A 72,089-nucleotide genomic window follows, 5' to 3' on the forward strand; every position below is an offset into this window, starting at 1 on the left:
CGGCGTCCACAGCCACAAGATGGCCGGCAGGGGAGGGCAGTTAGGGGTGACCAGGCCATCAGGGGAAGGCAGTTGGGAGGGACCAGGCCTGCAGGGGAGGGCAATTAGGGGTGACCAGGCTGGCAAGAGAAGGCAGTTATGGGTGACCAGGCCAGCAGGGGAAGGCAGTTGGGGGTGATCGGGCCAGCAGGGGAGCAGTTAGGCATCAATCAGGCTGGCAGGGGAGTGGTTAGGGGGTAATCAGGCTGGCAGGCAGAAGTGGTTAGGGGCAATCAGGCAGGCAGGCAGGCGAGTGGTTGGGAGCCAGCGGTCCTAGATTGTGAGAGGGATGTCTGATCGGGCCTAAACAGGCAGCCGGACATCCCCTGAGGGGGTCCCAGATTGGAGAGGGTGCAGGCTGGCTGAGGGACACCCCCCCTCCCCAGTGTATGAATTTTATGCACTGGGCCTCTAGTATATATAAAAGGCTAATATATAAAGTGTCCCCACGAGAATTCAACCTGGAGACCAGGAGTTCTATCACTCTCTATGACGTGCGCTGATCACCAGGGTGCGGTGCGCAATGAAGGAAGGCCCTGATGGCCCTGATGGGTGGCAGAGCTCAGGACGCGCACTGAGCCAGACGCATGTCAGGTGAAGCCTAGGGAACCTACCCTTGCATGAATTCATGCACTGGGCCTCTAGTATCTAAATACAATGGGATGAATGAGGGTCCTGGGACAGGTGGAGAGGTCCAGCTGGCTGGGGCTTTGGTCTCAAGCCTCCGGAAATGGCGGCAGGGGTGTGGGGATTAGCTGGAGGATTTCAGTGCTCAAAAGAGAGGGGGGTGGGTGTGGCTGGCCCCAAATGCGCTGGGCAGAGACTGAGTGGGGAAGCCACTCTCACTCCAAGTTGCTGGGGCAGGAGGCGGGAGGAGGCACCAGGCTGGGCTGGGGTCCTCGACCAGTCAGCTTCAGGCTTATTTTCCATGTGGGTCCCCACCAGGGTGGGCTGCTGGGCAGTGGCTGTGCAGGTCCGGGTCCCAGGCAGGTGGGCAACTCACCTGCAGTGCGCATCTGCTTCTGGAACTCAGCGCTTCACCTGATGTGCGTCTGGTTCCTTGCACATCCTGGGCTACGCTCTATCCCGCTGGGGTGCATGGGGCAAATCTCCCCTCTTTGCAGGTCCCTTGCCTTGGCCCTGAAGGGCTGTGGGACTTGGAGCAGCTGTAACAGGCAGGCCAGCTGCCAGCGTCCCACAGGCAGACCTGTGGCTCTCATCCCCAGGAAACCGACTTTGGAGAAAAACAGGTAGGAATGTAGTTATTAATGGTGAAAATGAAGAAATTATTTGTATTCAGGAGGCATGTTCCCTTCCCCTTCCACTTGCAGATGTGAATTAGAGAATGATGGGTGCTATTTGTATGGATTTACTATATTTCCTGCCAGATCCATTGGACAGTGTATTTGATATAGACATTATGTATTTATTGAACATCAAATGAGAGGGAGGCAGAGAGAAGACACTTATTGTAGACCCAACCCCTTCAATGTAGTCATGCAAAATAATACAAGGCAGCGTAAGAACTATTGCAACTAAATATTAAGGGTAGTATGTTTCATGGGAGTTTTCAAGTAGAAAGAAAAGACTTGTCTGGACAAGTTTTATAGAGAACATAAGTTTTGTTTGGCTGGGATCTTGAAAGATGAGTTGGATTCTAAAAAGAAAAAAGCATCTATTTGTGGGGCACTCCAGAAAGTTCATTCAGGCTAGAGGAGAAGGAGCATGAAAGGAAGTCCTGGGAGATAAATAAACCTTTCCACTTCCGTCAGCACAGTGCACTCTACTACCTTACTTAGTAGGTCTTTGGATGTGGAATTGTACTTTGAAAATGCGGTTATATTAGTGCTGAGTTTCTTTTCAGTAGCCTTTTCTTCATCAACTAATCTTGAGAACTATAATAACCATAAAGGAAGGTCTGAAATGAAACCATTTTAACTAGAAGCAGTTTATGGCAGATAGTCATGTCCCAGGCTAGGATTTCCCTGAGAAAACTCAATCTTTCCCTTTCCTACACTGTCCATTGTCTTTTGCATCTAAGAGAGCATTCCTTGGCAATGTCAGGGTGACTCCCCTGTTTAAGAACCCTCAGTGCAGCAGGGCTGTGATTATAACTCCTCTCATTGTTATTGTTATCATGTTAATTATTAACTATTTACTGTCCTGTATCCAGCTATGAAAAATATATACATATGTCTATCATTTTACGTTTCAGCCTATCCTAGGGTTTCCCTGCTTTGCTTTCTCCCAGCTCCCTAATCTATCACCAATGGATTTCATGTAACCCACTTGGATCTTCTCTTTGGATTGTAATGTATAAAATAAGGTACCAAACTGCCTTACTCCGGACATTATCTCAATTCATTTAGATTTTGCCACCTGGCAATGAACTCATAAAAATTTTCATTAGGTTTGAATGATTCTTCCATTGATGGAACCCAGTTTTCTGATGAATCTCATTATTGCTGGATTAAACAGTGTCACTGTGCTGGCAGCAGGAATGGCACCGAGTGTCTGACCGGTGGGGTCAGACCCAACCTGGGTTCAGCAACCTTGGTACTTGGTTCTGGCTGGGTAAGAATACAGGGCAAGACCAAACTGTAAGAGAACATTTACTGGGTAAATTACAGAGGTGTGAGAAGTAATTCTTAGAGGAAATGGGCTTAGGAAATGAGATACGGAGGTAAAGGAAGGGGCCTTGGAGCTTGGGAGTGCAAGCTAATGGTATCCTGCCTGTGGGAGGAGGAGATGGAGGGAAAGGGAAAGGTACAGGTGTGCTCCAGGGAGGGAGAGTGCACTGGGTCCTCCTTCCTAAAGGTTTTAGGGTGGAGATTTTAGGGGAGGTCCCAGGGGAAGAGCCAAATGAAATATTCTGTAGCTTTCCAGGTGTGTCCATTCAGGGATGTGGTCTCCCCTGATGGATTTGCTGGCACAAGGGCAGGGATCTTTATCCAATGCAGCTGGTCCTGATGTCAGCCCTGGCATTTTGTTGCTTATCTGGGCCTGAAGCTGAAATACAATGAGGCATAGATGTTATCTCTAGGGAGGAAGATCAGGGGGTTCAAACCCCAGGACCAGTGATCTGCTAGAGCAGGAAAAGGCACCCTGGGGACAAGGCCCCACCCTACAATTGACTGCCCATTTCTAGACACCTGGCCTTCCACCCTGGTGACCTGTGTACCTGGCCCACCTCCCTGCTCTGCGTTGGTCTGTGGAACTGCCTACAAGATAACCACAAGTAAGGGGTGGCTCATGACCTCAGAGGAGGGTGACTGAATCACCAGTGGGAACACATTTTTCATGTGAAAAACATTTTCTAAAGGTAACCATTCTAAATATGCAGAACTCACTTTTCCCGCTGGACATGGTGGCTTGTTTCTGGTTTCAATGCTCTTTCTGGGAATCTGGCTGTAGTTCTGGAAGGATACCACCCTAAGGCATCCCTGGTCCCTGAGCCTGGGCACCTTTTTGCAAATGCACACGTCAGACTCCAGTTGTCAACAAAGATCAAAATGGAGCCAGATTCATTAGGTGCCTTTTAAGTGTGTATGTTTGCAAGGAAGGACCATGTTCCCTGGGGGACTCTCAGCCCTGCCTCTCAGTGCAAATGTCCCTGGACAGGAGTTGTGGCTGCTTTGGGCTCAGGCCTGTGCACCTCGGACGCTAGGGGGCGGAGTCCAACGAAGTGTCGGTCCTAGGAGTAGCGGTGGGGGCGGTGGTGGGGGTGAAGGTGGGAGGGGGTGGGTGGGACTACGCTCTGCTTCCACCCTGTTGTTCCCTTTGCTTCAGCTGCACTGGTATCGCATCTCCCTTGTTCTGTCCTCATCTGTGGAGCTGCGGTCTGTAAGGTGGTGGGAACTGCAGGCGGGACTCAGGGAGGCCCAGGAAACTAGAAATGGTGAGTGTGCGGCGGGGCGCGGAAACGGGGAGGAGGGGCGGGTGGAACCGCCGTGGCTGGACAGTCTCTCCACCGTCAGGTCCGGAGCCTGCGGACCCAAGGCGCCCGGGGGCTCCGCTGAAACTGCAGGCCCCTCGGGCTCGCAGTGTGGGGCCCAGCGGGACCGGGCGTCCAGTTTGTCCCCCCGGCAGGGCCTTAGGCTGCGGAGCGTGTCTGGGCAGCTCTGCACCCACATCCCCGCGGCTCCGCAGTTGGTGCGGTGACCGCGTGGAGGGTCATTGGGGACAATGGTGACTCGGTCTCCGCGGTTCGTGCATGGGAGGAGCTGTGCTCTGTGGGTCCCCTGTCCCTCCTTTCTCCCCAGAAGGATCCCGCTTTCTCCTGGGTTTTGATGTTTGTGGAGCAGGCTCTCAAGTCCACTCTCTTTCCCCCAGGCCTAGCTCTGCAGCAAATGCCTGCATTTTCACTGTTAAAAACAAAATTCAACTGAGTGAATTGGAAGGTCTAAGTGACTTGATTCCCCATTCACATGTTAACGAAAAAACATTCAAACCTGTAAAGAATTTTTGTGAATTTATTTGAGCCAAACTGTCGACAATATCAGGGAAGCAGTATCTCAACGGATTGGGATAATGCTCCAGAGAATGGCAGTTTCTCATATATTTTTATACATTGAAATCAAAGGAAGGGACAAAGATGGGTTACATGAAATCCATTGGTGATTGATTAGAGAGGTGGGAAAAAACAAAGGGGGGAGGGGGGAGGGAGAGCCCTGGGATTGGATAAAGTGTAAAATGGTAGATACATACTGCATTTCCAGTCTCTCCCCCCGAATCCTAACCGCCATGTTCCCTCCTCTGAGTCACAGCATGTTTATCAGCTATTTGTTTTGTGGTGCTTTTCAAACTGTTAAAAACAGAATACAGCGAAGTAAGTGGAAGGTCTAATTGGCTTGATTCCCATTCACGAATCAGGCTGCATCCCATCTAGTAAATAGAATCTCAGAGGAGCTGTTCTAAAGTGGAAGGCGTTTACAATAGGCAGAAAGGAAGTGGCTTTGAGAGGTTATTAGTAAAAGGAAAGAAAGGATTACTTCAGGCAGGGTCACCCTTCCTTAGGGGAAGGAACAGCAGGAGGCTTTTAGACAGATTAGTGTTGAACAGCAAGTTGCAGAGTGACTGGGTTAGAATTTTACTCCTGGGAGAGGTGAAACTGCAGTTACATACAGGCATGCACCCTGAACCTGGGGAGTACATCTTGAGGCAGTTTTGTTGTTTTCAGTTCTCTCACACACACCTGCATGGTGTTTCCTGCTACACACCTGGCCATATGGTGTAGCCTGTGGGTCCTAGGCAACAATCCTGTACAACGTGCTACTGTACTGAATACTGTAGGGAATTGTAATGCAGTGGTAGTAAGCATTTATGAAAAGGTGCAGTAAAAATGTGGTGTGCAAGATAGAAAATGGTACATCCGTGTGGGGCTCTGACCCTGAATGGGCTACTGGACTGGAGGCTGCTCTGCAGGAGTCAGTGATTGGTGAGTGAATATGAAGGCCTAGGACGTTACTGTGCAGGACTGTAGACTTTATCACACTGTACACTTAGGTCAGGAAATTTACAAAAAACAGATTCATCAAGCCCAGGAGGCAATGATGCAATCAAAAGGCACAGCCAACACAAGACCTCTGAGGCTGCTGCCCGCATGAAACAGCATACTGCTTCACAGCAAAGTTTTCTTTCACTAAGTAGAAAGCTCACAAAGATAAAGAGGATAGTATAGCAAATACATTAGCCAGTTCACCATCATCAGGTATTCTATGTAGTGACTGTAACTGTATGTGCTGGACTTTCATAGGACTGGCCGCACAGGAAGCTTGTTTACACCAGCATCATCATAAACATCTGAGTAATGCATTTCCCTATGACACTGTGATGGGTATGACATCACTAGGTGATTGCAGGTTTTCAAATCCACTGTAATCTTTTTCTTATAGAAAGTATTTTATTTTTTAAAATATATTTTACTAGAGGCCCAGTGCATGAAATTCATGCACTGGGGGGGGGGGGGGGGTTGTCCCTCAGCCCAACCTGCACCCTCCCTAATCTGGGACCCCTCAGGGGATGTCCTACTGACAATTTAGGCCTGATTCCTTTGGACATCCCCCTCACAATCCGGGACTGCTGGCTCCCAACCACTCACCTGCTTGCCTGATTGCCCCTAACTGCTTCTGCCTGCCAGCCCGATCACCCCCTAACCACTCCCCTGCCAGCCTGATGAATGCCTAACTGCTCCCCTGCTGGCTGGATTGTACACAACTGCCCTCCCCTGCAGGCCTGGTAGCCCCCGACTGCCCTCCCCTGCAGGCCCGGTAGCCCCCGACTGCCCTCCGCTGCCAGCCTGGTTGACCCCAACTGCCCTCCCCTGCAGGTCTGGTCAGCCCCAACTGCCCTCCCCTGCAGGTCTGGTCCCCCCAACTGCTCTCCCCTGCTGGCCTGGTCTCCCCCAACTGCCCTCCCGTTCCAGCCATCTTGTGCCAGGGCGTGAGGTCAATTTTCATATACCTCTTTATTATATAGGATTGATTTTAGAGAGGAAGGGAGAGAAAGAGAGATATAGAAACATCAATGATGAGAGAGAATCATTGTTTGGCTGCCTCCTGCACGCTCCCTACTGGGGATTGAGCCCGCAACCCAGGCACCTGCCCTTGGCCAGAATCTAACCTGGGACCCTTCAATCCACAGGCCGACGCTCTATCCATTGAGCAAAACCAGCTAGGGCAGGGATTTTATTTTTCATTAAGTAACAACTGACATACAACATTATATTTGTTTAAGGTGTACATCATAATGATTTGATATTTACACAATAAGTCTAACATCTGTCATCATACATAGTTACAGAATATTTTTTCTTGTAAAGAGAACTTTTAAGACTTATTCTTAACAACTTTCAAATTGAAATATGGTATTACTAACTGCAGTCACTGTGCTGTAAGCTGCATTTCCATGACTTATTTTATAACTGGGAGTTTGTACCTTTGACACTCTTCATTCATTTGACCCCCACCCCACCCCCGTACACCACTCCTGCAACCTCTAGCAACCATCAATCTGTGCTCTGAATCTATGGAGTTGTTTTTTTAAAGGTTCCACAGATGAGTGAGAACACGTGGCATTTCCCTTTCTCTGACTTATTTCACAAAGCATCCTGCCCTCAAGGTCCATGAATGTGTTGTTACAAGTGGCAGAATTTCTTTTTATAATGGCTGAATAATACAATGATAGTCCTCTGTGTGTGTGTGTGCACCATTTTCTTTAAAAAAAATTTTTTTTAAATGTTTACCCGAGGATATTTTTCCATTGATTTTTGGAGAGAGTGGAAGAGAAAGGGAAAGACATAGAGAAATACTGATGTGAGAGAAACACATCCACTGGTGGCCTCCTGCATGTGCTCTGATCAGGGCTCAGGCCAGTGAGGGGCACTTGATTCCAAGGTGTGTGCCCTTGACCGGGACCCTTCAGTCCACAGGTCAACGCTCTATTCACTGAGCCAAACTGGCTAGGGCTTAAATTTTCCTTTTCAATAAGTTGACACAATACATTAGTTTCAGTTGTCAACATAGTCATTAGACATGTACATAACTTATAAAGTCTAATACCCATGAGATACCACACATAGTTTATAGAATATTATGGACTATATTTCCTGTGCTGTACTTTACATCCCCTGACTATTTTGTAACTATCCATTTGTACTTCCTTTTTTAAAAAAATAATTCTTTATTGTTGATAGTATTACATATATCGCCATTTTTCCCCCATTGACTCCCTCTAGCCCTCTCTCGCCATCCCCCCACCACAGCCCCCTTCCCAGCTGTTCAGTACCCTATTGTCTGTGTCCATGGGTTATGCATCTATGCATTCATGGCCTTTGGTTGATTTAGTCCTACCCACCCACCCTCCCCTGCCTTCCCTCTGATATTCCACACTGTCTTCCATACTTTCATGTCTCTAGATCCACTCCTTTGATCTGTTTATTAATGGCCCAGTGTACGAATTCGTTGCACATTGAAAGGAAAATAATTAGAAGAAATATTTTAATATTGTTATTCTGCCATTCTCTATAATAGAAGTGTCAACCAAATTCATGATCGACAATGACAGATTGAAACACACGTGTGCAATTGGCACCATTGAGACCTTTATCTGTATCGTGTAGGCGCAAGTAAACTTAGCCTATCATAGATAATAGAATACACTTAATTAGACCTGCTTTCTGATTTAGCTAAACTTTTTCCAGCCCAGTCAAGCACCCCAACTTCTCTCTCAGGTAATTGTCAGCAACACAGCAGTGAATATCAACATGAAGCAGATTGTTATTGTAGATCATGCAGGGAGGACAAAGGGTGAAATATTTAACTGCAGCAGTGTTTGACTATATTCTGCGCAGTGAGAAAACCTGAAGTCATTTTCAAGGTCCACAACTTCTTCTTTTCAGTCGGGTCAAGTTCCTAAGGTTTCTAAATCTCTGTTTTCCGGCTAATGAAAAGAAAATAGGATTCCACCGAGTGTCCTATCTACCTACTCCTGGACTTCTGTGAGGATCAATGAGATGAGGCACGGGAAAACGCTTCACAGACATTTGGTTCAAGTGTAAATGTTCCCACCTGCTATAAAGCAAGTCCTGTGCCTGTGCTGAAGAAACTAAGGAGGCTAGTCGCTAGGGAGAGAAGCTGGGCATTGTTACTTGAAGTCATTACCAGGACGGTAATACTTAGCATATTAGCCTTTTATAGATATAGATTTTATAGATATAGAAGATAGATGTTTTGTTACTTACATTCCACGTAACAGTGAAATCATGTGATACTTGTCTTTCTCTGACTGACTTATTTCACTTAGCATGATACTGTCCAGGTCCCTCCATGCTGTCTCAAAGGGTAACAGATTCTTCTTTTTTTACTGCTGCATAGTATTCTGTGGTATAAATGTACCACAGCTTTCTATTCCACTCCTCTACTGCTGGGCACTTGGATTGTTTCCAGATCTTAGCTATTGTAAATTGTGCTGCTATAAACATAGGGGTTCACACATTGTTTCTGATTGGTGTTTCAGGTTTTCATAGGATATACTCCATGAAGTGGGATCACTGGGTCAAATGCCAGTTCCATATTTAATTTTTTGAGGAAACTCCATACTGTTTTCCATAAAGGTTGCACCAGTCTGCATTCCCACCAGCAGTGTACTAGGGTTCCCTTTTCTCCACATCCTCGACAGCACTTGTCTTTTGTTGATTTGTTGATGGTAGCCTTTCTGACAAGGTGTGAGGTGATACCTCATTGTCCTGTTGATTTGCATTTCTTGGATGATTAATGACTTTGAGCATATTCTCATATGTCTCTTGGTCATCTGTATGACCTCTTTGGAGGAGTGTTTATTTAGGTCCTTTGCCCATTTTTTATTTGGATTGTTTGTCTTCCTTCTGTTAATTTGTATGAGTGCCTTATATATTTTTGGATATTAACCCTTCATCAGATCTATCATTACTAAATATGTTCTCCCATACATTGGTCTCCCATTTCATTTTATTGATGATTTCTTTGCTGTGCAGAAGCTTTTTATTTTGATATAGTCCCATTTGTTTATTTGCTCCTTGTTTCATTGACCTAGGAGATGTGTCTATAAACATATTGCTACAAGAGATGTCTCAGATTTTTCAACCTATGGTTTCTACTAGGATTTTTATGGTTTTATGACTTACATTTAAGTCTTATATCCATTTTGAGTTTATTCTTGTGTTTGGTGTAAGTTGGTGGTCTAGTAAGGGTTTGTTTGTTTTGCTTAATCCCTCCCCCTTTTTTCATCCAGGCTCCCAACCCCCTTCCCTCTGACAGCTGTCAGTCTGTTTTCTATATCTGAGTCTTTTTATACTTTGTTAGCTTTTTTTCTTCCTTAGATTCCACAGGTAAATGAAATCATGTGGTGTTTGTGTTTTTCTTACTGGTTTACTTCACTTAGCATAATGCTCTCCAGGTCCATCCGTGCTGTTCACAGAGGGTGAAATTGCCTTCATTTTTATGGCTGAGTAATACTAAATTGAGTTGGACCATGGCTTTTTTTTTTTTTTTATCCACTCGCCTACTGATAGGCACTTGAGCTTCTTCCAAGTCGGGGCTATTGCAAATGATGCTGCAATGAACCCAGTAGTGCATATTTTCTTTTGCATTAGTGTCTGCAGTTTCTTTGGTATAATTCCAGAAGTGAAATCACTGGGTCTGGAGGTAGTTGTATTTTTAAGTTTAGAGGAAACTCCATACTAATACTTGTCATTTGTGCCTTTATTGATGATAGCCATTCTTACTGGTGTGAGGTGATTTTTCAGTGTGGTTTTAATTTGCATTTTTCATATGTGTATTGGCCATCTGTATGTCCTCTTTGATGAAGTATCTATCCAGGTCCTTTGCCATTTTTGTTTTAAATTAGCTGTTTTGTTTGCTGTTTTTTATTTCATGTTTTCAAATCCGCACTGTTGGGTATATTTTTTATTGATGTTAGAGAGATGGCTGGGGGGGAGAGAGAGGTAGAGAAAAACATCTATTGGCTGACTCCCATTCACTCCCCAACTGGGAATCAAACACAAAACTGGGGCATGTGCCCTGATCGGGAACTGAACCCACCACCTTTTTAAATAGTTTTTTTGGTGTTGGGTTGTATAAATTCTTTATAAATTTTGGGTAATAACCCATTACCACAGGTTTCATTGGTGAATATGTTCTCCCACTGGACTGTTTGCCTTTTTATTTCGTTGACAGTCTCCTTTTAGTTTGATGCAGTCCCATTTGTTTATTTTTTCTTTTGTTTCTCTTTCTCGGGGAGACATATCAGAAAAAGTATTGATAGGAATAATGTCCACAATTTTACTGCCAGTTTTATTGGCTAAGATTTTTATGTTTTGAGTCTTACATTTAAGTCTTTTAGCATTTTTAGTTTATTCTCATGTATGGTGTAAGATGCTGTTACAGTTTCTTTCTTTTTCTTTTTGTTTTTTGCATTTTCCCAGCATCCTTTATTGAATATACTGTATTTACTTTATTGTGTATTCTTGTCTCCTTTGCCAAGTATTCCGTAACCATAAAGGCATGGGTTTATTTCTGGGCTCTCTATTCCATTCCAGTGATTTATATGCTACTTTTATGCCTGGACCATGCTGTTTTGATTACTATAGCCTTGTAGTACAGTTGGATATTAGGTAGATTCATCCACATTTGTTCTTCCTTAAGATTGCAGTTGCTATTCAGGATGTTTTGTGGTCCCATATAAAATTGTTGAATATTTGTTCTAGTTATATGAAATACACCATTGGTATCTTGATAGGAATTGCATTGAATCGATAGATTGCTTTGGACATTTTAGTGATTTTAATTTTTCTATCCATAAACACCATATATGCTTCCATTTATCGATTACATTACAATTACAGTTTATATTTAATTTTATTTTGTATTAAGTTCAGGTGTTGAATATAATGTTTAGACAAATTTTACAATTTTCCGTCTGATATTTTCAGTACCCCCAAGACCCCTTATGTATATTGGAATCATGTGCCACTTCAATATGAAAAAGTTGCAGATTTTGCCCTGGCTGATTTGGCTCAGTGGGTGGAGCATCGGCCTGCAGACTGAAGGGTCCTGGGTTTCTTTCTGGCCAAGGGCACATGCCTGGATGGTGGGCTCGATCCCCGGGGCGGGGGGGGGGGGGCATGCAGGAGGCAGCCCATGGATGATTCTCTCTCATCGTTGATGTTTCTGTCTCTCTCTTTCTCTCCTTTCCTCTCTGAAATCAGTAAAAATATATTTTTTTAAAAAAGAAAGAAAATGTTGCAGATTTCAATAAAGGCCCTTGGACATGACAAGTTTTAAATTGTTCCTCAAGGTCCAGGCCCCAGTTACAGTGTTACAATTCTGAGTGTGGGGCATGCAGGAAACCAAGGACAAGTTTCATTAACAAAATTTAAGAAATCACGAATTTGACTATGCTTAACAGAGCATCCTCAAGCTTTGATCATAGTTTTAAGCATTTGAGAGTGGAGATCTCTTTCCTGAGACCCTGAATTTCCCATATTTTACACCCAGCTATTTCAATCTGTTACCTTACTTCTTTTTTTTTTTTTTTTATAAATTTTGGGGCTTGGGCTGGGGAAAGTAAATTGTGGGACAGTGACTAGGAGATATATGGGGGAAGTCATGAAAGATACAGGTGTTTTTTTTTTTGTTTGTTTGTTTGTTTGTTTTTAATATATTTTATTGATTTTTTACAGAGAGGAAGGGAGAGGGATAGAGAGCTAGAAACATCGATGAGAGAGAGACATCGATCAGCTGCCTCCTGCACACTCCCCACTGGGGATGTGCCCGCAACCAAGGCACACGCCCTTGACCGGAATCGAACCCGGGACCCTTCAGTCCGCAGGCCGACGCTCTATCCACTGAGCCAAACCGGTTTCGGCTGTTACCTTACTTCTTGAGTTTGTTGCGTGCGCACTCCTTGGAGCCATCCCTTCGCCTGACTTTTAATAGTTCCCCTGTATTCAGGTCCCTGTTCGGGCGCCAGATATGAGTGGTCTCTCTTGGCCGCAACCAGCACGGCTAGAGAGTGGACGAGTCTTGAGTGGGGCGACTGAAGATTGAGAAAAAGAAAGAGACAGACACAGGGACAGTGGGGAAAGCTGGGACCAGGTGGGACAGTGTTCTCAGATGGAGAGACAGTGACCCAGAGCTAGAGCAGCATGTTTATTATATACAGCATGATACCAGAAAGTTTTACTACAGTTTAAGACAAAGGAAATTATGTGAAATCATGCTTAAAGATCAAGCTGCAATATTCATTCTTGTGGCGCCTCGTAAACGTCAAGACTGACTAGACCCTGATAATTGCATCTGCACCTGGCACCTGGGTGAACTTAGATAATTACACCCACCCCCTGGCACCTGAGTTAAAGGTCAGGATTAACAACATCCCTGCCTTTGGCAAGGTATGTCTCCAAGACATGGCTTGGCTGACGCCGCTGGATTCAGCCAATGTCCCTCGGCTCATGCGCTCCCCACAATAGTCATTAAAAATTTATGCAGATATGACAGTATGCTTCATGGACTACTGTACAAAATGGTGGTTATAATGGAGATGAGTCTTCTCACAAGGAATTGATGGGCTTAAAATAGAAGTATTTTAATTTATTAAATAGAAGTTGTTCAAGGTGCTCTTTACCCTGACATTAGAGAGCAATGAAGACTTGAAGTGATCACAATAAAATCATATCAATAAATTATCAATAAATTCCATGTGTTCATGAGGAAGTGAGTGTGGCAACTAAATAATAGTCTTAAAATCAAGTCATAGACTGAATGTTGGGACCACATGTCCCATGTGAACTTCTTATGAATCATGTATAGATCCTTAGTGCTGTCTGTCTCACCCATTCTCCTATATACATATGTGGGATGTTTTAGGACTCGGTGGCCTTTGAGGATGTTAATATGGAGTTCACCACGGAGGAGTGGGCTTTCCTGGATCCGACCCACAAGAAACTCTACACAGATGTGATGCTGGAAACCTTCTGGAACATGGCATCAGTGGGTAGTTATCACAAATTCTTTTTTTAAAAAATACATTTTTATTGATTTTAGAGATGAAGGAGAGGGAGAGAATGAAAGGAAAAATCAATGGTGAGAGAAAATAATGATTGGTCACATCCTGTGCGCCTTACACTGGAGATCTAGCCTGCAAACCAGGCCTACTGGAAATTGACCTATGACCTCCCAGTTCATAGGTTGACCGTCAACCACAGAGCAATTCTGGCATGCAACAACTTGTTACTTATATAGTCAATTAGAAAACTAGTGTTGCTTGCTCATTAATGGCTGTTTCAAGAACTGAAATATGGGAAGGGAATACATTGGTAATTAAACTAGGAATGATCACAGCTCATTGTGTACCCACAACCTAACCATTTTTTATATTCTTTAATACTTTATAATGCTTTTTCTAGCATGTATTTTAGAAGAAAAATGTGAAGGTCATGACAGTGAAGATCAGTATGAAAATCATGGGATGAATTTTAGGTGAGTCGCATTGACATGACAAAGCATTAAGAGCATCTTTTTAAAAAAATTTTTTTATTTTTAAAAATATATTTTATTGATTTTTTACAGAGAGGAAGGTAGAGGGATAGAGTTAGAAACATTAATGAGAGAGAAACATTGATCAGCTGCCTCCGGCATATCCCCCACTGGGAATGTGCCCACAACCAAGATACATGCCCTTGACCAGAATCAAACCTGGGACCCTTCAGTCCACAGGCCAACGCTCTATCCACTGAGCCAAACCAGTTAGGACAAGAGCATCTTTTTTTTTTTTAATACGTTTTTATATATTTATATATTTAATATGTTTTTATTTCAGAGAGGTAGAGGGAGGGAGAAAGAGAGACAAACATCATATACAAGGGAGAATTATTGATGGCTGCCTCCTGCACCCCCCACACTCAGAATTAAGCCCAGAACCTGGGCATGTGCCCTGACTGGGAATCAAACTGTGACCTCCTGGTTCAGAGGTTGACGCTCAACCTCTGAACCACGCCAGTCGTACAAAATTATGTTTTTATTGATTTTAATATATGGAGGTGAAAGGGAGAGATAGAAACATCAATTGGCTATCTCCTCCATGTCCTGTACTGTGGTTAATAAGTCTGTAGTCTAGCCATGGTTTCTTTTGGGGAATTGAATTCATAACCCCCTGGTGGATGGGTCCATGCTGAACCATTTAACCACAAAACAATCTTAAATACAGGTAATCCAATTGTATCAGCCCAGTTTTAATTTATTAAATCTTAGAATAATGTCATCACAATCTTTTTTCTGAAATATGACCTAATGTTTAGTGTATAAAAAATAATTACACTTGGCAACAATATATAGAAGTACCATTAATGAATGTAAGTGTTTTCATAGTATCTATGATCCAGCCTATTTCAGAGGTTTTAGGATATCACCTTTAAAAATCGGATGTACAGAAACCCCACCCTTTCTTTGAAAATGGTAAAAATGACATTGTCATGCTATTAATAAATGTTAAATCATTCATAGAGTATTAATAATATGCTTCTGATTTTTACAGCAGTCATATGGTAGAGAGACTCTGTACAAGGAAGGATGATAGTCAATGCAGAGAAAACTTCAGACAGGTCCCAAATCATAATGAAAAGAAGGAAACACCTACTGAAATAAAACAACCTACATCAACATTGTGTAGGCAAATCTTCATGGGTTATTTATCCTTGAATAACCACCTGAGCTCTCACATTGGACCCAACCTGTACCTGTGTCAGGAATATGAGGAAAACCCTTATAAATGTAAGGAACCTGAGAAAGCTTTCAAGCCTCACCAACATATTCGAAGACATAAAGGCAGCCCCAATGGGAAAGCTTTCCACTATTCAACTTCCCTTAGGAATCATGAAAGAACACATATTGCTGGGAAAATGTATGAGTGTAAGCAATGTGGGAAAGGCTTTAGAAGTCTCAGTTACTTTAAACTTCACAAAAACATGCATAGTGGGGAGAAACCATATCAAAGTAAGCAACGTGACAAAGCTTTCAGTTCTCCCAAGAACTCTGGAGAAAATGAAAGAACACACACTGCAGAAAAGCCCTATCAATGTCAGAAATCTGGTAAAGCTTTCAGTTCTGCTTCACTTAGAAATCGTGAAAGAACACATACCGGCAAGAAACCTTATGAATGTAAACAATGTGGGAAAGCCTTCAGTTCTCTCAGTTCTCTTGGAAATCATAAAGGAAGTCATGACAGAAAGAAGCCTCATGAATGTAAGCAATGTGGTAAAACATTTGCTTATCCCTCTTTCCTTAGAATTCATGAAAGAACTCATACCAGGGAAAAACCCTATGAATGTAAGCTTTGTGGTAAAGTTTTCTCTTCTTCAACTTACCTCCGAAAGCATAAAAGAATTCATACTGGTGAAAAACCTTATGAATGTCAGCACTGTGGTAAGCATTTTAGTTTTTCCACATCTCTTAGATATCATGAAAAAATGCATGCTGGGGAAAAACCCTATGACTGTAAGCAATGTGGGAAAGCTCTCAGACATTCCATTTCTCTTCGAAACCATGAAAGAATGCATATTGGGGAGAAGCCCTATGAATGTAAGCAATGTGGGAAAGGTTTCAGATATTCCGCGTCTCTTCGAAATCATGAAAGAATGCATATTGGGGAGAAGCCCTATGAATGTAAGCAATGTGGGAAAGCTTTCAGTTCTCCCAGTTCTCTTGCAACACATAAAAGAAATCATGACGGAAAGAAGCCTCACAAATGTAAGGAATGTGGTAAAACTTTCTTTTATCCCTCTTTCCTTAGAATTCATGAAAGAGTGCATACTGGGGAAAAACCCTATGAATGTAACCATTGTGGTAAAGCTTTTTCTTATCCAGCTTCCCTCCAATGTCATGAAAGAACTCATACTAAGGAAATACCCTATGAATGTAAGCAATGTGGGAAAGCTTTCAGACATTCCACTTTTCTTAGAAATCATGAAAGGATGCATACTGGGGAGAAACCCTATGAATGTAAGCAATGTGGGAAAGCCTTCAGTTCTCTCAGCTCTCTTGGGAAACATAAAAGAAATCATGATATAAAGAAGCCTCATGAATGTAAGGAATGTGGTAAAACTTTCTCTTATCCAAGTGACCTCCGATATCATGAAAGAACTCATAATAAGGAAAAACCGTATGAATGTAAGGAATGTGGTAAAGCTTTGTCTTATGCAAGTTCCCTCCGATATCATGAAAGAACTCATAATAAGAAAAAACCCTATGAATGTAAGCCATAGGGGAAACCCTTTGTTCATCTCAGTTCCCTTCAAATTCACAAAAACACTAATAGTGGAGAGAAATCAAAATGAATGAAAGAACTCACACTGAAAATAAGCCCTATCGCGTAAAGATTGTAGAAAAACCTTTGACCATCCTAATTCTTTTTCTTTTTTTAATCCTCACCTGAGGATATTTTTCCTTTGAGAGAGTGGAAATTAGAGCAAAAGACAGAGCAATATTGATGTGAGAGAAATACATCAATGGGTTTCATCCTGCACAGTCCTAGACATGAAAGCACACACTGTGGAGATAAGCTCTATGAATGGAAGGAATGTGGTAAAGCTTTCCATTTATCCAAGGCTCTTAGAAAGCATGGAAGAACACATACTGTGAAAAAACCTTATGATGTAAGCAATGTGGGGAAACCTTCAGTTGTGTTACACATCTTGGAAGACATAAAAGAAGATATGATGGGAAGAAGCCTCATGAGCAAGACTGGCCTTGAGCAAGTGGTTGCAGGAGGAGGCACCAGGGTGGAGTCCCATCTAGTGGCTTCTGCCATATTTTCCCAGGTCTCCTCCAGGATGGGATTCTGGGTGGTGGCTGCTGAGGTGCCGGGGCCTAGGGAGGTGCCCAGCTCACATGCAGTGCACATTTGCTCCGGGAATTGAGTGCATCACCTGATGTGCACCTGGCCTCACAGTCCTGGCTCCGTGTGCATCCTGCTGGGGCACATGGGGCGAATCTCCCCTCCTTGCGAGTCTCCTGCCTTGGTTCTGTAGGGCTGTGGTACCTGGAACGGTGCAACAGGCAGGCCAGGCACCAGCGTCCCACAGGCAGACCTGTGGCTATCACCACCAGGAAACCGACTTTGGAGAAAAACCATGGGATGTTTTGAATTTAGACAGACATGGTAGGAATGAAAGGATTTTTGAGTCTCCTTTCTTAGATGGATCCAAAGCAGATTACTAGAATACAGTGCCCTATTTTACAGTGTACAGATTTATAGCATAATTGCAAAAAATCTTAAGTATATTACAACATTTTTAGGGGAAACCTATTTATGCCTAGAATTAACTGAGTTGCCCTGCTGGCACAAAATAAAATGAGTGACCATGAAAAAATGCAAAGTTGAGAGACATTAAAGCAATAATTTGGATTAATAAATTAATAGAAATATTACTATGATCTTATCACTGAACTAGAGGCCCGGTGCATGAAATTTGTGCACAGGGGTAGGGTGTCCCTCAGCCCAGCCTGCACCCTCTCCAATCTGGTACCCCTTGAGGGATGTCAGACTGCCCGTTAAGGCCCAATCCCGGTGTCTAACATCCCTCTCACAATCCAGGACTGCTGCCTCCCAACCGCTCACCTGCCTGCTGGCCTGATTGCCCCTATCTGCCCTCCCCTGGTGGCCCAATTGCCCCTAACTGCCCTCCCCTGCAGGCCTGGTCACTTTTAACTTCCTTCCCCTGCTGACCTGGTCACCCCCAACTGCCCTCCCCTACAGACCTGGTCCCCCCTAACTGTTGTCTCCTGCAGGCCTGATTGCCCCCAACTGCCCTCCCTTGCAGGCCTGGTCCCTCCCAACTGCCATCCCCTGCTGACCATCTTGTGGTGGCCATCTTGTGTATTGGAGTGACAGTCAACTTGCATATTACTCTTTTATTAGATAGGATGAGGTCCATGAGACAAAATTCCAACCCTATAAGATTGTAAATAGTTACCCTGGAGCCCTAGCCGGTTTGGCTCAGTGGATAGAGCGTTGCCTGAGGACTAAAGGGTCCCAGGTTCAATTCTAGCCAAGGGCACATGCCTGGGTTGCGGGCTCAATCCCCCCCCAGTAGTGGATGTTCAGGAGTCATCTAGTCAATGATTCTCTCTTATCACTGATGTTTCTATCTCCCTTCCTCTCTGAAATCAATGAAAAAAAATATATATTTTAAAAATTACCATTGTTTTATTAATCTTGAATAAATAGTGACCAAACAATTCCTAATAAGACTAAAAATTCCTTCTTTTTTACCTGGACATATAAAGGTGAGTTTGAGACTCACCTTTAAAGACAATGTGGCCCTGGCCGGTTTGGCTCAGTGCATAGAACATTGGCCTGGGAACAGAAGGGTACCAGGTTTAATTCTGGTCTAGGGCACATGCCTGGGTTGGGGGCTACAGTTGGGAGCATGCAGGAGGCAGCAGATCAATAATTCTCATCATTGATGTTTCTATCTCTCCCTCTCACTTCATTTCTGAAATCAATAAAAATATATATTTTTTAAAAGTATGTCTCTGAGAGAATGAAATAAATTTTTAAAGACAATTTGATTGTTTCTAAATTTTTAAGGGTGGGATTCATGAACTGACACTGTATGGAAATTAAATGAATAAGTAAATTGAGAGACTTAGAAAAATGCATGCAGTAAATCTTTTTTTAATTATTTTTTTTCTTAAAAGCTGCTTGGTTGATGCTAAGCTACCCCAGAGTTCTAGGATCTGTAGCAACAATTACATAGCTAAATCACTTTCAATCTGAGCAAATGCCTGCTTTGGTATTTCATGGATATGAATTATACCATTCAGTAAAAAGCTAAAAATTATCTGACATGCCATGGGCCCAGACACTTCAATGACTTCAAAAAGGTGAAGGCTTTTTAGTTGAAGTTAATTGTTTGCAGGCAGTGAAACCAACTCTGGCTAATTTAAGGAAGGCAGGCATTTCTCTGAAGTGGGGCAGATGAACACAGGCCCCTGAAAGGACCCAACAAGGGCAGCTCAAGTCCTGTCAGGGTCTGCCCTGGAATGGATCTGGGTTAACCAGGGTCTCCCTTGGCTCTACTGCCCACAGAGTTGAATTGCCCAGATCTCTTTAGTTCCAGGACCACCTCTAGGCCAGAGGAGGGGGAAGAGTATTGAAAGATGTTCCCATTGAGACTTAATGCAGAGGTAGATGGTGGGTCCCCAATGAAAATAGAGTTATTGTCACAAAAGAAGAGAGAAGAGATATGTTGTAGGCAAAAACGAGATATGTTCTACAGGTAGGAAATGAAATTATTTGTATTCAGGAGGCATCTTCCCTTCCCCTTTCACTTGCAGATGTGAATTAGAAAATAATGGGGTCCTATTTGTATGAATTTATTATATTTCCTGTCAGATCCATTGGACAGTGTATATGATATAGACATGTATTTTCTGAACATCAAATAGGAGACAGAAGACACTGTATTGTAGGCCCAACCCCTTCAATGTAGTCATGCAAAATAATAGAAGGCAGCATGAGAAATATTGCAACTAAATATTAAGGGTAGTATGTTTCACTGGGAGTCTATTTGTGGGGCACTCCAGTAAACTCATTCAGGCTAGAAGAGGAGCATGAAAGGGGAGTCGTGGAAGATAAATAAAGAGCCATTCCACTTCTGTCAGCACAGTGCACTCTACTACCTTACTTAGTAGGTCTTTGGATGTGGAATTGTACTTGGAAAATGCAATTATATTAGCACTGAGTTTCTGTTCAATAGCCTTTTATCAGTTAATCTCGAAAGATGTACTTCTTGATCATGTTCTAAAAACCGCCTCAGGTGCTCAAATTCAGAGACTAATGCCAGCCTTTGTTTTTCCATCTTCTCTCCCAGTTCTAAGAAATTTTGTTTTTGTTTTTGCTTTGAATGCTTATTAATTTCTGAACACCAGCCACCTGCTTCTTCAGGGGCTCAATGTAACTGCTGAGCCTTTGCCTATGATGAGAGGCAGCCTCCTCCATGGGCCTCACCTGGTGGCCCTAGTGGTCAGGGGGCTGAGTGTACAGGGGACACAACAGCTGTACATCCTCCTCACAGAAGAAGGTCAGTACCTTGTGCTTGTCCCACAAGCACCTCTCTTCCTGCTCTTCTTGCCCCTGGTGGTCTGGAGGAGCTTGGCAATGTCAACCAATCTTCCTGCTGGGTGTTGCTCCTCAATGCCTCTCTTTGCATGGGTGACAGCACACAGGGCAAGGGAACCTGTCCTGTAGATCAGCCCAGGATTGCTGGATGCAGGAGTGACAGACGTTGTGCCCACCTTTGATGGTGACAGGGCCTTTCAGGTCATCCAGACAGATGGGATAGTTGATTTCTTCTAGGAGTCCTGCCAGAGCTGCTTCAACTGCCAGTGGGCCCTGAATGAAGGACTGGACTGAGGTGGGTTTCTTCGGGAAGATGGGCTCTGCAGTGAGAAGTGGATGCCCCAGAAATCTCAGTCCTTACTTTGGTCTTGGTTTATGAGTCCTGCGAGTCCCCTGGCCTTTTAATTCCAGCTGCCAAGCAAAGCCCTTCCCCTAACCTGCAGCCAGTCACAGCTTAGCTGAACAACTGCGCCTCCAGATTTGAAAGCTCAAAGAAAATGAAGCCATCTAAGCAGCTTTCTTGGTCAGAAGAACAGTTGTTACCTGAAATCATTGGTTTCTGTGTGTGAGAAAATATTTCTTCCTTCAATCCCTGAGTTTATTTCAAGTGATTCCAGTCAAATGCAGATCTCTCTCTCCTAACCCCAATCTTTCATTCTCATGTTTTTATCATCAAGCCCATCTACTTCCACCCACTGGGCACCACCATCCATGAATCCCATCTACTTTCCACTCACCCACATGGGGCTATGGAAAGGGTGCTGGCTCTGGGACAGAGGGATGGACCACACCCAAATTACAATGCAGCCTTGGTCACCTACCCATGTAACCTGGGAGAATTTATTTTACATCCTGAAGGGGTTCAGAACATGCCACCTCAAAATATGCCATTGCAACGCGAAAGTTGGACTGGAAAGCATGGTGGTCTTCTGAGCAGGATGATTCCCGGGTCCTTGTCCAGGTGGAGTTGAAGAATGAAACCATGAAATGAGACATATATACTACTATTTGTAATACTTTAAATAATAAAATAAAAGAACGAAACCACCGTGACTGGTTTGGCTCAGTGGATAGAGTGGTGGCCTGCAGACTGAAGGGTCCCAGGTTAGATTCCGGTCAAGGGCATGTACCTTGGTTGTGGGCACAACTCCAGTGGGGGCCATACAGGAGGCAGCTGATCGATGTTTCTCTCATTGATGTTTCTCTCTATCCCTCTCCCTTCCTCTCTGTAAAAAATCAATAAAATATATATTTTTAAAAAGAATGAAACCATGGACAAAATGTGGTATAGTAAAGGATGGAAATTTATTGAGAAACAAGCACAGACTCCAATGTGGGGAGGGGGAGAGAATTCCACTAAGTCCTTTTTTCTATGGTTCATAATGGCTGTAGTTCTTTGTGCCTTGATATCCCCTCTGATTGGTCACTATTCTCGGATTGGTCACTATAGCAACTCCAGAGCTCAAACCACAGGTGAGGTACCTGAGGTTCTCCTCCTCTTCTCCCTTATTGTCTTCCTATTCCCTTTGGGCTTTCCTCTTCCCTCTCTGAAGGAGGGGCTCCCTTCCCTTTATTTTGTAAATGTAGACCTTCTGCGTGGGCTCGATTCCCAGTACCGGGTATGCAGGAGGCAGCCAATCAGTGATTCTCTCTCATCATTGATGTTTCTATCTCTCTCTCCCTCTCCCTTTCTCTCTGAAATCAATAAAAACATATTTTAAAAAAATAGGTTTTTTTTCTTGTTAATCTGTGTTAGGCAGTTAGGCATGAGCAAAGCAAGGAAGAAGGGCCAGTACAGAAGGTCACCAGGGTGGAAAAGCCCCAGGTACCTAGCAAGGAACAATCAATTGTGGGGTGGGACCCTTCCCCCAGGGCAGTGGTCGAGCCACAGTTTGCCAACCACTGCCCCAGGGTGACTTTTCCTCACCTGGCATATCCACACAGTTTGGGCCTCCTGACCTTTCCTCCCTGTAGACAACCTCTATCCCTCAGTATTATTTCAGCTCCAGGCCCAGGTAAGCAATAAAATCAGCCTCACGACCAGCTGCATTGAATAAAGAGCCCTTGCCCTGGTGCCTGCCAATCAATCAGTGGCAGCCTCAACCCTGAAAGGACACACCTGGGAAACTGCAGAATATTCTATTGAGCTCTTCCCCTGGGACCTCCCCTAAAATCTCTGCCATAAAACCCTTAGGTCTGAGAAAGCTCCAGAGAGCTCCCTCATCCCTTTTCCTTCACCCTCCCTCACCCCCTCACCCCCTCACCTCCTTCCTCCAGGCATGTTACCATTAGCTTCCTCACTCCCAAGCTCCAAGGGACCTTCCTTTACCTCTATAATTTGTTTCCTCAGCCCATTTGTTCTAGGAATTACTTAGTCTATCTCTGTGATTTACCAAATAAATGTTCTCTGACAGTTTGGGGTCTTGGCTCCTAATTCTTTCCCACCCAGAACCCAAGTACCAAGGTTGCTGAACTCAGGTTTGGTCTGACCCTAATGGTCAGGCATCTGTTGCTGTTCCCATCGCCTGCAACAAATGTGTTTAATGTCAATTTAATTCTTAAACTGAAGCATAGTAACCCCTCCTTTGGAAAACTGCTGTTTGAACGACTCTATTATTCTTAGTTTCTTATTCTGTAGGTCAACTCTGTTATTTTTGGACTGTAAAATAACTTTGTTTTTTGCTTCAATAGAAAAGATAAACTTAATTGTCTGACCTTGCAAGCTAGCCATCTAACTGATACGCTGATATTGATGCCAGGTGCCCGTATAGATATGATACTCAAGGTTACAGGTGTCTGTATAAATATGATATATACTCACGGTTACAGGTGTTTGTTAGATATGATATGTTCTCAAGGTTACAAATTGTCTGTAAAAATAACTTACACAAGGACCTAAAAAAGATATAAAAAGAGAATGCTTCCTCCTTTGGGTGTTCAGAATTTGACAGAGGTAATCTGCTTTGAACCTGTATGCAATAAAGATGACTCCTAACTAATTGGCTGATTAAGGTGTCTTGTCAAGCTCGCTGATATGCGATACAACAAGACCAGCCCAGAATGGCATATGGGAAATTTGTTCCTCCCATACAATCCCAACCTCTTAGAGTCAGGTATATAAGAATAATCATATCACTATAATTTTTTTGTTTGATGAGGCTATAGAAGTTTAAGAAAGGCCTGGTCTTGAGACAGGATTTATAATGGCTCCAAATTCACATTTGCCAAATTTAGTTTGCTTTTTCAACCTTACTCCTCTACAGTATATTGTATAAGGAAATACAATTGTCCCTCTACCCTCCTAGGTTCTGAGCTGAGAAATTCCTGTAATAAAAAGACATACTAAGCCCTAGCCAGTTTTGCTGAGTGGATAGAGGGTCAGCCTGGGGACTGAAGGGTCCCAGATTTGATTCAGGTCAACGGCACTTGCCCGGGTTGTGGGGATGATCCCCATTAGGGGGCATTGCAGGAGGCAGCCAATCAATGATTCATCATGATGTTTCTATCTCTCCCTTCCTCTCTGAAATCAATAAAAACATGTAAATAAAAAACTATTCCAGTGTTAGAAACCAAAATCTTGGATAGCATTTGAAAATTATTTGAGAGCATTGGTAGAGAGGTAAAAGACCAATGGCTTCTTGGGAAGGAAACAAAGAAATAGATTCCTTACTTCTCTTGGCACAGAAAATTTTTTTAATGTGGTAATAATTGTTTTTTGGAAAATTACATCACAGGGATAATAATCAGTTTTCAGTGTTTTATTATAGATTCACTAGAGGGCCGGAGCCCGGATTCGTGCACCGGTGGGGTCCCTGGGCCTGGCCTGTGGGAATCGGGCAAAACTGGCTCTCCAACATACCTGAGGGGTCCTAGATCGTGTGAGGGCTCAGGCCAGACCTAGGGACCCCACCTGTGCACAACTGGGGTCAGGGAGGGCTCCACGGTGTGTCTAGCCCCTCTCGCCTAGTCCCGATCGGCTGGACCCCAGCAGCAAGCTAAAATACAGTTTGGAGAATTTGCCCCTTGGTGATCAATGCACATCATAGTGACTGGTTGAAGAATGATGGGACACTTAGCATATTAGGCTTTTATTATATAGGATTGTATCTATTTTCTCTACCATATTATAGATGAAGGAAATGATCCTCACTTGAGGTATTAATAGCTACCATGTAATTTGTTCTTTCTAAGTTACAGGCGCTGCTTTTAAACAGTTGGCATGTATAGCTCAGTCAGTGTGGTTTAGTGGTTGAGTTTTGACCTACATACCAGGAGGCCACAGTTCTATTTCTCCTCAGGGCATTTGCCCTGTTTGGGGGCTCCATCCCCAGGAGGCACCTGGTCAATGATTCTCTCTTATCATTGATGTTTCTGTGTCTCTCTCCCTCTCCCTTTCTATTTGAAACCTACAAAAATATATTTAAAAGATATAAGACAGCCCTAACCGGTTTGGCTCAATGATTGGAATGTCAGCTTGCAGACCAAAGGGTTCTGATTTTATTCTAGTCAAGTGCAGGTACCATGGTTGCAGGCTCTTCCCTGGCTGGGGCTCATGCAATAGGCAACCAATCGATGTGTTTCTCTTTCATCAGTGTTTCTCTCTGTCTTTCCCTTTCTCTTCCATTCTTAAAAAAGTCAATGGAATAATAAGAAAAGAAAAATGTTACTTTGGTATTTGTTCATTTTGTCCTGTGGGCCTCCCATGGCAAACATTGAATCAATGTGCCTCACCCAAATCTATATTCTACCGTAACGGAAAAGTGCCTTTTCATTGACCAGAAGAGGCTTACTCCATTTTCTTGTCCATAAATGTTTTTGTAATATTTCAATTGCAGGTGACATTCAGTATTATTTTAGTCAATAAATATTTGCCATATATGTGTGAGTACAGAAAGTGCACTGTAGAGTCCCATGTGAGTTATTTTCATCTATATCCATTGCTTGTTGTCATTGCTTTTGGCTGGGTTTGGACTATGAAGTTTGCATTAAAAAGAGAATACCTGTGATAGGACAATAAGATCTAGAGTCAGAGATGACCCTTCCTGACTCTGTTACATCAAAGTGAGGAATGTTGTGAACTACATTTTGCACAATCTGGTGCCTTTATGGTTCCGTGTTAGAAATCACCAAGGCCACACTTCCATGAAACTTGAATGCAGACGTGAAGTAGGATTAGATTGGTTTTGAATCCACTTGTATAAAGGAGATGGCCAGAGCATAGAGTTTGTGTACATTGGCTTTGAGTTTGTTTTCTCAATCTTTGCCCTGCCAGCCAAGAATATCTTCAAAACAGCCAGCGACTGCTTCACTTCCCTTGATGTCGGGTGTAAGCTTTACAGATGTTCAAAATTCAACAGTAATGACCCAGCATAGGTTGGCTTTTCCTGCGAGCCCATAGGTGTCCACCAGGTAACAAACGTAGACAGTCATGGTTGGGGCTGTTTTCTGAAGGGTACACTCTCTTCTCTAGATTGCATTTGCATGAGGTCTAATTTGACTAGTAATCATCTTGTCCTGTTGGTACTACTACTGACTGTGATTCCGATCCCACTGTGACAGCTGCAATGGTGCAGTGCCAAGGAGCCCTGTGACAGTTTGTTCTTGTACCAGCCCTCTGCAGTGATGGCTGAGCCAGTCCTTCCATGTGAGAATTGGCACTTTCCTCATTTTGTTATATTGTAAATCAGAAGACGCCTTAATCAATAAGCCAAATTTATTTGGAGTCCTGTTCATTTCGCTAGCGCTAGTGGGCCTAGAGGAAAATCTTGCTTCTCAAATTCTGGGGCCCAATATGGTGGAAGTCTGCCTTATTTATATGTTTTTCAGCTCTTTGTCTCTCAAATTTGGAATGAGACTTCTGGACCTTCTGAGAAAAAGTCCTGTGTGCTGGGACAGGCCGTGAGACCATATCTCAAGGCCTGGCCTAGCGCCAGCACTGACAACTCTGTCTGGGGCACAGTTTATGGCCTCTCTGGAATGGTGAGTAGTCTTATTTTTCCCTATTATTTAAGCAAGCAAACGTTTACAGAAGCCAGAATAGCAGGGTTAAATTTTAAACAGCAGTTTTTACCCAAGATGGAGGTTACTATGCTTCAATTTCAGGCAGACTCTGATGTGTGCTGTCACTGAGAGCTGAGCCTAATTTCTCAATGTTTTCAGTTATCTTTGTATGTGATTAAAATTATGTGCATTTTCCTCGTTATCAATGTACTGTACTTTTTAAAGAAATATGAAGTGTTTGCTCAGCACTCTTATGCTAATAGCTATTGCGTTTTATTTTTCCTGAGGATATATTTACATATCCCATTGTAATTATGTATTTTCAGATCAACTTGTAATCTTTTCCACTTAATCATACAATCTGAGTCACAATTATCATGTGTGTATAAACTCAGACATGTTTTCTCAGGGAAATTTTATTTTTTATATTTATTTGGCACAGGCAGCTTTCTTATTCATTGAAAATACTAAAAACTTCAATCATGTTTTTGTTAGTCCCTTCCAGCCAAATACCAGCAAAATCACATCTGTGATAAAAGAGACATGGAATGGAATGAATTCGAATAATAACGATGACCACAAACCCTAAATGGCTGTGGGGTGTGACAGTAACAGCACACTGAAAAGGGTTTCTTGTTGTATTTTGCCTGGTGATAGGTCACTTATTTGCCATTCAGGGAAGCCAGGCATTTTTCTGCATTGGATTCTGTGAGGAAATGAACTTAATTCTACACTCGGTGGTGATACTAATTTTTTTTTAGAAGGCAGGAAAAAATAAAGTCATGCTAACCCTAAATTGTAGGAAATAGAAATCATATTGGTGAGAAAGAGGAGTTTTTGTTATTTTTATTCTTTGGAAACCTGTTCTCTTTCATCCGTTATACAGACATGAATGCCTCTGCTTTTGTCTTGATTCATTGTGGTCATGGAAATAGCTCTGTGTGATGATGGACATGTGTGACCTTTTCTTTTCAACCACGTATGTCTAGGGCTGGCAGAGAGTGCAAGTCGTTTAACCAAGTGTCTGGAACAGCTTTTGCCTTTCTTGTTATCTAAATACTGAAATATTTCCTAGAGGGTATTGGATGCATTTCCAAAAAGTGATATATATATATAGTTTCTAATCATTTACTCCTTGAAAAGTTATCTCCTCTATGAATCAACTGAAGTTCATTAATTTAAGAATATTGTCAAAGCATACAAACCAAGCAAGAAAACAAAGTCAGTGTCTCTCTTCCAAAGAAGCTGTTCTTAGTGATAGAGTATGACTTCCTTTTACTTTTTATTTTTAAATATATTTCTATTGATTTCAGAGAGGAAGGGAGAGGGTGAGAGAGATAGAAACATCAATGATGAGAGAGAATCATTGATCGGCTGCCTCCTGCACACCCCCTACTGGAGATCAAGCCTGCAACTCAGGCATGTGCCCTTAACCAGATTTGAACCTGGGACCCTTAAATCTGCAAGCCAGTGCTCTATCCACGGAGCCAAACCAGTTAGAGCTTTCTTTTACTACTTTTTAAAAATATATATAATTGATTTGAGAGAGAGAAAGACAGAGAAACAATCTGTTGTACTACTTATTTCTACATTCATTGGTTGATTTCTGTGTGTGATCTGGGATTTAACCTGCTACCTTGGCACATTGGGATGATGCTCTAACCAACCCAGCTACCTGGGCGGAGTGAAAGACAACATAGTGACCCACTACATCACATTCTGGTAAAGGTAAAGGTTTGGTCTGGCTGGTGTTGCTCAATGGTTGAGTGTCGACCTATGAACCAGGAAGTCATAGTTCGATTCCCAGTCAGGACACATGCCTGGCTTGCAGACTTGATCCCCAGTAGGGGGTGTGCAGGAGGCAGCCAAACCATGATTCTCTCTCATCATGGATGTTTCTATTTCTGCCTTTCCCTTCCTCTCTGAAATCAATAAAAAAATATATTTAAATGAGAAAAGAGAAAAGGTAAAGGTTTAGAAGAACCTCTAACAAATCCAGTATAAACAGCCACCATGACTGTGTTCCTTTGGGTTGATGGAGTGTTTTCTGTCTTCTTGGTGGTGTAACTGCATTCGAGAAAACTCATAACTACTCTAGAAACAGTGTGTGCAAATATTAAAAACAATACAAAATAATAGTGGACATAGCTGGCTTGGCTCAGTGGCTAGAACATCATCCTGTGACTGAGTGGTCCCGGGTTCAATTCTGGTCAAGGGCAAATGCCCGAGCTGTGGGCTCGATCCCCAGTAGGCGGCATGCAGGAGGCAGTTGATCAATGATTCTCTCTCATCATGGATGTTTCTATCTCTCCATCTCCCATCATCTCTGAAATCAATAAAAATATATCTATAAATAAATAAATAAAACCACAAAAGTGTTTTCTCATGCTGTGAGAATGCTGAACTGTCCTAAACTTGGAGTGCTACATGTGCAACACTTTCTTCCCCCATCTTGGGGTTCTTATAAAGAACTGAGAGGTCTGGGGAAGGACACAACAGGATTGAATTTCAAGAAACACCTTCTGGGGCAACCTCTGCCTCATTCACACAACTGCTGAGACAGTGATAGGACTCCTGGCACCCACCTTTGAGATGACGCCAGGGTTCTGGAGTCCTATTCAGGAAATGCTATGATCTGAAATGGGAAATCTAACTGGTCAGCACTAGTGAGGTCAGCCTGGGAAGTCATAATCTAATCCTTGGGTATCAGCAGGTCTTGATGAATTCCAGCTCTTAAGTTTCCCATCTCAAGCCGACTCTGCCTGCTCTCTGGGAAACATGTTTAAATGCAACATCAGTCCAAGTCTAGAAATTTTCTGTTGGAACTCCAGGTGACTGTGGTGAACAGGGATAGAACCAGTGCCCATGTCATGAGGAGCAGGCCCCTCAAACACAGTGATCCCCACTGTTGTGTGATCATCACTCCTGTACCAAGAAGCATGTTTCACAGGAGTCTCAAACCCACCAACAATGTGAAAAGGAGATGCCCTCCCTGCCTGTCCTAGCTCTAGGAGTCCCTCAGGTGCCGGCTGTCCCTAAAGCGCCTTCCCTGAGTCCTATAGGCCATCCTACCCTGTGGTTTGAGAAGCGAAGAGGCTGACCACACCCAGCCCCCTCTCCTCAGAGCTGCCTCCAGAGTGAGTGCGGAGCTCACCCACCAATTCTGGTGCCTACTCTTCCAGAACAGGACTACCCCTGCACAATGTCAGCCCCAGGGGCTGTGAGAAATAATATGTCAGCCAGGAACTCAGCATCCCTGTAGGATCCCTCACTTGGCTCCCAGAATGCAGTGCAGCACCACACCTAATAAGGGGCTGAGAATTCCAAGTATTTTGTCTTTCCTGAAGTGAGCAGTCACAGGAGGTGGCTCCTGTTCCCCTTGCTGGAGCCACACCCCTGTTCTTGCAGGAAGAGTGTGAAATGAGCCCAAACTCCTCCCATGGTCTTGCAACAGCTTCCATTGTTTTCCTGGGTCCCCAAGGTCACCTGTCTATGGCTCAAGGTCCCCAGGCTGCCACCCATCCCCATCAAGACACATTGAGTGAGAGGCTGGGTGAGGACAGGCTCAGGGAGGCTGACCCAGGGAGACCTGTGCACAGGGGAGACCTCAGGGAGGTGGGGGACACCTTGCCCATGAACCTGCAGCTGAGGACCTGGCAGCTGATTGAGGACAGGTGACCCTTTGTTATCCTCCCTGAGCTTCCAGTGGGGAAGCAAAGTGAGGAAGGGCCCATGCTTTGTATCTGAACTACGTCCAGCACAGCCAGGGGTGAACCTGAGGAGAGACGGTGAAATATTAAAGAAGACAGACAAAGAGAATACAGTTGGGGCTAGGTAGGTACACTTGTGCCTGGATGAGGACACAATGACACAGCCTATAATCGGAAGCTTTATTTTATAGTCAGAGCACACAAAGTAAAACAAAGGGAGTGGTCAACATGTTTACAATGTTCTTGTGAGTTTCACCTCGTTTTAGCTGAACTTCCTGCACCTCCCACAGCCCATTAGCTACCTAGGAACAAGGGAGGACTATAAGGTCAAGCTTAATTATGCAAGGAGGGCTCTGCCCTCCAAGCTGGGACTTGTTTGTCACCTTGCCACAGGTCAGTCTGAGGCTTGACTCTGTAGCGGCTCCTTACAGTATCGATTGAGATGATCCTATAATTTTTTAGGTTTATTCTAGTAACAGTATATTACATTAATTCATTTTCAGATGCAAAACCAACTCTTTTTTCCTGGGTTAAATCTCACTTGGTCATGGTATATAGGTTATCCTATATAATAAAGAGGTAATATGCAAATTGACCCTCACACCCTTGCACAAGATGGCTGCCCCCATGTGGTCAAAGATAGCCACCACAAGATGGCCTGCAGGGGAGGGTAGTTATGGGCAATCAGGCCTGCAGGGGAGGGCAGTTAGGGGCGACCAGGCCTGCAGGGAGGGCAGTTGGGAATGACCAGACCTTCAGTGGAGGCAGTTGGGGGCGACCAGTCCGGCAGGGAAGGGCAGTTGGGTGGGACCAGGTCTACAGGGGAGGGCAGTTGGGGGTGAGATCTGGCCTTCAGTGGAGGGCAGTTGTGGGAGAAATCAGGCCAGCAGGGGAGGGCAGTTAGGGGCAATTAGGCAGGCAGAGGCAGTTAGGGGCGATCAGGCAGGCAGGCAGAGGCAGTTAGGGGTGATCAGGCAGGCAGGCAGAGGGGATAGGGGCAATCAGGCAGGCGGGCAGGTGTATGGATAGAAGCCAGTGGTCCCAGATTGCGAGAGGGATGTCCCTGATTGGAGAGGGTGTAGGCTGGGCTGAGGGAACCGCCCCCCCCATACACAAATTTCGTGCACTGGGCCACTAGTCTATACTAATAAAAGGGTAATATGCTAATTAGTCCAGACATCTTCCAGACGTCCATCTGGACAAAGCCACAGTGGCTCCAAGGGCCAAGGGCCGATGGCATGGGAGCGGGACCACACTAAGCAAGACCTAAGACCACACTAAGCAAGACCTCACTGGCCATACTGAGAAGGAACCTTCATCTTTTTCTTGAGAACAAAGTGGGGAGGGAATTTGATCTGATCAGAACTGTGTTTTGAAAAGATCATTCCAGCTACAATGTAAGAATATGAACAGGGCCAGCATTGGACCAATTAGGATTTATGATGGTGGTTAGTGTTGGTAGTAGTCAAGTGGGTTGGGGTGGGAAGAAGGAGATGAAGACAAGTGGGGTATGGATGAAAAAAAAGGCCACATGCTGCCCGACTAGTTCAGGGAAGGCCTGCATTGAGGTTTTGCAAACTCAAAGACCTAAAGTAACCACAAAGGATGGTCTGAAATTAAAAATTTAACTAAAAACAGTTTATAGTAGGTAGTAATTTCCTAGGCCACTATTTTCCCTGACAAAGATCAGCTTTGATATTTACTGAGCCTATTTTCTTTCTGCATCTACTCTACTCCCCCAGCAATGCCTGCTGCTTCCTGGGGTCCCGGTCTCCCTGGCTGTGCTGAGAGCTGGACATGGAGTGACTGGGGGTGATGTGGTGGGCGGTGCAACTGGTCCTGGCATTTTGGTTCCAGGTGTTTTAGTTAGTGCACAGTAAGCCCTTGATTTTGTGGACTTGATTTAATGGATTTTGGATTTTTTAATAATATGTAATTTTTTAATTGATTTCAGAGAGGGAGAGAGAGATAGAAACATCAAAAATGAGAATCATTGATCAGCTGCTTCCTGCATTCCCCCTTCTGGGAATCAAGTTGCAATACCGGCATGTGCCCTTGACAGGAATCAAACCCAGGACCCTTCAATCTGCAGGCTGATGCTCTATCCACTGAGCCAAATCGGCTAAGTCTGGATTTCGGATTTAACAGTCAAAATTTCTGGTCCTTTGTCATATGTGAAAATTAACACCCTGTTAATTTTAAAATGCTTTCAACCAAGATTTCTGTGTAATTAAATCAACTGGTTATATATTTTTTAATTATTTCCCTGTAATTTTTAACAAATTTTAGTGAATAGGCCATATGCTGGGAAAAACCACTGTAGTAATTTTGCAGACATACCTACAACTATCTATACTAATAAAAGGGTAATATGCTAATTAAACCAGATTGACCAGACATCTTCCAGTCATCTGACTTCCTTCTGGACAAAGCTACAGTGGTGGGGGCCAAGGCAGAAGCAGTTAGGGGAGATCAGGCTTGCTTGGGGGATCAAGCAGTTAGGGAGCGATCAGGCTGGCAGGGGAGAGCAGTTAGTGGGAAATCAGGCTGGCAGGGGAGGGCAGTTGGGGGGGGACCAGGACAGCAGGGGAGGACAGTTGGTGGGGACCAGGCCTGCAGGGGAGGACAGTTGTGGGTGATCAGGCCAGCAGAGAGGGCAGTTAGGGGTGACCGGGCCAGCAGAGGAGGGCAGTTGGGGGAGACCAGGCCAGCAGGGGAGGGCAGTTGGGGGGGGGGACCAGGTCTGCAGGGGAGGGCAGTTGCAGGGGGCAGGCCTGCAGGGGAGGGCAGTTAGGGATGACCAGACCAGCAGGAGAGGGCAGTTGGGGGTGACCGGGCCAGCAGGGGAGGGCAGTTGGGGGTGACCAGGCCTGCAAGGGAGGGCAGTTGGGGGGGACCAGGCCTGCAGGGGAGGGCAGTTTGGGGGAACCAGGCCTACAGGGGAGGACAGTTGGGGGGACCCAGGCCTTCAGGGGAGGGCAGTTTGGGCCGACCAGGCCTGCAGGGGAGGACAGTTAGTGGCGACCAGACTGGCAGGGGAGGGCTGTTAGGGGTGACCAGGCCAGCAGGGGAGGGTAGTTAGGGGCAATCAGGCTGGCCGGGGAGCAGTTAGGTGTCGATAAGGCTGGCAGTGGAGTGGTTAGGGGGTGATCAGGCTGGCAGGCAGAAGCGTTTAGGGGCAATCAGGCAGAGACAGGTGAGTGGTTGGGAGCCAGCAGTCCTGGATTGTGAGAGGGATGTCCAACCGCCCATTTAGGCCCGATCCTACCTGGATCATGCCTAAACAGGCAGTCGGACATCCCTTGAGGGTCCCAGATTGGAGAGGGTGCAGGCTGGTCTGAGGGACATCCCCCACCCCTTGCACAAATTTCATGCACCAAACCTCTAGTGTATAAAATAAGGTACCAAACTGCCATTCTATGGACATTATCTCAATTCATTGAGATTTTGCTTTCTGGCAATGAAATCATAAAGATTCACTTTAGGTTTGAATGATTCTTCCATTGATGGAACCCAGTTTTCTGATAAATCTCATTATTGCTGGATTAAACAGTATAACTGTGTTGGCAGCAGGAATGGCACCGAGTGTCTGACCAGAGGGGTCAGACCCAACCTGGGTTCAGCAACCTTGGTACTTGGTTCCAGCTGGGTAAGAATACAGGGCAAGACCCAAAGTGTAAGAGAACATTTACTGGATAAATTACAGAGGTAGGAGAAGTAAGTCTTAGAAGAAATGGGTTTAGGAAATGAATTATGGAGGTAAAAGAAGGGCCCTTGGAGCTTGGGAGTGCAAGCTAATGAAGCAGGAATTTTATGGGAATATAGGCAGGCTTAGGGATTTTTCAGAATTGGCGTCCATGGAAAAACACAGGGCTACATATTGGGAGAAGGTACATTTCCATAACACATGGAAGCCAGGTGTAGTTACATCTCCATAAGACAAGGAAGCAGCAACAGGTATATTTCCAGAAGACAAGGGAACTGGAAGTAGCCAAGAAAGGTCATATTTACAAAATAAAGAGAAGGAAGCCCTTCATTCAGAAGGAGGAGAAGAAAGCCCAAAGGGAATAGGGAAACAATAAGGGAGGAGGGGAGAGAACCTCACATGTCCTATATGAGGTTCAACCTTTGAGCCCAGGAGTTACTATAGTAACCAGTCTAAGGGAATAATGACCAATCAGAGGGGATATCAAGGCACCAGTATCTGCAGCCTTTATAAGCCACAGGGAAAGGAACTTAGTGGGACCCTTTCCCCCTTCCTACTTGAGAGTTGATTCTGTGGGACTCTTTCCCTTTCCCCAGGTGGGAGTCTGTACTTATTCTTCAATAAATCTCCACCTTTACTATACCCCTTTCTGTCCATGGATTCATTCTTGATTCCGGAGGACAAAGAATCCGGGTTCCAGTCCAAAAATTCGATGTCACTAATGTTAACCTGCCTGGGGGAGGAGGAAATTGAGAGGGAAGGGAAAGGTACAGGTGTGCTCCAGAGGAGGAAAATGCACTGGGTCCTCCTTCCTAAAGGTTTTAGGGTGGAGATTTTAGGGGAGGTCCCAGGGGAAGTTGTGAATGGAATATTCTGTAGCTTTTCAGGTGTGACCATTCAGGGATGTGGTCTCCACTGATTGATTGGCCTGACCCAGGGCAGGGGTCATTATCCAAAGCAGCTGGTCCTGATGTCAGCCCTGGCCTTTTGTTGTTTATTTGGGCCTGGAGCTAGAGGAGGAAAAGTCTCCCTGGGGACAAGGGCCCACCCTACAATTGACTGCCCATTGCTAGACACCTGGCCTTCCACCCTGGTGACCTCTGTACCTGGCCCATCTCCTTGCTCTGCGTAGGTCTGTGGAACTGCCTACAAGATAACCACAAGTAAGGGGTGGCTCATGACCTTAGAGGACGGTGACTGAATCACCAGCGGGAACACATTTTTCATGTGAAAAACATTTTCTAAAGGTAACCATTCTAAATACGCAGAACTCACTTTTCCCGCTGGACATGGTGGCTTGTTTCTGGTTTCAATGCTCTTTCTGGGAATCTGGCTGTAGTTCTGGAAGGATACCACCCTAAGGCATCCTAGTCCCTGAGCCTGGGCACCTTTTTGCAAATGCACACGTCAGACTCCAGTTGTCAACAAAGATCAAAATGGAGCCAGATTCATTAGGTGCCTTTTAAGTGTGTGTGTTTGCAAGGAAGGACCACTGTTCCCTGGGGACTCTCAGCCCTGCTTCTCAATGCAAATGTCCCTGGACAGGAGTTGTGGTTGCTTTGGGCTCAGGCCTGTGCACCTCAGGGGCTAGGGGGCGATGACCTGCGAGGTGACGATCCTTTGAGTAGCGGTGGGGGCAGGTGGGTGAGGCTACGGCGGGTGTGGGGGTGGGTGGAAGCGGGGAGATTATGCTCTGCTACTACCCGGAAGTTCACTCAGATCGCATCTCCCTTGCACTTCCGTCTTTCCTCCACCTGCGATCTGTAAGGTGCTGGGAGTTGCAGGCGGGACTCAGGGAGGCCCAGGAAACTAGAAATGGTGAGTGTGCAGCTGGGCGTGGAGACGGGGAGGACGGGCGGGTGGAACCGCCGTGGCGGGACCGTCTCTCCACGGTCAGGTCCGGAGCCTGCGGACCCAAGGCGCCCGCCTGGGGGCTCCGCTGAAACTGCAGGCCCCTCGGGCTCGCAGTGTGGGACCCAGCCGGGACCCGGGCGTCCAGTTTGTCCCTGCGGTAGGGCCTTCGGCTGCGGAGCGTGTCTGGGCAGCTCTGCACCCACATCCCCGCGGCTCCGGTGCGGTGACCACGGGGAGGGTCAGTGGGGACAATGGTGACTCCGTCTCCGCGGTTCGTGCATGGGAGGAGCTGTGCTCTGTGGGGTTCCCTGTCCCTCCTTTCTCCCCAGAAGGATCCCGCTTTCTCCTGAGTTTTGATGTTTGTGGAGCAGGCTCTCAAGTCCACCCCCTGTCCCCCAGGCCTAGCTCTGCAGCAAATGCCTCCATTTCCAGTCTCTTCCCTGAATGCTAAACCCCAACTTCCCTCCTCTGAGTCACAGCATCTTTATCAGCTATTTGTTTTTTCAAACTGTTAAAAACAAAATTCAACTGAGTGAATTGGAAGGTCTAATTGACTTGATTTCCCATTCACATGTTAACGAAAAAACATTCAAACCTGTAAAGAATTTTTGTGAATTTATTTGAGCCAAACTGTCGACAATATCAGGGAAGCAGTATCTCAACGGATTGGGATAATGCTCCAGAGAATGGCAGTTTCTCATATATTTTTATACATTGAAATCAAAGGAAGGGACATAGATGGGTTACATGAAATCCATTGGTGATTGATTAGAGAGGTGGGAAAAAACAAAGGGGGGAGGGGGGAGGGAGAGCCCTGGGATTGGATAAAGTGTAAAATGATAGACACATACTGAGGTTGATGCAGGAACAATGTGATAATAATGAAGGAATTTGTGGTATCTGTCCTGGTGCCAAAGCACTTTAGGTTGTGCCCCAAGGGGTCTGGAAAAAGGGAAGTTAAAGTTACCCAGACATTTCAAGGATTTCTATAATAATAAAATTGTAATATGCTGATTAGACTGGACATCTTTCTGGACAACCTTCCAGACTAAGCCGGGGCTGCAAGGGAAGCCCGGGTCCCAGGTGCCAGAGGAAGAAGGTGCCTGTATTCGGGGGAAGGGAGCCCTACTCTTGCACGCATTTTGTGCACCCGGCCTCTTAGTTTTATTATAGATGTAAAAAGATAGGCTCAGTTAAGGTAAAGGTTTACCTTGTCATCAGTGAAGATACCAGCCTAGGATATAACTACCCACCATAACTGCTTTTAGTTGAAGTTTAATTTCAGACCATCCCTTATGGTTACTTTAGGTCTCTGAGTTTGCAACCGCCATTGAGGCCTTCCTTGAGCTTGTCAGGTTAGCATGTGGCCACTGTGGCCCACACGCGAATCGGGCAGCATCCCATCTAGTAAATGGAATCTCAGAGGAGCTGTTCAAAATGGAAGGCTTTTACAGTAGGCAGAAAGGAAGTTGCATTAGGAGGTTAAAGGGTTGCTTCAGTCAGGGTCACCCTTCCTTAGGGGAAGGAACAGCAGGAATCTTTTAGACAGACTAGAGTCCGGGTGCATGAAATTCGTGCAAGGGTAGGGTCCCCAGGGCTGGCCAGCGATCAGGGCCAATTTGTGGGGCAACCAGCAGAGTGATCAGGGGTCCCCTTGTGGCACTCGCCTTGGCCGGCCTGACACTGCCTGCTCGCTGGTCCCACCCCCCGCCATCGCCACTGGTTGCCTCCCTCTGCAGGGCGACTGGCGGGGTGATCAGGGGGAGAGGGGCCCCACTGGCACCTGCCTCAGCCAGCCTAGCCCCTCTCCCCACTGCCAGTCACCTCCCTCTGCAGGGCGACTGGCCGGGTCATGGTGGGGGGAAGAGGGGCCCCATTGGCACCTGCCTTGGCTGGCTTGGTGCCACCATCTTGTTGGCCCTGTGCTCTGCAAGGTGACTGGTGGGGCAATCGGGAGGGCCCCCACTGGCACCCACCTTGGCTGGCCTGGGACCTGCAGGCTGAGGGAAGCTCCTGCAATGAGCATCTGCCTCCTGGTGGTCAGTGTGCATCATAGCGACCAGTCATTCCACTGGTTATTCTGCCGTTTGGTCAATTTGCATATTAGGCTTTTATTATATAGGATTAGTATTGAACAGCAAGTTGCAGAGTGATTGGGTTAAAATTTTACTACTGGGAGAGGTTGAAACTGAAGTTACATACAGTCATGCACCCCTGAACCTGGGGATTACATCTTGAGGCAGTTTTGTTGTTTTCAGTTCTCTTACACACACCTGCTGGTGTAGCCTGCTACACACCTAGGCCATATGGTGTAGCCTGTGGGTCCTTGGCAACAAACCTGTACAACATGCTACTGAATACTGTAGGCAATACAGTACTGAATACTGTAGGCAATTGTACTACAGTGGTAGTAAGCATTTATGAAAAGGTACAGTGTTCCAAACCAGCACAGCCAAGGGTTCAAGGGTTCGGTGAGCCTGAGAGGAGGTGGCGAAGGAATTAAAGAAAAGACAAAAAGAATAAGCTGGGGTGGATCTCCTGTGTCTAGCCGAGGCCACAGAGAGGGACCAAGATGGCAAGCTGATGCTTTATTTTCTAGTCAGAGGTAAACAAGGTAGTGGTCTCCATAGTTACAATGTTCTTGTGAGTTTTACTTGTTTTGGCAGCACTTCCTGCACCAGCCACAGCCCATTAACTACCCAGGAAGGATCTAGGGAGGGTCATAAGGTCAAGCTTAATTATGCTAAGAGGGCTGTGCCCTCTAAGCTGGGACTTCTTTGTGGCTTTGCCAACAGGTCAGTCCAAGGCTTTACCATATAGCCGCTCCCTATAGTACAGTAAAAATGTGGTGTGCAAGATAGAAAATGGTACATCCGTGTGGGGCACTGACCCTGAATTGGCTACAGGACTGGAAGCTGCTCTGCAGGAGTCAGTGATTGGTGAGTGAATATGAAGGCCTAGGACGCTACTGTGCACGGCTGTAGACTTTATCACACTGTACGCTTAGGCCAGGAAATTTACCAAAAACAGATTCAATCAAGCCCAGGTGGCAATGATGCAATCAAAAGGCACAGGCAACACAAGACCTCTGAGGCTGCTGCCCGCATAAAACAGCATACTGCTTCACAGCAAAGTTTTCTTTCACTAAGCAGAAAGCTCACAACGATAAAGAGGATAGTATAGCAAATACATGAACCAGTATTTCTTTTTTTTTTTGTTTTAAATACTAGAGGCCCAGTGCACAAAATTTGTGCACGGGGGATGTGTCCCTCAGCCCAGCCTTCACCCTCTCCAATCTGGGACCCCTTGAGGAATGTCCAACTGCCCATTTAGGCCCGATCCTACCGGGATCGGGCCAAATGGGCAATTGGACAGCCCTCTAACAATCCAGGACTGCTGGCTCCCAACTGCTCGCCTGCCTGCCTTCCTGATTGCCCCTAACCACTTCTGCCTGCCAGCCTGATCACCCCCTAACCACTCCCCTGCCAGCCTGATTGATGCCTAACTGCTACCCTGCCAGGCTGTTTGCCCCTAACTGCCCTCCCCTGCAGGCCTGGTCACCCCTAACTGCCCTCCCCTGCAGGCCTGGTACCCCCCAACTGCCCTTCCCTGTAGGCCTGGTCACCCCTATCTGCCTTCCCCTGCAGGCCTGGTCACCCCTAACTGCCCTCCCCTGCAGGCTTAATCGCCCCCAACTGCCCTCCCTTGCAGGCCTGGTTTCTACCAACTGCCCTCCCCTGCTGGCCTGATCGCCCACATCTGCCCTCCCTTGCAGGCCTGGTCCCTCCCAACTGCCCTCCCCTGCTGGCCATCTTCTGGTGGCCATCTTGTGTCCACATGGGGCAGCCATCTTTGACCAAATGGGGGTAGCAATCTTGTGTGTTGGGGTGATGGCCTATTTGTATATTACTCTTTTATTAGATAGGATAGAGGCCTGGTGCATGGGTGGGGGCCAGCTGGTTTGCCCTGAAAGGTGTCCCGGATCAGGGTGGGGATTCCCTTGGGGCGTGGGGCGGCCTGGACAAGGGGCCTGTGGTGGTTTGCAGGCTGGCCACGCCCCCCAGCGATCCAAGTGGAGGCCCTGGTATCTGGGGTTTATTTATCTTCTATAATTGAAACTTTGTAGCCTTGAGTGGAGCCAAGGCTCCTGCTTGCTCTGTGGCTGTAGCCATTTTTGTTGGGATTTATTTATCTTCTATAATTGAAACTTTGTAGCCTTGAGTGGAGGCCTAGGCTGGCCAGGGTGTGCGGAAAGCTTGACTTCCTCCATTACCCGGGAAAGTCAAGCCTCCTGCTCGCTCCGTGCCCACAGCCATCTTGGTTGGGTTAATTTGCAAACTCACTCCTGATTGGCTGGTGGGCGTGGCTTGTGGGTGTAGCAGAGGTATGGTCAATTTGCATATCACTCTTTTATTAGATAAGCTACTTTATTGATTTTTTTTTTACAGAGAGGAAGGGGGAGGGTTAGAGAGTTAGAAACATCGATGAGAGAGAAACATCGATCAGCTGCCTCCTGCACACCTCCTACTGGGGATGTGCCTGCAGCCAAGGTATATGCCCTTGACTGGAATCAAACCTGGGACCTTTCAGTCTGCAGGCCGACGCTCTATCCACTGAGCCAAACCAGTTAGGGCGAACCAGTTTTTCACCATCAGGTATTCTCTGTAGTGACAGTAAGTATGTGCTGGGCTTTCACAGGACTGGCCGCACAGGAAGCTTGTTTATACCAGCATCATCATAAACATCTAAGTAATGCATTTCCCTATGACATTGTGATGGGTATGACATCACTAGGTGGTTGCAGTTTTTCAAATCCACTGGAATCTTTTTTTTTTTTTTATAGAAGGGATTTTATTTTTCATTAAGTACAGGTTTTTTGCCTACTTGATTAAGTTTATTCCTAAGTATCTTAATTTTTTTTTTGTTGCCAAGGTAAATGGGATTTTTTGTTTAGTTTCTCATTCTGAGAATTCATTATTGGTGTATAAATAAGCCATCGATTTTTGGTTGTTGATTTTGTATCCTGCTGCATTGCCAAATCCATTATTAATTCTAGTAGTTTTTTGGTGGAGTCTTTAGGGTTTTCTGTGTACAATATCATGTCATCTGTGAATAATGAGAATTTTACTTCCTCCTTTCCCATTTGGATGCTTTTTATTTCTTCTTGTCTGAATGCTGTGACTAGGACTTCCAGTACTATCCTATCTAATAATCCTATATAATAAGAGAGAAATATGCAAATTTGGCCGGGACTCTGAAATGGTCACGACTGCTCCGCAGGGGTTGGCGAGGAGCGGGGCCTGCGGCTGGGACGTGAGCCTGTGGTGCGTCCTCTAGAGTTGGGGAGCTAATAACTGATGGGCTCCGGTCCTCCTCCAACAGCCCTTTCCAGCAGGCATGGGGTTGCTGAGACCCAGGCCGGGCCTCTGGCCACAGATCCATAGCTTCACAGAGACTGACTCTACCAGGCCACCCGGAGGCCATGTGGCTGGGCCGCAGGGTGCCTGTTCAAGATGTGAAACAGAGAGGAGGTGTGGAAGGAAATCCAGAGAATGGGATGTGGGGGTTCAAGACTCACTTCCTTTGGGCTTTGTCCTTCTTGGCCTTGGTCCTTTTCTTTCGGGCCTGGAGCACAAGCACTGCTGGAGAGAGGGATGGATGAAGGCCGAATGTGGAAGAAAGGAGGTGACCCAGGTGAGGGTGGAGACCTAGCAGAGGCGTCAGGCAGACTGTGGGGCCACCTGAGCGACGGCTCCCCAGCAAGCACAGTGGCTTTGGCGAAGCAGCGGCCAGAAGGCAGGCTGCCCAAGGGGCACAGAGCGGCACTGCACCATCCCTCTATGAGGACACCCTGCACAGGCGCTGCCTTCACCAGCGGGCTCTGGGCGACATCTGCAAATACAACTGCAACCTCTAACGTTCTGGGCAAAGAACTGATCCTGTGCCCCTCTGGGTACCAGGCTTGCTAGGAGTGTGCTGTCACCAATGCCACAGATCAAAGGCAAAAACCTGGCGAGGCGGGTGCACCAGAGGGAGCTTGGGCAGGGGCAGGGGGCTGGTGGGCAAAGATCTGCCTCACTTGTGGAGAGCGAGGTTCTGCAGTGGCCCCAAGACCCGGGTTGGCCCAGCGGGAAACAATAGGCATGGAAGGACGCCTGGACAGAGGGGCGTGGACCCCCACAAGTGAGGTGAGGTTGAGGGGCGGCGCCACCTCAGTGGAGGGGAGGTGCACTGCAGGGTACCCGACTGACAGACGCGATTCAGAGAAGCTCCCGGTGCTAACCGGTCTAGACTCAGGCAGACTTCCCACTTCAGAGGCAGCGACTCCTGCCCCCACCTTGGCCAAAAAGAAAGCCAGCGCCCACCCTGCCCCAGGGCAGCGCATGCCTGCGCAGTGATTGTGAAGCCTACCACCTGCTCCAGAGAAGGGAGGGCAGTAAAATTGGGGGCGGGAGTGGGGGCGGGGGAGAGGAAAGAATGTGGAGCGTCCGTGATGAAGAGGTGCTTGAGAATGAGGCTCGGAAGCCTGATGGGGAGGTTTGCTCTGTTTGCCCCGCGGCTGCCCCTTAGGAAGGGCAGAGAGCACGGCTGTGAGGCTCCCTGCACGCTGAGTCAAGTTCCACAGCCAACTGGAACTGGCCTCAGTTTCCTGGTCTGTAAAATGGATTAAGCGTGTCCCAGTGCCTTCGCTGAGCTTTGAGGGCCAATCGAGATACTATATAACGAAAATGAGGGAAGAAATGAGAAAGAAAAGGAAGGATGAACAACACGAAAGAAAGATTGGAAGGAACCTGTAAATCTGTTGTCACTTAAATAGGGAATATAGTCAATAGTGTTGTAATGACGGTATGATGCCAGGTGGGTACTGGAGATATCAGGGAACACTTTGTAAAGTATATGATTGTCTACCACTATTCTGTAACTAATATAAAACCTGAAACTAATACAAAATAATATTGAATGTAAAGAAATGAAAATACGAGTGAAATTTTTATAAATTTCATAGTTTAAATAAAGGCTGTAAAGGAAGGAAGGAAGGGGGAGAATAAAAATAGTGTTTTTCATTTTACCACTTTATTGTCTTTTCAGTACATGAAAGACAGTTGTCTTTATATGGTGCTTTTATACTTTTCTAAGTCACTATCTCATTTGATGTTCAGGGCAACTTAAAGACAAGATAATTATTCCCTCCACTATTCAGAGAAAGGAAATCTTGGTGTCTGGCCCCAACGATTCAATCGTGAAGCCTTTATTGTAAAGCAGGGTTAGTGAAATTTTCTGTGAAGGGTCATATCTATACTAATAAAAGCCTTGGGGAGAGAAACCAAGATGGCGGCATAGGTGAACACCTAAACTGCTGCCTCGCACAACAATTTCAAAACTACAGCTAAAAGACAGAACGGACATCATCTAGAACTACAGGAAAGCTGGCTGAGTGGAAATTCTACAACTAGAAGGAAACAGAGACTCAGAGGAGCTGCAAAAGACTGAGGTACAGAGAAGCACATGGAGAAGACAGGCGGCTGAGTCCCTGGCTAGCTTTCTCTAGCGGGAGAGAGACTGATGATCCCAACTGCACTGAACCCCAGTTCCGACTGCACTGAACCCCAGTTCTGGGCGAGACCCTGGGGTCCCAGACTCATACGGAGGGAGTCTGGACTGTCAGGAAAAGAGAGGAGTGCATGGAAACTCAGGGGAGCCAAAAAAGGGAGAGGTCCAGAGGTGCGTGCGCGAGTGCACACAGAGTGGGCTGACTGCTGAGTGTGCCGCTGGCTTTCTCTAGTGGGGGGGAAGAAGGAAGCTCTCGACTGCACTGAACTCCAGTTCCGGGCGAGAATCTGGGAATCCAGATTCATTGGGGGATAAACTGGACTGTCTGGCAGTGGGTGAAACTCGAGGGCGGCTTTCTCTCAGAGGTGCAGCGATTACTGAGGGACACTGAGACCCAGGGGCCTCATAGGGCAGGGCTGACAGGAAGCCAAGGCTGTCTGCTCAGCCCTGAGACTCTGCCCCATTCAAGCTGAGCACAGAGCTTTTGCAATTTTGCAAGTCTTGTCTCATAAGGCTGTCTCCAGCACGGAAGTTCTCCTGGCGTAGACATAGCTGATCCTCACAGCCAATTGGCCTAGAAGTCAATTCCTCCCAGTGATACCAACAACAATCAAGGCTTAACTACAACAAGACTGTGCACACAGCTCACGAAGGGTGTCCACTTCAGGTAACTGGGGAGGCTGAGCCACTGGGCCCTATAGGACACCTAGCACACATAGCCACTCTATCAACTCAGGGAAGCAGCCAAAATGTGGAGACAAAGAAACAGGTCACAAATGAAAGAAATGGAGGAAAGCAAATGACTGGATATAGAGTTCAAAACCACAGTTACAAGGTTTTTCAAGAATTTTCTAGAAAAGGCTGATAAATTTAGCAAGACCCTTGAGGACATGAAAAAGGACCAACTAGAAATTAAGCATACACTGACTGAAATAAAAAATAATATACAGATCCAACAGCAGACTAGAGGATCGCAAGAATCAAGTCAAAGATTTGAAATACAAAGAAGCAAAAAACACCCAACTGGAAAAGCAAAAAGAAAAAAGAATCCAAAAATATGAAGATAGTGTAAGGAGCCTCTCTGACAACTTCAAGCTTACCAACATCCGAATTTTGGGGGTGCCAGAAGAAGAGAGAGAGCAAGATACTGAAAACCTATTTGAAGAAATGACAGAAAACTTCCCCCACCTGGTGAAAGAAATAGACTTACAAGTCCAGGAAGCGCAGAGAACCCCAAACAAAAGGAATCCAAAGAGGACCACACCAAGACACATCATAATTAAAATGCAAAGAGCAAAAGACAGAGAATATAAAAAGCAGCAAGAGAAAAACAGTTAGTTACCTACAAGGAAGCACCCATATGATTGTCAGCTGATTTCTCAACAGAAACTAGGCAGGCCAGACGGGAGTGGCAAGAAATATTCAAAGTGATGAATAGCAAGAACCTACAACCAAGATTACTCTACCCAGCAAAGCTATCATTCAGAATTGAAGGTCAGATAAAGAGCTTCACAGATAAGAAAAAGCTAAAGGAGTTCATCACCACCAAACCAGTATTATATGAAATGCTGAAAGGTACTCTTTAAGAAGAGGAGGAAGAAGAAAAAGGTAAAGATAAAAATTACGAACTACAAATACATATCTATCAACAAGTGAATCTAAAAATCAAGTGAATAAAAAATCTGATGAACAGAATAAACTGGTGAATATAATAGAATCAGAGGCATGGAAAGGGAGTGGACTGACAATTCTCAGGGGGAAAGTGGTGTGGGGGGTGCAGGAAGAGTCTGGACAAAAATTGTACACCTATGGGTGAGGACAGCGGGGGGGAGGTAAGGGCAGAAGGTGGGGTGGGAACTGGGTGGAGGGGAGCTATGGGGTGGGGGGAAAGAGGAACAATTGTAATAATCTGAGCAGTAAAGATTTATTTAATTAAAAGAAAAAGTCTTGGGGGTGATCAGGCCAGCAGAGGAGGGCAGTTGGGGGCAATCAGGCTGGCAGGGGAGCAGTTATGCGTCAATCAAGCCAGCAGTGGAGCGGTTAGGGGGAGATCAGGCTGGTAGGTAGAAGCAGTTAGGGGCAATCAGGCAGGCAGGCAGGCCAGTGGTTAGGAGCCAGCCGTCCTGGATTGTGAGAGGGATGTCCGACTGCCGGTTTAGGCCTGATCCCGCAGGGAACTGACAGCCAGACATCCACTGAGGTGTCCCAAATTGGAGAGGGTACAGACCAGGCTGAGGGACACCCTCCCCCCAGTGCACGTATTTTGTGCATCAGGCTACTAGTGTTGAATAGGAATGGTGAAAGGGGACATCCCTGTCTTGTTCCAGGTATTAGGGGAAATGCTTTTAGTTTTTGCCCATTGATTATGATGTTGGCTGTAGGTTAGTCATATATGACCTTTATCATGTTGAGATATGCTCTCTCTATTCCTCTTTGCTGAGAGTTTTTATCAAAAATGGCTGTTGGCTTTTGTCAAATGCTATTTCTGCATCTACTGATATGATCATGTGATTTTTGTCTTTCAATCTGTTTATGTGATGTATCACATTTATTGAATTTCGAATATTGTACCAGCCTGGAATAAATCCCACTTGGTCATGGTGTATGACCTTTTCTTAAGATATTGCTGGAGCCCTGACTGGTTTGGCTCAGTGGATAGAGTGTCCGTCTGCAGACTGAAGGGTCCCAGGTTTGATTCCGGTCAAGGGCATGTACCTTGGTTGTGGGCACATCCCCAGTAGGAGGTGTGCAAGAGGCAGCTGATTGATGTATCTAACTCTCTATTCCTCTCCCTTCCTCTCTGTAAAAAAATCAATAAAATATATTTTTTTAAAAAGATATTGCTGGATTCGATTTGCTAATATTTTGTGGAGGATTTTAACATCTATGTTCATCGGGGATATTGGCCTGTAATTCTCTTTCTTTGTTGTGTCCTTATCTGGTTTTGGAATTGGGATAATGCTGGCCTCATAAGAAGAGTTTGGAAGTGTTCCTTCCTCTTGAATTTTCTGAAATAGTTTGAGGAGTAAAGGTGTTAGTTCTTCTTTGAATGTTCGGTAAAACTTCCCTTTGTAGCCTTCCAGACATGGGCTTTTGTTTGGTGGCAGTTTTTTTTATTACTGCTTCTATTTCATCAGTTGTTATGGGCCTATTCAGGTTTTCTGAATCCTCCTGATTCAGTTTTAGGAGATTGAATTTTTCTAGGAATTTGTCCATTTCATCCACATTGTCCAGCTTGTTTGCATATAGTAGTTCATAGTGTTTTCTTACAATCCTTTGTATTTCTGTGGTGTGGGTGGTTACTTCTCCACTTTCATTTCTGGTTTTACTTATTTGGGTCCTCTCTCTTTGTTTCTTGATAAGTCTGGCTAACAGCTTATCATTTTTTTTTTTTATCCTTTCAAAGAACCAGCTCTTGGTTTCATTAGATTTAAAAAAATTTTTTTAATTGATTTCAGCGATGAAGGGAGAGGGATAGAGAGATAGAAACATCAATAATGAAAGAAAATCATTTGTCGGCCGCCTCCTGCATGCCCCCTACTGGGGATTGAGCCCACAACCCAGGCATGAGCCCTTGGCTGGAATGGAAGCTGAGACCCTTCAATCCGCTGGCTGATGCTCTATCCACTGAGCCAAACCGGCTAGGGCATCATTTGATTTTCTTTATTATTATTTTTTAGTCTCTATGTTATTTGTTTCTGCTCTAATCTTTATTATTTCATTCCTTCTACTTACTCAGGGCTTTTTTTTGTTCTCTTACTAGTTCTTTAAGTTGTAGGATTAAATAGTTTATGGTTTATTTTTATTGTTTTTTGATTTCTTTCTTGATCTCGTTGGTAACCCATTCATGGTTTAATAATTTGCTGTTTTGCCTTCATGTCTTTGAATATTTTTGTGTGTATTTATTGCAGTTGATTTCTAATTTCATTCCACTGTGATCTGAGAAGATGCTTCATATGATTTCAGTCTTCTGAACCTTGTAGAGACTTGTTTTGTGTCTTAATGTGGTCTATCTTTGTGTATGATCCTCGTGCACTTAAGAAGATTGTATATTCTGCTGCTTTGGTGTGAAATGTTCTATAAATGTCAATGAAATCCATCTGATCCAGTGTGTCCTTTAGAGTCACTGTCTCCTTGTTAAGTTTTTGTCTAGAAGATCTATCCACTGAAGTCAACTCGGTGTTGAAGTCTCCTACTATTACTATATTGTTGTCGATCTCTGCATTAAAGACCTCTAGAAGTTTTTTTTATGTATTTAGGTGCTCCTATATTGGGTGCATATATGTTTGGCAGGGTTATATACCCTTGTTGGATTGATCCCTTTAATATTGTGTAGTGACCTTTGATGTCTCTTGTGATGGCTTTCATTTTAAAGTATTTTGTCGGATATGAGTATTGCTACTCCAGCATTTTTTCTTTTCCATTTGCATGGAAAAATAGATTCCATCCCTTCACTCTCATCCTGTGTGTGTATCTTTTGTTCTGAGGTGGGTTCTCTTGCAGATGGCATATAGTTGGATCATGTTTTTGTATCCATTAAGCTGCCCTATGCCTTTTGATTGGAGCATTTAATCTATTTACATTTAGGGATATTATTGGTAGGTAGTTATTTATTGCCATTTTAGTTCTGTATGTCTAGGTTTCTCTGTTTCTTCTTCTCATTACAGTAGTCACTTTAGCATTTCTTTTTTTTTCTTAATTTAAATTCTTTAGTGTTTAATGTATTACATATATCTCCTTTCCCCCTCATTGACCTCTCCCCAGCCCTCCTATCCCCAGCACATGCCCTCACCCACTCCTGTCTGTGTCCATTAGTAATGCTTAAATGCATGCATACAAGTCCTTTGGCTGATGTGTTATCCACCCCCGACCCCTGCCATCTCTCTGACATTTCACGGTCTGTTTGATGCTTTTATGTTTGGATCTATTTTTGTTCATCAGTTTATGTTGTTCATTATATTCCACAAATGAGTGAGATCATGTGGTATTTACCTCTCTCTTACTGGCTTATTTCACTTAGTATAATGCTCTTCAGGTTTATCCATGTGGATGCAAATGGTAACAGTTCTTTTTTTACAGCAGCGTAGTATACCATTGTGTAGACGTACCACAGCTTTTTTTTTTTTTAAATATATTTTATTGATTTTTTACAGAGAGGAAGAGAGAGGGATAGAGAGTTAGAAACATCGATGAGAGAGAAACATCGATCAGCTGCCTCCTGCACACCTCCTACTGGGGATGTGCCCGCAACCAAGTTACGTGCCCTTGACCGGAATCGAACCCGGGACCCCTCAGTCCACAGGCTGACGCTCAATCCACTGAGCCAAACCGGTTTTGGCCACAGCTTTTTATTTATTACTAGAGGCCTGGTGCATGAAAATTCATGCACTGGATGGGGGGTCCCTCAGCCCAGCTTTCCCTCTCTCACAGTCCAGGAGCCCTCAGGGGCGGGAGGTGACCTGGTGATCAGGGGAAGGCGACACTGCCATCACACCTCTGCTGCTGCCACTGCCAGCAGCGCAAGCCTCGGCCTGCCCTGGTTACCTGAGCCTCGGGTGGCCCTGTGTGACTGGGCAGCCATCATAGGTGGCTTGCCTGCGCCTTGGGCCAGCCCTGAGGGTACTGGGGGACTCCGGATGCAGGTTTGCGGAGTGGCCAGATCCGCCTGGGGGCGCGCCTGGCTGTGCTGCGTGCCTGCCACCCTGGTGGGGCTGGAGGGACTGGGCGCCTCCATCCTGTGGCTGTGGGCGCCGCCATCTTTGAGGGTGTGGCAGTCAATTAGCATATTCCCTCCTTATTGGCTGTGGGCACCACCATCTTTTGTGAGGGTGTGACAGTCAATTAGTATATTCCCTCTTTATTAGATAGGATTGTTTATTTTTAATATATTTTTATTAACTTCAGAGAGGAAGGGGGAGGGAGATGGAAACATCAATGATGATGGAGAATCACTGATGGGCTGGGCTGTGCGCCATGGGTCTCAGCAGTGTTGGCTCTGATTCGGTGGGCTGTCGCTCCGGGGTGGTGGTGGAGCCTGTGTCCCACTTGGGGGAAGCTGAATGTTGCTTTGTCGGTGCCCAGTCCATGGTGCCGTTTCTTTGAAAAGAGCCAGTGTGCATCACAGCACCACAGCACCTCCCACTTTGAGCGACTGCCCCCTGGTGGTCCATACATGTTATAGTGACCGGTCGGACGGTCCTTGGGACACTTAGCATAGTACCCTTTTATATAGATAGAAAGATTATATGTGCCTATATGTCCTAAAAATCATGAGTAGAGGACTTTTGTAGAAGACTAAGTTGTCATGTCTTGCTCATGCCTGAGTTCTAACTCTAACTTCCTATCTCCATGAAATGGGCAAAAGATGGTCAAAGTGAGTTACTAACAAATATTGTAAAAACAAATGATCGTTCATATTTCTCTACAAGAATATTTTCACTCATGCAGGTTTATTTGATTACTTCTAATAATCTGGAGTACTTCAGGAAAATATGGCCAACTACATTTTTTTCCAAGTTGAATTTTCACACACCTCCTGTTCTCTCCTATGTAGTGATGAGAATAGAAGAGAAAGCTACCAGGCCTTTATTGTATTCATAGTCATTAAAATTTTATGCAGCTATGACAGTGTGTGTCATGTAGTGCTGCATCAAATGGTGGCTATAAAGGAGATGAGTTTGCTCACAAGGAATCAATAGGCTTAAAATAGAAACATTTTAACTTATTAAATAGAAGTTGTTCAAGGTGCTCTTTACTCTGATATTAGAGAGCAATGAAGACTTCAAGTGATCACAATAAAAATCAATAAATTCCATGTGTTCATGAGGAAGTGAGTATGGCAAATACTCTTGCTAGTGTTACAATCAAGTTATAGACTCAATGTTGGGGACATGTCCCATGTGAACTACTTATGAAGTATGTATAGATAACCAGTGCTGTCTGTCTCATCCATGCATATATGGGATGTTTTAGGATTCAGTGGTTTTTGAGGATGTTAATGTGGAGTTCACCATGGAGGAGTGGGCTTTCCTGGATCCAATCCAGAAGAAACTCTACACAGATGTGATGCTGGAAACCTTCTGGAACCTGGCATCAGTAGGTAGTTATCACAAATTCTTTTTTTTTTAATATATATTTTATTGAGTTTTTATAGAGAGGAAGGGGGAGGGATAGAGAGTTAGAAACATCAATGAGATAGAAACATCCATCTGCTGCCTCCTGCATACCCCCTACTAGAGATGTGCCCACAACCAAGATACATGCCCTTGACCGAAATTGAACCTGGGACCCTTGAGTCTGCAGGCCGATGCTCTATCCACTGAGCCAAACTGGTTAGGGCACAAATTCTTTTTTTTCTTTTAATATATTTTTATTGATTTCAGAGAGGAAGGGAGAGGGAGAGAGAGATAGGAAAATCAAAGATGAGAGAGTATCACTGATTTGCTACTTTCTGTATGCCTCACACTGGCGATCTAGCCTGCAAACCGGGCCTACTAGGAATTTGACCCCAGACCTCCAAGTTCATAGGTTGACCATCAACCACATAGCGACTCTGGCCTGCAAACAATTTGTTACTTATTTAGTCAATTGGAAAACATGTGTTGCTTGCTCATCAATGCTGTTTCAAGAACTAAAATATGGAAAGGGAATACATTGGTAATTAAACTAGGAATGATTATAGCTCATTGTGTACCTAAAATCTAACCATTTTAATATCCTTTAATAGTTTATAATGCTTTTTCTAGCATGTATTTTAGAAGAAAAATGGGAAGACCATGACAGTGAAGATCAGTATGAAAATCATGGAATCAATCTTAGGTGAGTAGCATTGGCATGAGAAAGCAATGTCCTGTAAGAGCATCTTTTTTTTTTTTTAATATGTTCATATAATGTATATGAACATATGTTTAATATGTTCACATATATATATATGTAATTTATTTATTTATTTGTTATCTATTGATTTATTTCAGAGAAGTAGGGAGAGAGAGAAAGAGAGACAAACATCAACGATGAGAGAATTATTGATCGGCTGCCTCCAGCACTCCCCACACTTGGTTCATATGTAGGCACTCAACCACTGAGCCATGCCGGTGGTGCGAAAATATGTTTTTTGTATTTTACAGTGTGGAGGTGAGAGGGAGAGATAGAAACATTGAATGGCTACCTCCTGCATGCCTCATACAGGGGTTAATAACTCTGCAACTTGGCCATGTTCCCTTTTAGAGAGTGCAACTGGGCAACCCCCTGGTGGTTGGGTCTATGCTTAACCACTGAGCTCCCTGGGCCTGGTCCACAAAACAGTCTTAAAAACAGGTAATCCAATTATATCAGCCCAGTTTTAAATGTATTGATTCTTAGAATAATCTCATCAAAATACCATTAAAAAATATGGAAGTACCATTAATGAATATAAGTGTTTTTATAATATTTATGATCCAGCCTATTTCAGAGGTTTTTGGGATATCCACTTTTAAAAATTGGAATGTAGAGAAACCCCCCACTTTCCTTGAAAATGATAAAGATGTCATTATCATACTATTAATAAATATTAAATCATTAAGAGAGTATTAACAATATGCTTCTGATTTTTACAGCAGTCATATGGTAGAGAGACTCTGTAAAAGGAAGGATGGTAGTCAATGCAGAGAAAACTTCAGCCAGATTCCAAATCATAATGAAAAGAAGGAAACTCCTACTGAAATAAAACAACGTAAATCCAGGTTGTGTAGGCAAATCTTCATGGGTTATTTATCCTTGAATAACCACCTGAGCTCTCACATTGGACCAAAACTATACCTGTGTCAGGAATATGAAGAAAGCCCTTATAAATGTAAGGAACCTACAAAAGCTTTCAAGCATCTCCGAATTATTCGAAGACATGATGGCAGACCCAATGGGAAAGCTTTCCACTATTCAGCTTCCCTTAGAAATCTTGAAAGAACGCATATTCCTGGGAAACGGTATGAATGTAAGCAATGTGGGAAAGGCTTTCGTCATCTCATTTATTTTAAGTTTCACAAAAACACTCATAGTGGAGAGAAACCATATCAAAGTAAGCAACGTGACAAAGCTTTCAGTTCTCCCAAGTACTCTGGAGAAAATGAAAGAACACACACTGCAGAAAAGCCCTATGAATGTAAGAAATCTGGAAAAGCTTTCAGTTCCACTTGTCTTAGAAAGATTACTGGTGAGAAATCTTCGGAATGTAAGCAATGTGGGAAAGCCTTCAGTTCTCTCACCACTCTTGGAACACATAAAAGAAGTCATGACGGAAAGAAGCCTCATGCTTGTAAGGAATGTGGTAAAACATTTCCTTATCCCTGTTTACTTAGAAGTCATGAAATAATTCATACCCAGGAAAAACCCTATGAATGTAACCATTGTGGTAAAGCTTTCTCTCATTCAACTTCCCTCCGAAATCATAAAAGAAGTCATACCGGTGAAAAACCTTATGAATGTCAGCACTGTGGTAAGCATTTTAGTTTTTCCACATCTCTTAGAAATCATGAAAAAATGCATGCTGGGGAGAAACCCTATGAATGTAAGCAATGTGGGAAAGCTTTCACACTTTCCACTTCTCTTCGAAACCATGAAACAATGCATACTGGGGAGAAGCCCTATGAATGTAAGCAATGTGGGAGAGCTTTCAGATATTCTGCTTCTCTTCAAGATCATGAAAGAATGCATACTGGGGAGAAACCCTATGAATGTAAGCAATGTGGGAAAGCTTTCAGGTATTCTAGTTCTCTTCGATATCATGAAAGAATGCATACTGGGCAGAAGCCCTATGAATGTAAGCAATGTGGGAAAACCTTCCGTTGTCTCACACATCTTGGAAGACATAAAAGAAGTCATGATGGAAAACAGCCTCATGAATGTAAGGAATGTGGTAAAACTTTCTGTGATCCATATTCCCTCCGACATCATGAGAGTATTCATACTGGGGAAAAACCTTATAATAAGGAAAAACCTTGTGAATGTAAGCAATGTGGTAAAACTTTCTATCATCCATATTACCTCCAACGTCATGAGAGTATTCATACTAGAGAAAAACCTTATAATAAGGAAAAACCTTGTGAATGTAAGCAATGTGGTAAAACTTTCTATCATCCATATTACCTCCAATGTCATGAGAGTATTCATACTGGGGAAAAACCTTATGAATGTAACCATTGTAGTAAAGCTTTCTTTCATCCAACTTCCCTCCAGTGTCATGAAAGAATTCATAATAAGGAAAATGCCTGTGAATGTCAGCAATGTGGGAAAGCCTTCAGTTCTCGAGGCTCTCTTGCAAAACATAAAAGAAGTCATGATGGAAAGAAGCCTCATGAATGTAAGGAATGTGGTAAAACATTCCTTTTTCGATATAACCTCCGATGTCATGAAATAACTCATACTGGGGAAAAACCCTATGAATGTAATCAATGTGGGAAAGCCTTCAGTTATCTCAGCTCTCTTGGAACACATAAAAGAAGTCATCACGAAAAAAAGCCTCATGAATGTAAGGAATGTGGTAAAACTTTTCTTTATCCCTCTTCCCTTAGAATTCATGAAAGAATGCATACTGGGGAAAAACCCTATGAATGTAACCATTGTGGTAAAGCTTTCATTCAGCCAGCTTCCCTCCGATGCCATGAAAAAACTCATATTAAGGAAAAACCCTATGAATGTAAGCAATGTGGGAAAGCCTTCAGTTATCTCAGCTCTCTTAGAAGACATAAAAGAATTCATGGAAAGAAGCCTCATGAATGTAAGGAATGTGGTAAAACATTCCATGATCGATATTACCTCCGAGTTCATGAGAGTATTCATAGTGGGGAAAAACCTTATGAATGTAACCATTGTGGTAAAGCTTTCTCTCATCCAACTTCCCTGCGATGTCATGGAAGAATTCATAGTAAGAACAACCCTATGAATGATAGCAATGTGGGAAAAGTCTTTATTCATTCCAGTTCCCTTCAAATTTACCTAAATTCTCATAGTGGAGAGAAAGCATAATGAATGAAAGAGCACACACAGAAAATAAACTCTATTGTGTAAAGATTGTAGAAAAGCTTTGACCATCCTAGTTCTTTTATTTTTTATTTTTTGTCACTTGAGGATATTTTTCTATTGAGAGAGTGGAAATCAAAAAGAAAGACAGAGAGCAATATTGATGTGAGAGAAACACATCAATTGGTTGTCTCCTGCATGCGCCCAGACATGAAAACACACACAGTGGGGAAAAGCTATATGAAAGTAAGGATGGTGGTAAAGCTTTCAGTTCCTCCAAGTCTCTTAGAAAGCATGGAAGAACACATACTGGGGAAAAACCTTACAAATGTAAGCAATGTGGGAAAACCTTCAGTTGCATCACACATCTTGTAAGACGAAAGAAGTCATGATAGAAAGAATCCTCATGGATAAGGAATGAAGTAAACCTCTTTGTCATGCCTTTTCTCTCAGATATCATGAAATGTAAACTGGAAAGAAACCCTATGGATGGAAGTGATGTGGGATAACCTGTAGACATCCCAGATCCTTTCAAAGTCACAGAAATTCTCATAGTGGAGAGAAATATCAATACAAGGAATGGGGTCAAGCCTTCAGGTTCCCAACTAGTTTTTACACACATGTGCAAACAATGTATTGATAAACACTGTTAATGTAAAGAGTAGCAAAGAGCTTTCATTTATCTCTGAGCTGTGCCATCATGTACTGGTATGATTATCTATATTGGCGATGGACCCTAGAAATGTAAGAGGGTTAATAATAATTCATTTCTTCCAGTTTATTGTAAAGGATGAAGGAACTCACTGAAGAAAAGCCCTGTGGTGTAAAAATTGTACAAGAGCCTTTGGCCATCCTAGTTCTTTACAAAATCATGAAGGGCCTCACACCCAAGAATAATTGCATGAACATATGGAATGTAGGAGAGCCTTTCTTGGACAAGTGAGAATGCACCTGGAGAAATAGTGTATACATATAGTGAAGGTGGGAAAGCCTTCAGCTGTCCCTTTTCCCTGGAAAGGTCATGAAGGAACTCAAAGTGGAGAGTTGTAGTGAATGTAAAAATGTAGGAAAATCTTCATGTTGCCTCATATCCCTGCAATACCATGTGAGACTGTACACTGTATAATTGACAACTTAAAAAAAAACTTACAAAATTTTTTTCTTTTCTGAATTTTATTTTTTCATCACCATTTATTCCCTCTATACCCTTTTCCAACCGCCTCACCTCCCACCACCCCTGCAGTCACCACACTGTTGTCATGTCCATAAGTTCACCCCCTTTTTTCTTTTTTGTTCAATCCGTCCACCTCCCCAGCCCCCAAGCTGAATTCCTTTTTTCACCCATGTCGTCTTCATTTTTTTAAAAAATATTTTTTATGGATTTCAGAGAGGAAGGGAGAGGGAGAGAGAGATAGAAACATCAATGATGAGAGAGAATCATTGATTGGCTGCCTCCTGCATGTCCCCCACTGGGTTTCGAGCCTGCAACCTGGGCATATGCTATGACTGGGAATCAAACCAGTGACCTCTTGTTTCCTGGGTCGACGCTCAACTGCTGAGCTACACCCGGCTGGGCCTATGTCTTCTTTGCGAGCTTAGAAGGTCAGCAGAGTCTTCCCATGTCGGTTTGTGCTGAGCGTCTGACTTTTTTGCTTTGCTTATATTTTATCACATTTTTCTTTAATTGCTAAGAAAAGTCAAAGTACATTGAACCCCCATCTTTAGAAAAGGGACATAAATACAATTTCCCCCAATTGTAAAGAGGAACACTTGGCCTGCAGTCTAGTGAGTTAATTACATATTAAATGCTAGTGCGGGGAAAGGCAAAGTCACCACTCTAGTGAATTGAGAGATTGCACTTTGTTTATTAAGTCTGTTTCTTCACGGAAAAATAAAATTCTTTCCTGAAGCTTGGAAAGCAGACAGGCCTGTGGTTTTTGAAGTCTGGTGTTTTCAGTAATTCAGTCAAGATGGGCCAGAGTCAAGAACAGCATCTTATTGGCCAGAGCATCCTCTGGGCTCCTGGGTTATTGGGGTTCCTGCGTCAGGGATTGATCGGATGATGCTCTCACAGGGGTGATGAGATGATGCTCTCACAGGGGTGATGAGATGATGCTCTCACAGGGGTGATGGGATGGTGCTCTCACAGGGTGATGCTCTCACTCTCACTGCAGTGTGCTCGTCCTGCTCTGGGCACTTGGCTCTGGACGCTGCTGCAGCTCTGACCTCACTGGAGAAAGGCTGATGGGCTCTGCTTTTCTGCTTAGAGCCACTGTCCTAGGCCCTCCTTCCTCTTTTGCTTCCCCGTCCCAGACTGTCCATTTGGGCTGACACATTCCCCTCTCCCTCCTGCCAGTGGATCATGGGGCTCCCCAGAGCTCCCCTCGTCCTCACCCCAAACCTCTGCATGGTGGTCAATAAGTTCTCAACCTCTTTCCCTGAGGTATCGGTAGGGAGGCCTGGAGACACAAGTCCTGACCCAAAGCCAAGCGCTGTCCCTGGGGCCCTCAAGTCCAGAGTAAATATTGCCCTGGAAGAAACGTGTGGGTGACAGCCACTGACCCTGTCTTTAACACACTATGTCTGGAAGAGGAAAAATGAATCAAAACACCTCTTTAGCTTGAATGGGGTTGGGCCTCAGACCCTAGTGCATGCTTGGAGGGCACTGGATTTCCTGCTGCAGGTCTTACTACCCTCAGCTCTGAGTCCAGGGACCACCTCCATTTCCATCAGGGTCCACGACCATCCCAGCGGTACAAGCATGAAGGACAGACCTGGAAGAGCCCAGCGTTGCCAAGACTTAGGACAGACACAGGGACAGCCTCGGTCTGTGTGAGGCTGCCTGGCCAGACTCCCCTTGTCTCTCCATCCACACCCACCATGCCATCACAAGGAAGAAGAGAGAGAAGGTCAGGGTCTCAGGGGGCCATCCCGAGTCCACTTATAGTTTCTGAAGGAAGGAACAGGGAAGCCCCTCTGGCCTGTTCTGTGCCTATGATTCCGGATCCCCAGGAATGGCAAGACAGGCTCGCCCTTCTGTGAGCCGAATGTGTCATTACCAGAGGGATGTGCCGAGACCCTGTCCCAGCAGACGCACCCCGTGCCCTGATGTCAACACTGCAAATGGAGAGAAACATCAGTGAAGTCTTACTGGCTCCTTCCATTGGCAGTTTCTGCTCATTCTGTTTACATTTCCCACAGAGAAAGATAACAACAACGCTACAATCACGTGCTTGAAATTTATTGTTAAATGTAAAAGGAGTTCAATTTTTTGGAGACGTATAGTCGCAGTAATTCACTTAATGTAAATGCCATTTAGTAGGCAGTAATGGCCAAGTATTATTTTAAAACTAAACAGCAATATTGTAAAATACAGACTCCCTTCAATCCATATGATTCACGTTGCTTATCGACTTACAACCATTTCTCATTTAGTCTGATGCAGAGCCAACTGCAGAGTCAAATGCAAGGCACTGATTTCAGGTTTCATTTCATTTTAACAAAGCGGGGAGATTGGTTCAAAGGAAACACTTCCAAGGAGTTCTGGTGGTAAGCGTTGCTTACAAAGAGCTTTTTCAAAGCCTTAACGGTGACCTGATCAAGTGCACATGGTTCCACATTGCTCTGCAGATCCAGCTACTGAGGGAAAACACTCCAAGGGCCCTTGCCAGAGCCTTTTAGACTGAGATGCGTTGTGCTGAAGATGGGGGGAGAGGGAGGGGCGTCGCTGGGCCAGGACTGTGCCTGACGTGGGAACCAGAGTGGGGCCCGCGCAGGAGGGTCTTCATGATGCCCTAGGAATGGCAGCAGCTCTGTGTGCCATTGGGTGGGCGTGTGGCCGCCACAGAGCGCCTGCCTCGGGGAAAGGCCATGAGGCTCCACACCTGGTCCCGGTGCTTTCCTTCCTCTCTCCGGACAATCTGGATCCCCTTCTGTTTAATCTGCTTCATGCTTTGCTGCGTGTGCAGTCACTTCAGGTTCTGGCTGGAAGGTCACGGATGCAGAGGCAGGTCCGGAGGAGATGGACCCTCCCGAAGGAAAGGGCCCAGCACCCTGAGCGTCCCAGCAGGGCAATGGGGTGACCGGGACAGGCGGTGGGCGAGCGCCCCCCAGAAGCCCTGGTCCTGGCCCAGGCACTCCAGGCGTTGGCCTGGAATTAGAAAGGCGGACCAGCCCCGACTACACCCACGGAGGACCGCGGGCCGCTCCTCAGCATGCAAGGCTGCTTCCAACCCCACCGGGCGCTCAGGACAGAGGACCGTGTGGGTCAGGTAACGGCCCGGCCGGGAGCACATTCTGAGAGTTTACCAAAACATACAAATTTTAACAAATACTTTCAGAGTAGCTTGAAAACTGCACTGGAAGGAAATCCTATTAGTGTAACTAACTGGTACATGTAAGCCTGTTGCAAAGCAAGTCATATACTCCCCAAAACTCACAGCATTAAAGACGTTCTATAAACTTTTGACACATTTGGTCATTATCAGTACTCATTCTTTTTTTGTTCGTTTCTTTAAATTGATGCTTTAGAGTGAGGAAGACAGAGAAGTAGAGGGAAACATCGATGTGAGAGAGAAACATCGATGGGTTTTCTTCCCTGTGCCCTGACAGGTATTGAATGAATAGGCTCTACACACCTGTATGTTCTTTTTTAATTTTTCAATTGCACTTGATATTCACTTATATTCACTATTATTTTAGTCAATAAGTATTTGCCATATATTTGTACATATTACTGTTCACTGTAGAGTCCCCCTGTGTATTATATTCATGTTTGTGTGTGTGTTGCTTTTGGCTGGGGATTGTGCTATGGATTTCACATTAAGAAGATAATATTTTAATTTGTTTTTCTCAATCTTTGCCCTGCCAGCCAAGAATATCCTCAAAACAGCCAGCCAAAGCTTCACTTCCCTTGATTTCAGGAGTAAGCTTTACAGATGTTCACAATTCAGCATTAAAGGTCCAGCATAGGTTGGCTTTTCCTGCGAGCCCATAGATGTCCATCAGGCAACAAACGTAGACTGTCATGGTTGGGGCTGTTTTCTGAAAGGTACACACTGATCTCTAGTTTGCATTTGCATGAGGTCTAATTTGGCTAGTAATCATCTTGTCCTGTTGACATTACTACTGACTGTGATTCAGATCCCACTGTGACAGTGCAATGGTGCAGTGCCAAGGAGCCCCGTGACAGTTTGTTCTTGTACCACCCTCTGCAGTGAGGGCTCTGAGCCAGTCCTTCCATGTGAGAATCGGCACTTTCCTCATTTCAGGCAGACTCTGATGTGTGCTGTCACTCAGAGCTGAGCCAAATCGCTCAATGTTTTCATTTATCTTTGGTTGTATGTGATTAAAATTATGTGCATTTTTTTCTAATAAATGCTTCTGGAATTAAAAAAAATATTTTTTTATTGATTTCATAGAGCAAGGGAGTGGGAGAGAGAGATAGAAACATCAATGATGAGAATCATTCATCAGCTGCCTCCCGCACACCCTCTACTGGGGATTGAGCCTGGAACTGGGCATGTTCCCTTGACCGGAATCAACCCGGGCGGGATCCTTTAGTTTGCAGGCTTACGCTCTATCCACTGAGCCAAACTGTCTAGGGCATTGCTTATATAATTTTTAATGAAATATTAACTATTTCCCAACCATTTTATGCTAAGACATGTTATGGTGTTTTGTTATTTCCTGAGGATGTATTTAATTATCCCATAGTAATTATGTATTTTCAGATCAATTTGTCATTTTTTCCATTTAATCATTATACATTACTAGAGGCCCGGTGCACGAAATTCATGCACAGGGGGGTGTCTCTCAGCCTAGCCTGCACCCTCTCCAAACTGGGACCCCTCGAGGGATGTCCGACTGCCCGTTTAGGCCCGATCCCAACTGCCTGATCCACTGGGATCGGGCCTAAACGGGCATTCGGACATCCCTCTCACAATCCAGGACTGCTGGCTCCCAACCACTCACCTGCTTGCCTTCCTGATTGCCCCTAACCACTTCTGCCTGCCGGCCTTATCACCCCCTAACCACTCCCCTGCCAGCCTGATTGATGCCTAACTGCTCCCCTACCAGCCCGTTTGCCCCTACTTGCCTTCCCCTGCAGGCCAGGTCACCTCTAACTGCCCTCCCCTGCAGGCCTGATCACCCCTAACTGCCCTCTCCTGCAGGCCTGGTACCCCCCAACTGCTCTCCCCTGAAGGCCTGGGTACCCCCCAACTGCCCTTCCCTGCAGACCCAGTCACCCCCAACTTCCCTCCTCTGCCGGCCGGGTCACCCCTAACTGCCCTCTCTTGCAGGCCTGGTTCCTCTCTCCCCTGCTGGCCATCTTGTGGTGGCCATCTTGTGTCCACATGGGGGCAGGATCTTTGACCACATGGGGGCAGCCATCTTGTGTGTTGGAGTGATGGTCAATCTGCATATTACTCTTTTATTAGATAGGATAGAGGCCTGGTGCATGGGTGGGGCCAGCTGATTTGCCCTGAAGGGTGTCCCGGGTCAGGGTGGGGGTTCCCTTGGGGTGTGGGGTGGCCTGGGCAAGGGGCCTGTGGTGGTTTTCAGGCCGGCCATGCCCCCCGGCAGCCCAAGCGGAGGCCCTGGTATCTGGGATTTATTTATCTTCTACAATTGTAACTTTGTAGCCTGGAGTGGAGCCAAGCCTTTTGCTCGCTCCGTGGCGGCAGCCATTTCTGTTGGGATTTTTTTATCTTCTATAATTGAAACTTTGTAGCCTTAAGCGGAGGTCAAAGCATCCAGGGCTGCAGAAGCTTGGCTTCTTCCATTGCCACGGGCAACCCTAGCCTCCTGCTCTCTCCAGCTCCGTGGCTGCCGCCATTTCTGTTGGGCTTTATTTATCTTCTATAATTGAAACTTTGTCGCATTGAGTGGAGGCCTGGGCTGGCAAGGGCAGGCGGAAAGCTTGGCTTCCTCCATTGCCAGGGAAACCCAAGCCTCCTGCTCTCTGTGGCTGCAGCCATCTTGGTTGGGTTTATTTGCATATTCCCTCCTGATTGGCTGGTGGGCATGGCTGGTGGGTGTAGCAGAGGTATAGTCAATTTGCATATTACTCTTTTATTAGATAGGATGAGTCACAAGTATCATGTGTGTACAAATTCAGATATGGTTTCCTGAGGGAAAACATATTTTTTATTATCGTTATACTTATAATGTTTGGCACAGACTAGTTTCTTATTCGTTCAAAGTATTAAAAACTTCAGTCATGTATTTTTTAGTCCCCTCCAGCCAAAGACCAACACAATCACATCTGTAATAAAAGAGAAATGAGATGGAATGAATTGAAATAATAAGCATGATCAGAAACCATAAGTGCCTGGGGTGTAACAGTAGCAGCAGCCTTAAAAGAATTTCTTGTTATATTTTGCCTTGTGATAGACAATTTGATTTCCATTCAAGGAGCAATACATTTTTCTTCATTGAATTCTGGGAGAAAATGAACTTCATTCTATCTTGCATAATGATAATCATTTTTCTTTAGAAGGCAGAAAAATTAATGCTAAACCAAAATTGTAAGAAGCACAAATCATAGTAGTGAGGAAAGCAATATTTGTTATTTTTATTCCTTTGGAATCTGTTCTCCTTGGTCACATGTGCACACATGAATGCCTTTGCTGTTGTCTTGATTCATTGTGGTCATGGAGTAGCTCTGTGTGATGATGGACATGTGACATTTTCTTTTCCACAGGGAGTACAAGGCCAGCAACCAGTTGTTGAACAGTGTTTGCCTTTTTTGTTAACTAAATACTGAAATATTTACTATGCTGTATTGGGCACCTTTCCAAAAAGTACCTCAGTTAAGTATATATATTCAGAAGTGCATGTGCTGACCACACCCGGCCTCCTTACCTCAGATCTGCCCCCACAGTGTGCAGCCCACCCACCAAATCTGGTGCCTACTTCTGTGGAATAATGCTCCAGAATTTCACCTACATGGCCAGTGGCAAATGACATCTCAGCACCCCGGGGTCAGTCTCAGCTCACTTGTATCCCAGAATGCAGTGCCTCTCACTAAGGGGCTCAAAATGCTAGTGATTTCCCCCTTCCCTGAAGTGCACAGGTGCAGGAGGTGGTGTCTTGTCACCTTGTTGGAGCCACGCCCCCTGTACTTGCAGGAAGAGTCAGAAATGAGCTATACCTCTTCCATGGTCATTCAACAACTCCCACTGTTTTCTTGGTTCTCCAAGGTCACCTGTCTGTGGTTCATGGTCCCTAGGCTGCCCCCCTTTTAAGGAACATTTAGTGAGGGGGAAACAGGTAATCAAATTCATCAAATTAATGACTTATGCTTGAGGGGCACCATCAACACTCTTTGGAACCCGGTGTGCTACTCCTGGGGATATGGTGTTTTGTCATGGTATGAAAAACAAGATAGTAATGACTTAAAAATTACAAACTGATGAGCAGTTCTACTTCTCAGACTAGAAGTAGAATAGAAGGCAGGGACTTAAACAGATATATGTTCACTCATGTTCGTATTAGCATTATTCACAACAGCCAAAAGGTAGAAGTAAATAACCACTCATCAACAGCTGAATGCATAAAAAATTGGATACACACATCAGGACGAGTATTCAGCTTGAAAAGAAAGCAAATCTGACATGCTGCAACAGGGATGATCCCTGAGGACATTGTGCTAAGTGAATTCAGCCTGTCTCAAAAGATCACACACTATGATTACACTTGTATGAGGTACCTAGAATAGTCAAATTCACAGGGACAAAAAAGTAGAATACTTGTTGCCAGGGGCTGGGGTAAAGGGAGAAGGAGGAATTGTCATCTAAAAAGTAAACAGTTTCATTTTTGCAAGATGAAAACTACACACAATGGTGAAGGTGTACATTTTACTCTGTGTATATTACCACAATTAAAGTTAATTTTTTAGGGAAATAGAGGGAAAACACAATCGACAGAGTGGAGGAAAATTTTGCAAATTCTATTAACCATTGGTCTTTTTGTTTTTATTATAATCTGTAAAATCGGAACTGGAACAATGAACACACTTGATGGACTCCGATATTCCAAAGCTGAGAGTACACCGCCTCCCTTTGTCTTCTATGCCTGGCAGAACAAAAAAAGGGATATGTGGGGAAGCATAGGAATTGGTGGGAAAGTCTGTAAGGAGGATTCTCTGAAAGGTCGGGGGCCTCTAGGGAGAGCTTGCCAAAGGTGGCAGACCCTGCCTTGATGTTTCCAAACAAGTCTGAGCCCCTGGGTGTTTTACTGGAATCTTTATGCTTAATCTTTAGGTGCCCTTGCGTAAAGGACACTGCAGACACGTGTCCTCCAAGATTACTTACCCTACTGACTGTATCTAAGAGATAAACTTTATTTCAAACTTCCCTTCCACAGGGACCCCTCTAGGAGGCTGTGTCCCCATTTTAAATCTCATCTTACAATTACTGAGAGAGCGTGCTGATCAGGTCCTCCCTCGATTTTTTACAGGAGACGGTCCCCCTGCTCCTCTACAGCCAGGGGACTGGGTCCTCCTAAAGGAAATCCATCCATCAGTAATTTACAGCCCTGATGCAAGGCCCGTATCAGGAACTCTTAACTGCCCCAGTTCCAGCTAAACTATCAGGGCGTTCCCCATGGTTCCTTCTTTCCCAAATCACCTCCATCCCCTAAGTATGACAGCCACCAGACTGGGCCCAGCAGACTCCGTCTTACCCACATCCCAGAGGAAGAGAACGAATGAGTGAGCACCCCTGCATGTGCCCCCCATGTACTGACCCTACCAACCCTGACTTCCCGGGAAGCCCACCTCCTCTCCCAGTACAAATCCTACAGGTCCTAGCTACTGCCCCTCTCCCTTTGCATCAGGATTCTCGCCTTTCTATGGGACACCCCTCTACAAGGGGACTTTGATTACCATGAGATGAGATTTCCTTCTTTCTAGGTCCTGAACATACCCTTTCCCCTCCTTTGGACAATCCCAGCTCTGGAAGTGGGGATTAGGTCTCCTTCTCATCCTATTCCAACCCTCCTCTCCTACTCCTGTAAGGAACTTTCTCATCTCCACTCATCTCGAATGAACACTTAACCCATTCCCTCCTAAACCAGACCAAGCCAACCTTTGCCAGGGTTTGCTGGCTCTGCCTTTCCCTCTCCTCTTCAGCGTATACCACCATCCCAATCCCAATCAAGAGATGGAATCAGGCAAAAATCACTCTAACTTATAAGAAGTAAAAAGGAACTATATTTCTCAAAAAGGCAGACACCCTTCCAGGTAATTATCCTACAGCCCAGACAAATCGGTCCTCTCTTCCTTTCTGTACTTATATTCTATCTCTTACTAAGGTAGCTCCTTCCTCCCTCCCAGTCACAGGTCCTATCACTCTACCCACCCCACTAATCGCCCAAGCCCCTTTAGGCTTTACAAGGTCACAGGGCAGTATAATAATAGGCCATCTCCCATCATCACCTTGCAACAGCACAATTAACTTAGAACTACCAAAGGGCCATTGGTCCCAGTGGGTTGACTACCAGGTCTCCCCGGAAGCCAATGGTTATTTCCTATAGCCGGTCTGTTTTACTTCTTATCCAACCTTCCAGGCCACAGGCTTCCAACTGCTCCTTTCCTTCCCTTTCCCTTTTCCATTGGATAACAGCCCATTCTCGCATTCCTGCTACTTTCATTGCCATAGACTCTCAACCACTCACCTGTCACCCCTTGTTGGTAATGCCCGGGTGACTACCCTCTCGGTTTGGAGCAGAACAGGAAAAGGAACCTCAAACCCTTTAATCCACCTCTTCTTTTTTTTTTTTTTTTTTAAATATATTTTATTGATATTTCACAGAGAGGAAGGGAGAGGGATAGAGAGCCAGAAACATCAACGAGAGAGAAACATCGATCAGCTGCCTCCTGCACACCCCCCACCAGGGATGTGCCCGCAACCAATGTACACGCCCCTGACCGGAATCGAACCCGGGACCCCTGAGTCCGCAGGCCAACGCTCTATTCACTGAGCCAAACCGGCTTCGGCCCACCTCTTCTTTCTATACCTTTCAGCTTGTCTCCATGATCAGGGATTTTTCTTCCTCTGTGGGGAAAACACACACATACATCTGCCTCCTGATCAACTGGACAGGAACCTGTACTCTCGTCTATCTCTCACCCAGTGTAGATGTGGACCTAATAATCAGTCTTTACCTGTCCCGGTAACCCATCATATCCGACACAAAAAGGCAGCCCAGATAATCCCTCTCCTCCTAACCCTCGGCATCACAGCAGGGGCTGGAACTGCCATAGGGAGCTTAACCACTGCTCTACCTATTTTGAAATCTTGTCTCAGGACCTACCAGAAAGCTGTAGATGCCCAGCAAGGGGCAAAACTGGGAAAGCAAGAACCTCGCCCCCAGGGTAACCTATCCTCCCCTTTCATATCACTAGTCAGGCAACTTAGACCCCTGAGCTTTCCCTCCCAAAAGATAACATTTAGGCCTCAGGTGTATTTCAGCTCCAGGCCCAGAAAAGCAGCAAAACCAGACTAGTGATGCTGTGGCAACCCCAGGACCAGCTTTTACCTCCCACGTCACTCAACAGGACTGTTTTAGAGCCTTCACCAACCAGTCTCAGGGAAATCATGTTGCTGTGACTCCTCGTCCAGTCCAGGACTATCAAAGTCCATTCCCCTGTGATCTCCATGTCCCCCCTCAGCAGGAAGTCAATACGGAAGATATGACCTTCCTCCCTATTCCATAAAACAAAAAGGCTGAAATGTTAGGTCTGATCAAATAATTGAATCGATACCCTCTCCCCTGGTTACTGACCTTTAGGCCACTTCACAATGGACATTCCACTCGCTTAGACCGCATTCCTCTTGCTAAGACCATTATCTGTCCCATCTGGAGTTTCCCAGAATCTGCACCTGCACAGAGAATTCTTTGCTCAGAAAAGCTACTTGGACCTAGCCTGTGCCTGTCCTTTAAAAACCTCTGACTCACCTTCTTTGAGTGCTGGCGCCATTTGGGGGCTCAGCCCATCTGGTCTCCATATGACCTTATAAATTTATAACCCCTTACCACTTTGGCCTCGTGTGTCCTCCTTCGGCAACCCTAACATGGTGTCTCCCAGAAACAGGCCTACCTTACCATCTCTGTCATGTGTGGCCGCTGAGCTGTGAAAGCAGCAAGGCCTTGGCACAGGTGCAGGGCTGCACTTGAGAGCACAGCAGCTGGGCTCCTTGGTCAGTTAAGCTCCTTGTTGTGCGGGTCAGTGAGGTGCAGTCTCAGAGCCACCTCATCACCTAGCCAGGGGCAGAGCTGGAATGCAGACAGGCCCTTTGGTTCCAGAGGCTAGAGCACAACCAGTGCACTAAGAAGGCATCTCTCAGGGCTACAGAGGTTGCAGCAAGTGCTCCTCTATCCTGTGGGAGATTGACATGGAGGTTGGCCAGACTGGTCAGAGCCATCAGGCTCCTCTAAGGAGTGGGCTCCTCCTTCTCCAGCAAGTAGCGTTCAGTAAACACACTGCAGTGAGTGAGTCTGCTTTTCTGGCTACGACAGGCACAGGCTAGGTCCAAGTAGCTTTGAAACCATCATCCAACTTTTCAAACAACTGCTTGACTTTGGGTGGTTTGTGGGGACCAACACCGCCGCCCCTTTTTGGTCGGAGTTTCCAGGGGCCTTAGACCTCCCCCACCCGGGCCTCCACCACTGGCTCCAGCAGAGGGGCGGGGGGGGGGGGGGCTGTTCCAGCATCGGGGGCAAAGGTAGAGGCACTTAGAGGTCTGGGTCCCACTCCCAGGGCCTGTCCCACCTGTAGACCCTCAGCCACCCCCAACCCCAACCTCGTGCCAATCCCTGATCCGCCCTGCATCTCCCACCCAGAGCCCTGGAAACCCAGGTCCCGTCCCCGCCCCCCAGGGGTGCAGCGGGAACTGCCCCTTCTCTTTTGTAAAAATTTTAATTAATTAACTAACTAACTAATTTATTGTAGGTTTGTTATATATGACTCTTATTAGGTCAGGTACATTCCCTCTAACCCCACTTCGATGTTAATTTTATTCATAAATGAATGCTGAATTTTGTCAAATGCTTTTTTTGTATTCATTGATATGATTGTGGGATTTTTTTGGTTATTGTTCATGTGGTGTATCAGGTTGATTGATTTGAGAATATTGAACCTACCTTGCATCCGGGGAATAAATCTAACTTGACCATGATATATGATATTTTTAATATATTGCTGGATTTCATTTGCTAATACTTTGTTGAGGATTTTTGCTTCCATGCTCATCAGAGATATTGGCCTGTCTAGTTTTGCAATCCGTGTAATGCTGGCCTCTTAAATGGAGTTTGGGAGGGGTGGGGGCATGCCTGGGGAGGGGTTTGGGATGGTAATGGGGGGATGAGGACAAATATGTGATACCTTACAGAAATTAAAAAAAAAATGGAGTTTGGGAGCCATTCCTTCTCTTGAAGTTTTTGGAATAGTTTGAGAAGAATAGGTGTTAAAATTAAAATTAAAAAAAAATTTGGTGACATTTACTTGTGAAGCCATTGAGTCCAGGACTTTTGTTTGTTGGGAGTTTTTGTTTACTGATTCAATTTTATTAATAATTATATGTCTATTCAGATTTCCTATTTCTTTTTACTCAGTTTTAGAAGATTTTATGTTTCTTGGAATTTATTCTTTTTTTCTAAATTTTCAAATTTGTTGGCATATCGTTATTCATAGTATTTTCTTATATATATATTTTTTGTATTTCTGTGGCTTCTTTGTCACCTATCTTCTTTCATTTCTGATTTTATGTATTTGGGTCCTATCCTTTTATTTTTTATGACTCTAGTTAAAGTTTTAGCTGAAACCGGTTTGGCTCAGTGGATAGAGCGTCGGCCTGCGGACTCAAGGGTCCTGGGTTCGATTCCGGTCAAGGGCATGTACCTTGGTTGTGGGCACATCCCCAGTGGGAGGTGTGCAGGAGGCAGCTGATCGATGTTTCTCTCTCATCGATGTTTCTAGCTCTCTATCCCTCTCCCTTCCTCTCTGTAAAAAATCAATAAAATATATTTTTAAAAAGTAAAGTTTTATAAATTTTGTCTGTTTTTTCCCCAAAGAACTAGCTCTTGGTTTCATTGATCTTGTTTTAAAATATTTTCTTCTTTTTTATTTTTATTTTTTAAAGTATATTTTTGATTGATTTCAGAGAGGAAGGGAGAGGGAGAGAGAGATAGAAACATCAGTGATGAACCCTAGCCAGTTCGCTTCAGTGGACAGAGTATCGGACTGAGGACCAAAGGGTCCGGGGTTAGATTCTGGTCAGGGGCACGTACCTCGGTTACAGGCTACTCCCCAACCCAGACCCTGGTCAGAGCTTGTGCAGGAGGCAACCAATCAATATGTTTCTCTCACATCGATATTTCTCTCTTTCTCTCTTCCACACGCCCTAAAAATCAATGAAAAAATTATCCTTGGGTGAGGATTAAAACAAACAAACAAAAACAAAAGAGAGAAGCCCTGACCTGTTTGGCTCAGTGGATAGAGCGTCGACCTGTGGACTGAAAGGTCTCAGGTTCGATTCCGGTCGAGGGCACGTACCTTGGTTGCGGGCATATCCCCAGTAGGGGGTGTGCAGGAAGCAGCTGATCGATGTTTCTCTCTCATCGATGTTTCTAACTCTCTATCCCTCTCCCTTCCTCTCTGTAAAAATTCAATAAAAATATATTAAAAAAAAACAACAACAACAACAAAAGAGAGGACATATGTTATACTTTCAACAATAATGAATTTTTTTTTTTTAAAAAAGAGAGAAACATCAATGATGAGGGAGAATCAATGATTGGCTGCCTCATGCATGGCCCCTACTGAGAATCAAACCTGCAGCCTAGGCATGTGCCCTTGTTCGGAATCTAACCTGGGACCCTTTAGTCCTCAGGCTGACACTCTATCCACTGAACAAAACTGGCTAGGGCTCATTGATCTTTTATATATTTTTAGACCCTATTATGTGGTTGCTTATTTATTTATTTAAAAAATATTTTTATTGATTTTAGAGAGAGGAAGGGAGAGGGAGAGATAGAAACATCAATGACGAGTGAGAATCATGGACCAGCTGCCTTCATCACCACCCTGGAGATCAAGCCCATAACCCAGGTATGTGCCCTTGACCAGATCAAATGTGGGACCTTTCAGTCCCCAGGCCAACACTCTATCCACTGAGCCAAACCAGCTAGGGTGCTCATTTGTTTTTTAAAATAAGATTTATTGATTTTAGAGAGTGGGGAAGAGATGGGAGGAAGAGACAGAGAGAGAGAAAGATAGGGAGAGAGAATCATGCCTCTTGCATGCCCCCTGCTGGGGTTCAAGCCCCAGCAACCTGGACACCCTGGCATGTGCCCTGATTGGGAATCGAACCAGGGACCTCTTGGTAAATGGGTCAATGCTCAAACATTGAGTCACAGTGGCTGGGCTACTCATTTCTTTACTATTTCCTTTATTTGTGCTTAATTTGTTGTTATTTTTCTAGTTTCTATAGGTGTAAGGTTATATTTTTAAACTGAGATTTACTTGTTTATTAGCTTTGCCTATAGTGCTATAAATTTTTCTATTAGAACTGCTTTGGCTGTGTCCCCTAGATATGGGGTTCTTGTCTTTTCATTTTCATTTGCCTTAAGGTACCTATTAATTTTTTTCCCTTGTTCTCTTTGTTAACCCTTCTTTGTTTAGTAGAGTACTATTTAGCCTTCATGTGTTTGTGGTTTTTAGGGTTTTTTTCTTATAGTTGATTTCTACTTTTATCTAGTTGTCATTTTGAACATTTTTTATATGATTTCAAATTTTGTAAATTTATGGAGACTTCTTTTGTGGCCCAACAGGTGGTGTGTCCTGGAATGTTCCATATGCCCATGAAAAGAACGTATATTCTGTTGCTTTGGGGTAAAATGTTGTATGTAAATCAATTAAAATTATGGGATGTAATGTGTCCTTAGAGACCTCTGTTTCCCTGTTGATTTTCTGTCTGGGTGACTTATCCATTGATTTCAATGGAATGTTGAAGTACCTTACTAATACTGTCTTATTGTCAATATCTCAATTTATGCCCCTCCCCCTGCTTTCTATAGTATTGAGGGGCTTCTATGTTAGATGCATAAAAGTTTCCAAGGGTTATATTTTCTTGTTGGATTGATTACTTTACCATTATGAAATGCCATTCTTTGTCTCTTGTTATAACCTTTATTGTAAAATGGATTTTGTCTGATTTAAGTATTACTGGACCAGCTTTTCTTTCATCTCCAGTTGTATAAAATATCCTTTTCCATCTCTTTACTTTTAGGTAGTGTGTGTTTCTTTCAATCTCAAGTGAAGCTCAGTGGTTGAACGATAACCCTTGTACCAAGAGACTGCTGGTTTGATTCCTGGTCAGGGCACATGCCCGGGTTGCAGACCCAGTCGCCAATAGGGGACATGCAGGAGGCAGCCTACCTATGTTTCTTTCTCATTGATGTTTCTTTCTCTCTCTCCCCTCTGCTTTCTTCTATAGAATAAATAAAATATGTATATAGACACATATACTAGTATATATGTACATATATATCATTTTTAAAACGTAAGATCTAAACTGTCCTATAAAATAACTATGAAGTAAGGCTTTTAATATAATTCTGTGATGACTGTTTTGATTTCATCTATGGGTGGTTATTTTTCCTCCTCTGAAATCTTCAAAATACATGCTGTGATTAGGATGTATTGCCTTCTTAACTAGATAGAAAAATGTCATTGATTCTTCCACTACTGCTTCAAACACCATGTCTATATTTCAGTCAGACCACAAAGAAAAGTATTTTTAGGTACAAACAAATATCTGTTGTTCTTCCATTTAAAGGTACTTCATGCTTTCTACCACAAAAGGATCCATGCTTCCTTATTTTCACTAAATATAAGAGATGCTGGAGTGCAACTTGGGAGTTCTCCAGTGAGCACTGAGACTGGCCCCCACACATGAAGGAAAAGGAAAGACCAAAGAAAGAGACAGACCACTCCAGATTTTTAAGTGGCCGTTCTAATAAGCAAAGGAACTTGCATACCAGGGAGGTCTTGGGTGGCCATTAGAGCAGTAGACCTCCACACTGTCCACCAGAATCTTCAAAGTTTACCTAGAAGCCTTCACTGGGTCACCCCATCAGATGGGGTCAGCAACACATTGTTGTGTAAAACCTCCATCCTTGAAATTGCCCTTAGTTCTCCATCAGTGGGCAGAACATATATCTCAAGGACTGGGGTGGGAGGAAGGAATCTGATTGCCCAGTTATAGCTCATTGGTTGACCAGCAGTGGCATCTTCTCAATGACCCTCCTCCCACAGAGCAGCTGCTTGAACCATGTGTGACTCTTTCCATTAGGGCCATATGCCAAGGCTACGGGGAAAATCTCTCTTTACATACAGGAACTCCTTGTGCCTTCTCAGTGGAGCTCTTTGATGAAAAGACCATCTTGTAGGGTAAGTCTTGAGATCTCATGCTTTCCATGGTGCAGCAACACTAAGTCTATTCTGGCCCTTGTGTTTGCCATGATGGAGACTACAGGAACCACCTGCTCTTACCCCCTAATGTATCACCAAT

At 44.7% G+C, this 72,089-nt stretch overlaps 1 protein-coding gene across 2 annotated transcripts; it reads left to right on the plus strand.

Moving 5' to 3' along the window:
• Window positions 1–3,737: 3,737 nt before the first annotated feature.
• On the plus strand, window positions 3,738–56,426 carry LOC308250315 (uncharacterized protein). Of its 2 annotated transcripts, none has more exons than XM_080672779.1 (4): window positions 3,738–3,937; window positions 50,488–50,614; window positions 51,261–51,333; window positions 52,113–56,426. In XM_080672779.1, the coding sequence occupies exons 1-4, from the start codon at window positions 3,935–3,937 to the stop codon at window positions 54,514–54,516; spliced, it is 2,607 nt and encodes an 868-aa protein (XP_080528905.1). In that variant the 5' UTR covers window positions 3,738–3,934; the 3' UTR covers window positions 54,517–56,426. The 2 variants fall into 2 exon arrangements, with proteins under 2 accessions (XP_080528905.1, XP_080528906.1); XM_080672780.1 differs by lacking the exon at window positions 3,738–3,937 and adding an exon at window positions 13,987–14,054.
• Window positions 56,427–72,089: the final 15,663 nt, after the last annotated feature.

The sequence above is a fragment of the Plecotus auritus genome (assembly GCF_963455305.1).
Source record: "Plecotus auritus genome assembly, chromosome: 6".
NCBI classification, from domain to species: domain Eukaryota; kingdom Metazoa; phylum Chordata; class Mammalia; order Chiroptera; family Vespertilionidae; genus Plecotus; species Plecotus auritus.

Bases quoted from the DNA above. Each gene is read 5' to 3' on its own strand.
- LOC308250315 (XM_080672779.1), top strand. The intron at 50,615-51,260 runs GTAGTTATCACA...TGCTTTTTCTAG, and splicing joins CTGGAACCTGGCATCAGTAG to CATGTATTTTAGAAGAAAAA. The intron at 51,334-52,112 runs GTGAGTAGCATT...TGATTTTTACAG, and splicing joins AATCATGGAATCAATCTTAG to CAGTCATATGGTAGAGAGAC.